General features: G+C 40.9%; 2 protein-coding genes across 2 annotated transcripts in view; one reads left to right on the forward strand and one right to left on the reverse strand.

Moving 5' to 3' along the window:
* Nucleotides 1-5,336, forward strand: part of LOC104619041 (excitatory amino acid transporter 5-like) — a 15,379-nt gene extending 10,043 nt beyond the window's left edge. Inside the window, exons 7-11 of the mRNA XM_010284806.1 lie at nucleotides 1-227; nucleotides 1,745-1,939; nucleotides 2,636-2,770; nucleotides 4,989-5,088; nucleotides 5,199-5,336. The exon at nucleotides 1-227 is cut by the window's left edge and continues 7 nt beyond it. Of these exons, the coding sequence (XP_010283108.1) occupies nucleotides 1-227; nucleotides 1,745-1,939; nucleotides 2,636-2,770; nucleotides 4,989-5,088; nucleotides 5,199-5,336 (795 nt within the window). The remainder of the gene's footprint in view (nucleotides 228-1,744; nucleotides 1,940-2,635; nucleotides 2,771-4,988; nucleotides 5,089-5,198) is intronic.
* Nucleotides 5,337-27,061: 21,725 nt separating this feature from the next.
* Nucleotides 27,062-59,306, reverse strand: ELAVL1 (ELAV like RNA binding protein 1). Its single transcript, XM_010284807.1, has 5 exons — nucleotides 59,127-59,306; nucleotides 43,924-44,027; nucleotides 42,900-43,053; nucleotides 39,298-39,523; nucleotides 27,062-28,627 (listed from the first exon to the last, which is right to left on the reverse strand). The coding sequence occupies exons 1-5, from the start codon at nucleotides 59,296-59,298 to the stop codon at nucleotides 28,303-28,305; spliced, it is 981 nt and encodes a 326-aa protein (XP_010283109.1). The 5' UTR covers nucleotides 59,299-59,306; the 3' UTR covers nucleotides 27,062-28,302.
* Between the last annotated feature and the right edge of the window lie 11,179 nt (nucleotides 59,307-70,485).

Raw genomic sequence — 70,485 nt, forward strand, 5'->3', positions numbered from 1 at the left:
CCCTTTGGCATTGTATTTCTCATTGCTGGAAAGATCCTGGAGATGGAAGATCCATCGGTTATAGGACAGAAGCTGGGACTATACGCCATTACAGTAGTGTCAGGGCTAGCCGTCCATGGACTCATTCTCTTACCGCTGCTTTTTGTGCTCATCACCAAGAAAAACCCCTTTGCTTTCATTCAGGGGATGCTGCAAGCCTTGCTGATCGCCTTAGCTACATCTTCCAGGTACGAAAACGTGGCTGCAGGATGCCGACACAGCCGAGAGGCATCTGGTTTAGTTGTGGGAGCTGTGGGAGAACAGGTATCATTCAGACAAAGAAAAATGATGCTCCAGCACTCTTTGAAATGAGACCACTTCCAGTGTGAGCAGTCAGCGGGATGCTTCGCGCTGCCCTGGTCCTCGGCGGGAAGAGCCTCAACGCATCTTCAGACCCAGCCAGCTCGCGTTGCTCTTCTGCCCACCCTCTCCCAGGGTTTTCCCAGAGCAAAGTAGCAATGTTCGCGCACGTGTGTGCTTCTTTTAATTGCTGCAGTCAGTTTTCTTTCAAGTAATTAAAAATAGGACTCTTGCAGGTGCTTTATAAAACAACGTGGGGTTATGATCCTCAGTTTTAATTGAAAACTTTACTGAAAAGCTTAAATCAACTCCTGTGTATCCCAAGCTGCTCCAAAGAAAAGTGTTGCCTACTTTTGATAAGATTTTAGAATATTAGATTATTTTTATCTATTTTATTTTCATTGAAAAACATTCTTTATAACAATGAAGAAACTTTACATTACTACCGTCCTTTCTGGAAGACTCGCCGTTAAAACATTTTCTTAGAAAACATTTCATTAGGCAAAGGGTTTTTCCAGCCTCCCTAATGTTAAATTCTTCACCTAATCCCAATAAAACCATCTAGGATTGTGCCTTCCTCCACCAGCGCCCACCGCTGCAGGTCTCCTCTGCTCCCGTTAACTACCCGAGGACCCCGCGCTTGGGTCTCCAGCTCCGTCTCCACCCGGCGTTGTCCTTCCTCTCCGCTCTGCGGCTAAGCAAGCTGGAGAGCCGTCACGCGGGCGGGGGTGGGAGCACTCTGCTCCGCGTCCCGGGGGCTGGGGGCCACCGCGCTACGTGCTGCAGCCAACTCCTTTCGGAAAAGCAGTCCCTGCCTCCAAGGGTCTATCGCAATCCCACTGACTACTTTTCCGTGCTCATTTCCTTTCTTCCACTTCGGCTTCTTCCTCCACATCCTTATCCCGACTCCTGCGTGACAGCTCGCGTCTCTGTGCGAGACAGAAACGAGAGAGGAAGGCCGGGGTGTGCAAGAGGCGAGGCAGCTGCGGCTCGGAGGAGGCGAACAAGGAACGAGGGGTCTGGCTGGACCCCGGCACGGCCAGGACGGGCAGATGCTGCCATGTACCAACGTTCGAGGTGCTGCAGGGTTAGCGCGAGGACCAGGGATGCACGAAAAAGCTGGAACCATCACACAGAGCTGTTCACAGAGAGCGGTGCCTTCGGCCACTGAAATGACATTCTGACATTTTATCTTGCAGCCAGCGGCTAACTGACTCCTTGGCTAACTGTGTTTTCCCCAGGTAGTGCAAGTTGAAGAAACTTTCACTGCTTTAGCAATTCGTGTAACACTGCTGCTGTATTTATGCGCAGGAGGACTTGTATTTCTATACTGTTACGCTGATTCCTACTTATAAAGCTCACTGCAAACAACAGAAAGAATTACTGATCCTTTCTTGTTCTGCAGCTCAGCAACCTTGCCCATCACCCTGAAGTGTCTCCTGGAGAACAACGGAATAGACAGACGCGTGGCACGATTTGTCCTCCCCGTCGGTGCCACCATCAACATGGACGGCACCGCGCTGTACGAGGCGGTCGCCGCTATCTTTATTGCCCAGGTCAACGAATATGACTTGGATTTGGGACAAATTATAACAATAAGGTAAATGTTTCTTTGCAGCAGCCCAATTATTTCCTCTTCATATTTATAGACGTTATAACAAACTCTCTCAGTTCTCCCATTTGGCAGAGACCTTGCTACTGCGGAGCTGAACTTTGCTGGAAAGCCGAGAGCAGGGAAAGGTGCGGCACGTACCAGCCCCCTGCGCCGTGGGCCAGGGAAAGCTCGGGCTCTGCACCCACAGAATTTGCTGCAGAATCAAAGACTTTGCCTGTAGGTAAAAGCCAGACTGCGAACTCAGGGCATGGCTAGAGCAGCTCAACACCTGCAGTGCAGGTGAATAGCACAGCAGCGTTTCTGCAGGTGTAATTTACTCCCCTTCAGGAACTGGATATCCTAATTTTATAAACAGGGAAACAAAGCACTTACTTACCTAGATAAAAATAAGTAAGTACAGTTGCAAATGTTTAGCAATTGGAGGCAGGGGTTACCCACACTGGAAGGCGGAGGGGTGCTGTGCAAGCACAAAGCCAAGAGTACCTGCTGCAAGCCCTCAGCCACGATGTGCACGGGCAGGGGGTCGGGACAGCATCAGGGAGCAGGAAGGTGGAGGAAGCCAGGTTTGATCCAATCCTTTCATACAGGAATAGTTTTACTTTGCCATGCAAACATACTTGGGTTTTGTTTTTTTAAAAACAAGCAAAACACAGTAATTGTGCCGCCTCCTTCTCTTTGCAGCATAACAGCAACAGCAGCAAGCATAGGGGCAGCCGGGATCCCCCAGTCCGGGCTCGTTACGATGGTCATCGTGCTAACTTCTGTGGGGCTGCCGACCGACGATATCACACTCATCATCGCAGTCGACTGGGCTCTGTAAGCATTTTCCAAACGCAATGTTATGGGCGGGTGCTAAGCACCAATTCATGGTGATGTATTTGAAGCCGCTCTCAGGGAGGCAAAAGGAGATCCTTAATCTCAGATCACAAGGCCAGGAGCCAAGTGTGAGATTCTTCATTTTCCGATCATTTGCTTGAAATAGCCCGTGTTAACTATAGGCAAACAGTCTCCCAAAGGAGTGCTTGACTTGAAGCATTTCTGTTCCGAGGTGCCCATCGCTGTCTAGTGCATCATTAAGGGCTCTACATGGAAGAAGTGGTGATGCAAATTTCAAACTGGATGAGCACGTATTGCACAAAAATTGCAAATTCCCTTCTGTGGAGACCTCACATCTGCATCCCCAAGATAACGTGATTGAAATGATTGAAGAAAATTTGTTTGATCAGAGAGGGGTTCATAACAGTATCTGTCAGGTGTAGATGACAGCATCCCTACTCCTGGGAATGGGATCAGCTACTCTCTCAAGTAAGGTCCCCAGTTTGAAATACCAGCTTGTCCTGATCTGTTATCAAAATTCCTATTTGATTCTACAACACATCTTTGTTGGAGGTCTCAAATAAGTAACAAAATCTATCTTTCTCAAATATGTATACATTTATGCTTTTAAGAGATCAAAAGGATGCTACTTTCCTCTGTAGCATGAGGTAGAAAATGAGCAAAGCAGGTGCATAGTCTTATCTTCATGAAGCATTACTGCGTAAGGCTGCTAGTTAACGTATTCCCTAGAAATACCTCAAGTCCTAGTCTTCTCCAAAGCGTCTACTCTGTGAACAAAGGAGGATGAACACGATGACAAGAGTCAACATGAAGTGGTGGATGGTACAGTATTTGTTTTGGTGCATTATCCCTGGAAGAGGAACAAGGTTGGTAAGGCAGGGTGAAAGATATCTGGCTTCACAGAATGAGGAATTAAAGTTAGCCAAAAAGATGCTAACAAGAAGAGAGTGAAAAAATGGGTGGGAACATGCAATTGTTTAAGAAAATGGCATGATCTCCAGGAAAAAAAAACACCAACAAAACAGTCAGAGAAATGGATAATAACTATAAACCACTGGCAATTATTTAAAATATGTGCTCATCCAGTTTGCTGTTAATATTTCTGAAACATGGGCATTTTCACAATTAAAAAGTAGAACGGAGAAATAGATGTCACATCGAAACAGTAACAAGGTGAAGTATGAGTTGGTTGCACACCAAATCATAGCAGTAAGGTAGGCAGTTCTCAAACAGATGTTGCAAAACCCTCTCTTGCATTTAATAAGCAACTTCTCCCTCAAACCCATATATCACCAGAACTAAAATATCACTGGAGTTTCTAAAAGGACGGACGACATTTTCAAAGGACTGCATCCAACACTGAGGAAGTCTATCTTCCAGCGAGACCCTCTTTATCTTGATGGATGAAGACCAGATTAATCTTGAGACAAAAACTGATGCTTGATTACATTTGTCACAGACAAACAGAAGTCAAACATAGGCAGTTTGACAAATGTGCCATTTTAAAGCACCAAGATAAATATGAAGCAAATTAGCTTGGTGAAAAAACAGAGAGAGTAGACACTGACTTCTACATAATTGACACGTGGGTTGCTGATTTGTACGTCATGGCCATCCCGGACAGAGAGGAAACAGCATTGAGTATCCTGGCTGCTTTCCTCTTCCTTTTGCATAAAAGGAGGTTTAACTTTTCAGGTGAAACTTTTAAAATTGGAACACAATGCGAGTTCAATCTTTAAGCCATTACCTGCTGCAAAGCGCTGGCGCTTTCTACTGATGCGAGACGTGCTTGGATAGACAGGAGAGGTGCTGGGGCTGGATAAACAAAATCTCCTTCCTGAGAGGCATCTCAGGGTGTTTTATGACCCACTGAAGCAGCTCACCCCCATATTGTGCAAAAATGATGACGATGCATCAGTTTGGGAAGCAGCACAGGTGGGTGTATGACTAAAGAGACAAGCACGACGAGACAAAAGCAGCCCCATCACCTTCATGGTACTGGGCTCACACAGACAGCGCGTGTACCATTTCCTCTCTGTATTTGTGAGACCACCACCACGCTTGTCTCAACCTACCATTAGCAAACACAGTGGTAGAGACATTAGGGATGGAGGCTGACATGTTTCAAAGCCACAGAAGACCCCAGGCACGTTGGCTCGGGCCACCAGCTGCATCCTCACGGCTCTCTCTCATCTAGGGATCGATTGCGAACTATGACCAACGTCCTTGGTGATGCTCTGGCTGCTGGCATCATAGCGCACGTCTGCGAGAAAGACTTTGCCCCAAAGCCCGCAACGGTACGTACAGCTTGTCTGGGAGAGCAGGGGAACGCGGGAGGCGTAATGACAGCACTGACACAACGCGTGCGCTCGCTTAAGAATTAAAATTGTACTTTTTCTTTTTGCAGCAAGATCCAGTAAGCAACACAGGCAAATGTCCTTCTGCGGAGACCTCACATCTGCATCCCAAAGATAACGTCATTGAAATGATTGAAGAAACTTTGTTCGATCAGACAGGAGTTCATTACAACATCTGTCAGGTGTAGATGACAGCATCCCTACTCCTGGGAATGGGACCTTGGTGCTAAACACTGACACCGTGAATGTCATACATGGATGCTCTGCAAGACGAAGGCCTTACTTGGCACAGAAAGTGGAGAAGTCCTCGCTATGCTTTGAAGACTGTGGGAGTGCCCAGCGAGCACCCAAAGAGCACGGCTCTGCCATGCGGGGGGGAGCCAACGACTCCTTCCACCCGAGGACACGGCTGTGAGCTTGCTGCCCTGACTGTCCCAAGCAGCTGGGAGATGAAGGTTTTATGCCTGACATTTTTGCAAGCCCTGGTCTTTTTGAAGGTTAGGGAGGCAAGCAGGCATTAGAAAACTGGGACCAGACTAGCTGAGAAAGAGTAAAGATGGGACAATGATCTGACACCTTATGGCAGCAGCCCGTATCTGCTGGCCAGGCTGCACTCTGTAAGGTTTTATTTTCTTTATTATAGAGATTACTTTTTTTAATCATTACTTTTTTTTTTTTTTTACTAGGGTCTCATCTAAAAACTAAGATTAAGTGAATTTTTGTCTAGAGCTCAAAATCCATGTTGGACGTAACTGGATTTTCCAGCCGTTACACAAAGACAGCTTGTTGAAGTGTTCCGCTCTTGGCATGGACAGCGAGATTCATTTTAACTGCAGGGATGGAAGGACCAGCTGTATCCGTGTTTTTACTGGCTGTTTTATTACAGTGAAAATAATTGACCAGGCCCAATTGCAAACACATTGATTTTCCCAGCTAAGAATCTGTCCCCAAGTTCAAATTCCAATTACAGCCTTAAAATCCAGGCTTCCCAGGGCAGCCTTCTCCACAAAAGCCTTTTATACCAACGATTCAGGTCGCTGAATTCATTTCTCTCTCAAAATGCCATCTCATCCCCTTTCTCCCTCTTGCTTTGTCTTCACTGCCACAGTGTTAAGACTTGTGGAAGCAGCTTAAATTCCCACTAACATCACTTAACTCTTCTCCAACTGCACATTAAGAAAAAATTTCCTGTGAATAATCCTTCATGCTGGAGTCAGGGGTTTTAAAATATTTTCTAATTTAGAGGAAACATTAATTCCACTTTTGCCAAATGAAAAGCAGAAGTTATTAAATATTGTAAACCAGCATTTGCACAAAACCTAGTCGTCTTCTCCCTATTAACTTCAAAAAGCCTTCAAAGCACCAGAATCACAGTCAAGGTTAGCTTGAGGTAATGGACGCCCCCCCCAAGGGGCGTCCAGCCCACCAGCACCAAAAGGCAGCCGAGATGAATCCTGCTTTTCATACACATTCCCCTCTCGTTAACGAGCTCTGGACATTACAACTCAGAATCTTAATCCTGCCATAGAAGACGGGACCGAATGTCCACGACAGAGGTTTCGTAGGTCAGCGGTGGGGACGCGGGCTGCGTCTCCGGGCACTCACTCACGTCACAGGCTCTGCCTTCTGCAGAGCAGCCGGATTTCCTCCCCTGCCTCCAGAGGCTGCAGTCCTCCTAGTAACGACTCAAAACAGCGCATCCTCAAGCTTACTGCAACGGGAAGAACAAATTATTACTGACAAAATTGAGTATTATATCTCAGGAATAATCTAGAGCTGGTGAAGCAAGCACAGCTCCGTGCAGCTTGCCTCAGGAGGTGCAAGTACTGTGGTTTATCAAGTGTTGGCAACATCTCCTAGTAGCTGGCGAGATCCATTTTAGCAGAGAAGCTTTGATTTTTGAATTCAGCAGCAGGGACGTTGGTTCTATTAAGGTTAACAAATAAAAGTCTGTTATGTCAGAGGCGATACAGTCTTGTACCTTACGACAAACACAGTAAGAAAGAGCTTTAACCACTCAGCAGTCTCAAAACGGGGCTGTAATCACTTTGCCCTTCTAACAGGATAAAGCAAGGAAAATAAAATAATTCAAATGCTTCTTAAAATCTGTCTGTGGTCTGGTAAAAAGTGAAGCCACCATTATTGATGTGAAAATGCCAAAGGCAGCAAGGAAAATCCATCTTCTTCAGCGCTGCAAACAGGCACAGATGAGGCTGCCTAATACCTTTAACAGGAAAAAGAAATTGTGAAAAAGTTAAAGCAGCAGATTTACTGAATGCCCAAGTCAAGCTGTCTCAGCCGATGTCCTTGGGACGGTACTGGCCCAACCCCACTTCATTTCCAGTGATCTGCTGCCGGGGGAACATTTACACCAGTTTGCATCTGCTGCTCAAGCAGGGAACAGCAGCCCCGACTTGCCAAAACTGAAAGCAGGCAGGCACCCATCTAACCCCAAAATGTCAGCACGGCTATGTACACAGAGTAATGCAAACTTATCAGTGGTTGAGGGACAGGAGATTTCCAGAAGAGATTTCTAGAAGACAAGTAGTGCAGAGACTGGCAAAGCCACCGGGCACCATCTGGAGGAGTTTTATTCTGTCCCGACTGTGCTCAGGAACACCAGCAGTGGAGGGAGGCAAAGTAACGTGTGCTGCACACCAGGCAACTCAAGGTATCTTGCTTAGCAAACTGAAAAGTACCTATTCAGCCGCAAAAAAGGTCAAATAGGATTAAAACCTACTGAATGATATGCTGCACCTTCGCAGTCCTTCAGCCTACCTTCCGAGATACCCGTAAGAAAAAAAGGTGCCTCTCTCCACTCTAGAAATGGAAACGTCAATCTGCTTCTGCTGCATTGCCGCGCGACTGGAGACCGTGCAGGCAATGCGAGGTGCGCACACTAAACAGACACTGAAATCTGCTGTACGGAAAGGACACAAGCTCCAAACCCAAGTTTCTTCCTTGGAAACCCTTGTTTTCCTTGCAGATGCACAAATCTCAGCTGCCATTGTGACGTTGCCCAGATTATGGCTTGTGTGTATGGTATCACAATTCATAACTGTATAATCATAATAATCATAACCATAAACTAAAATCCTGTGAAACGTATTTATGGGTTTTGTGATTATTAAACAAAAGGAAAAGCAGAAGCAGCCCTGGGCTTTATGGCACCTCCCAAACACTGGCACAAAATCCACCTGTTTGGCAATACGAGCTTTCATTAGAGAATTACATTTCACCAATGATTTTGCGGATGTTTCACCATAAACACTAAGCTTAAATGAATTTGCATGAAACTGATCCTTCAGCTCGATTGTAAGCTTTACACAAGAGATACCAGCTTGTTTCTACAGCCTATGATTAAGTTGCCTCAATCTTACATATGGGTTTCTTTCTGTGCTGTTAGATGTCTTCCAGAGCATGAATTATTTTTACATATCTGAAAAGTGACAAGTTTTGATCAGGACCTCTCACTCTTTCTTAGGAATTATATATAGCGTGACCACAGCAGCAGTGTAGCATGGCAATATTTGAAATGATATATATATATATATAGTCAGTAGAGAGCGCTGCTGCCTTTCTGTCTTTTAGATCAAAATGTACCTTGGTTTGTGTTTTACTGAAAAGGAGAAAAAAAAAACCAACAAAATAACTCAATGTTGTACCATGTGACAAAATAAAATCAAAACAGATGTGAAAAACAGCCAAAACCTTCCATTTTTAAATTTAAAATACTATGTTTCAAAATTACTCCATGCAAGTTTTCTACAACAACTTAAAAATTCCATTACATAAGTTTTGAAAGTCTTTATTTAAATCTATTAAAACACCAGGTTTCTCTGTAAAATGAGATTTTCAAAGCAGCTCTAAGCAACACACATTGCTCAACTACCTTTTTTTTTTAATTAGCAGCACATAACCTACACTAAATGCTACTTTGAGTAAATGCCTCCCTAGCGAATGTGCGCTGTGAGTTGTCCGTCTTTGCCTCTTCCCTTCTGATTCACTGTACATATTCATTTCCTTAAAGAATTTCTCATTTTGCCTGATGTGATAATAGAACTTTCTAGAAAATCCAAATAAATCATTTCAATCCTTGCTGACACGACACATTAGCAACCCCTGCCCATACAATTCCGTAGATCCTACTGAAGGTGTAGTGGCAGAAGAGCAAAGGAAGACACAGCACAGCAACACCTCTGTTCATAGTATCATTTGTATCCCGCTTCACAACAGAAGTTCACACCTACTTTATAAATTCTTTATGTAGTGTTCAAATGCACCTGCAACTCTGCTGGGCACCCAGGATTTGTGCTCAGATACCCCACCACCATGCAGAACAAAGCAGCCACCCAGCAGAGCGCGTTAGTGCTGAGCTAAGCACAGAGCACACAAGCTTTATGGACCCCTTAGCTTCGACCTCGACAAGCCTGGGCAATTCTGCACCACGTTGCTTCTGTGTTTGACATCCTCCATCTGCAAAATTCCCAAGTTTTCAGCGTGGGGAGGAAGGCGAAACATCCCTGGGTAAGATGCTCCAAAATCCACGTCAGGAGTCAGCCAGTCTTGTGCAAGTGCAGATGTCCTGGTGCCTAGGTGCGCAATGTAGACTTACCTTTGTTTTCTAGAAGTTACACACCTCATTTAAACTACACAAATGAAGTCCCCTGTACTCAACAGTGAGAGACAGGCACCTTTATGAGCAGTAGATCTCATATTTTAGGAGCAGATGAATAGTCTTCTTAAGTCTCTTACTGATGGGCTTGGACTGGGTGCTAAGATTTTGAATTGCTTGAGTCAGTAGCACGAATCCCATTCTAAAAAATTACATGTCTGAGCAGATACATTTATTTTCAAAATGCTGAGCCTTCAAACTCTGTAACACCAGATTTTGGCTTTGATTTACCAAACCACAGCTTGACACAGACAGGAAAGAACCATAGGGATGAAACATTACATCCAACACAAAACTTGCAGCTTCACTTACCTGGCCATCTCACTTCAGAGATCTTCTGCTCACTGTCCTTCTTTGAGCAGAACCACAACGAAAATGCGTATTTGTCCATTCATAGAATCATAGAATCTTTGGGTTGGAAGGGACCTTTTATGGTCACCTAGTCATTTGTGCTATTCATTTTTGTTTCCCCCCCCCCCCCCCCCCCCATGAACAGTGTCATTCTCCTCCTTCTTTCCCTTCCAACATTTCTGAAGTCTTCAATCACCTGCAAGCATTACCCTAAACCACATTCTGGTGCTAAAGTATTTAATAACAGCAGCATCATGACCCCCACCTTCAGAATACTGTCTTGTCTTTGGACGTCTTAGCTCCATTTTGCTGTCTTTTTGTCTGCCCTCTGAATGCCAAATCCCAAACACTTACCTGCTTTGACGGGCTGCAATTGTTGAAGACAGACAGAACAAACGCTCTTTGCACTTACAGCCTGGCAGACATCCGCTGCCCACTTCACAGCTCTAGCCAGGCTAAATTCCTCATGGTTCTCCTCTTAATGCCAGATCGCCACAAAACGCCAATTCTGACCATTAATTGTTCGTTTCTACTGCTCATATATTGGTGATTCTTCCTGAGAGGATACCTGCATCCAGTCATCTATTATTCAGAGTTACTAGATGCTCTTCAAGATCATGCTTACTTCCAACGTTGAGTACCAATTTGCATTTCCTATACACGAAGTCTTAAGTAAGAAAGAAAACATTCACACATATCCTTTGCAAGTCACAATTACTCGCTTGCTCATAACTAGAGTTACAAAAGCAGAAATCTGTCTTTGTACTCATTCACACCCTCGCTTTTCCAACCAGGTACAAAAAATATATACAAGGAACTGGTAAGAATGTTTTTCCACCTATAGACCTGAATAATTTCACCTTCTGAATCTGCAATCATAAAGCTTCCCTTTCCCCTTTCACCTCACGGTCTAGCAAAAGCAGCAGCTCAGTGAGCAGGAGCCAAGTTAAGTCTCATAGTTGTGACACGGCTGGACATCAGACAACAAAAATAACCTGCTGAGCCACACTGTTCAGGGTTGACCACCATGACCTCCTCAAGCAGCTGTACTGGGGCATTTTCAGGCTGCCAGTTCCCACCTCAACAGTGCCAGACCAGATGTACAGAGAAAGGTGTAAAAACCCCATAAACAGGCTGATACAAAACCACCAGAGAAAGATGCAAGAACCCTGTAAATGGGCAAATACAAAACAATCCAATCCCCTCCTCTTTTCCCCATCCCTTCCTCAAAGCATCTAAACACACAGTTCTTCATGTCCCAACAGAAGAGATGCTCTCCCAAGATCGTCTCTTTTTTCACCTCCTAATACATAAGGAGGAGCTCTGGGACTATTTCTCTTTAGCACATCCCCACACGGAATATCAAGTGCCCTGGTGAGATCAGCACGACTAAGCTGCAGTGCACTGCTCTCCGTTTCAGGAAATAAAACATTATTTAATTATGTAATTAATTAGTAAAATTAATTAGTAAAATGCTAGTAAAAATGTTATTGGAGAAACCAAAGATGCATTTGCTCCTCCTGTCTACAGAAAACCTAGGCTCAGAACAGGACACACACACAGGTTAGGTACATAGCATTGTATACACCGGCTTAGCAGTCTGGGGATCATCTGGAACAAGCTTCCCCTCTTCAACTGTTTGTTATTCTAACTATCAACCATTATGCAAACTAAAATACTAAGTTCAAAGCACTGAAGAGACTAATTAACCCACACATCAACTCTGGAAGACAGGAAAAGAAATCAGATTATAATATCTATTGGGTCAGAAGAGGAGAAAAATCAGAAGACTCAAGTAGCTTGTCCCATACTACATGAGGACATCCTAGTGGAAAAAGTAAAATTGAGATGGCAAGAGCCGAGTATCGTTATTTTACTGTTCAAACTCACTGGTATAAGAAGAACACTACTCTCTTGTACTCTAAAGTCTAGAATCAAGAACAATGCATATGCTTTGGTTAACCCATTGCTTACAGCTCTTAGAAGTCACTAACTTAAGCATATGACCTCCTTATTGAATGTAAGTTATTGAGAATGGAATTAAAGTGATGCAAAGTAAAAAAAAAAACCAAAAAACTAGTCTATGAACATGCAGAATTACTCAAAATGCACAACGCAAGTGCTCAGCATTTCAGTTATGCAAGCTGGTAAGTTCTACCATTTCTTAATTTACAAGTGCTATCTTCTTAATTTAGGTTATTTCTTCATTTGTATGGGTTCTTGTGTTAATAAAAATGTTAAACACCCACCCCATAAATCTTATGCTTTACAGTTCTGGCTTTCAAAACTACAGCATCAACTTCTGGAAGTTCATTAGGCAAGGGGCCTAATGAAAATGGAAGCAAAGTACATAGAGACAGCCTTATTTTACAAAAACATGTAAAAGTATGAATATCTCTTTAAGAAATAGTGCAATCCAAAGAACAAACCTTGGCTCTGTTTGAAGTTCTGAATTTTGTAAGAGTCTCTACACACTCTTGCTAGTGTAACGAGGTGCAGCTCAATGAGGAATCTGAATGGCACAGAATTTACACTTCTGCAGAAAACATTTTTATTTAAAAAAAAAAAGCACAGATACAAAGCCTTCTGGAATGCCCCAACAGCTGGATTTACAGCTACCACTCACCGTCATTACACAAAGAGATTAACTGTGATAGCCACTGGACTTAAAATAATCAAATAGCAATAATGTGCTTTAGCCAGGATCACGGTAAGAGGAGGGGGAAAAACACCACCAGCAACAAACTGGGAAGTCTTAAAAGCACTGCAGCCGCCTTCAAACCCACCAAGAATGTACACTGCTGCCTGTGCGAACGGCCACACAATTCCAGCTCCTCTGAACCAGGCTGGGGCCAGGGAGAACAGCAGCATCCTGGTGCCCAAACAAAGAAAATGGTCTAGTAACAACACACTGGTTTGTAATGAAGAATCCAGGCTTAGGTGCCCTTACTGACAAAGCTATGGCAATGAGTCATGGGCAGACAAAAAAACCATCTCGGGTAAGCAGGTCTTGGGCCATATGGGGCTGTATGAGTGAACGCCTGATGCTCCCTGGCAGCTGCACATGGGAAGATGCCCGTTTAGCTAAGCAAGCCCCTGCATTCCTCACCAAATACAGCCTCCAGATGGTTTTAGTCTGCAACTCAATTAGAAACACACTGTTTGAGCCCAGTATTACAAAGATAATTCTGAGAAGGATACTAATTCAATGATGACCACCACAACTCCTTGACTGGCTCTGGACAGCAAACAACTGTGTCCCTTATCACTGCAATGCCATCACTAATGTTACTTGGAGAGAAGTGTTAAGCTGCCTGAAGTCAAAAATTTTGGCAGTTCAACAGAAGGTTTCTGCATTGTCCACGATTCATTCATTTCACTGCACCCTCAACCTACACGGCACCCTCACTTCCACTCATGTCCCATGCCCAGCTAGGAAACCACCAAACTGCGCAACTGGTTCATTGTCGGAATAAGAAAAGAAGGATGGTTCAGTTCAAAACTAAGAGCATGTCAAAAGACTTGGGCCTTTTTGTCTATTCCGTCATAAGCAAGAAGAGTGCAACGGCACTGTCATGCACATCCAAAAAGCTTCTCTGCAAGCGCTCACTGCAGCCTGTTTGGAAGAGAGAAATCACTAACTGGCCGTTCTGAGCCTCCCCGCTTCCATGCCACCCATGAGACAAACCCCTGAACAACCAGATGGATCAAGATTTCCAAGTTCTCATTAACAGCCTTCCACTACATTTTCATAAAAGAACGTGTGCCAAGGTAGACAGTAGATTGTCCTAGAAATTATTTCCTCATTCCCAACCTCATGCATCTCCTAGCCAAAGAATACAGACCAATGGCAGATGTAGCAGGCGCAAATGGACCAACCCCCTCATGTTTATCATCTTCTCAAGAGCTTCAGTCCTGTGTCACAAGATGCCATGAAGCCCATGACTCATCACGTGAACCTTCCTGCTCCTACAGGTCCCGGAATAATTTATACCCAAAGTTTCCTCTTCACAGAAGTGTTCCACAACCATGTCATCACTGGTTGTAGTTCCGCACACCTGGTTCCTGAACGTGCATGTCTGTACGCTCCTGTTCATCATGCCAGACCCATGCTATGTGCAAGATCATTTATACTTCTCATACCTCTCCAAAACCTCTTCTCATACTCATGAAAAACTGGGAGAAGGGTTAAGGAGGAGGAAGTTAGGGAAGAGCTACAGCATCTCAGCAATTTCCAGCTGACGATTTCATAGCTCATTAAGTAGTACTTCAACATAAATAAATGCTGAAAATGCATCCCAAAAAGCTGAGAAATTCATAGTGTCCCCCCAGCTGAAAACCTCCTGCTTAACTTTCCCCGCTGCTGTCTGTCTTTAAAGACACTCCTACATTATATTTCCTGTATTTATAATTACCTGAGTTTACTTAGTGTTATGCAATACCATTTCAAATGCTTTACAAAAGTCTAGGTAAATAGGAGATACTACATAATTTTTTAGGTTATGCCTTGGTGGGATCAAGCCTCCTCAGTGCACAGCCCTTTGGGAGAAGCTGCGGCAGCCTTCACTTCCTAGGCTTAGCACTTTGCAGGGATAAGTGTCCTGTCTACTGAAATGCATCGCGTAGTACAGAGATCAGATTAATGGGGTTGCACCTGCCCACACCACATTCCCCTATACACATTTGCCTGTTACTTGCCATCTTCCACTCATAAGATACTACTAGGCCTGACAAGTTAATACATTTACTACCAGAACTCCAGTGCTAATGATGCACTTACACTTAAGAACGTATTAGTCTCTTCTGCTTTGCATCAACTAGAACAGTCATTTCCTTGTAGGTACGCTTACTCTTATCACCGATCCTTCTTCTGCCAAATATACCACATTCTTACTTTAGCTGAAAATGAAGTCTCTCTCTTTCCCACCTCACAGCATCATGAACAACTCCTTCACTTCCTGATCTTTTACGTGTATCTTTTGTTGCTAACCAGTCCTCCCTCACCTTATTTTCCTTTAATATTTTGGGTTGGATTTTTTCTAGCCCACTTTTTTTTTTTTTTCTTTTGCCAGGAATGTAGGCTGATGATTGTACCTGCAATTTTGACCAAGAAGCAACTCTAACAGTCCTGCACATCCATGTAGTTCACCTTCTAGTCTATCTGGTTTCCCTGAATAGTTCCTCCGGTTTCGTCAAGCCACCCAGCTGACACCAAGCACTCAAAGCATGTCTGAGTGCATCTTTTGATGGCAGTGCCCCTTTAAGCAGGCCCATGCTCAGCTGTTTGATCCCACCCTTTAACTGTCCCTTCTGCAGTGCTGGTATGTATATCCTCATGGGACTACAGGGAAAACAGATCCAAAAACTGATCCAGGTTTAAAGTAACCACTGGTGAGGCTAATCTTTCATTTAAGTCAGTCCTACCAACAGTTTTATCAGCACAAATAAGATCATGTTGGAGGGCTGGTATAAAATGCTGGAGATTGAAGCATTTATAGCAACACCATCACCTAAAACCATATCCAGAACTCACCTGTGGAGTCTCCTTTATGTCTACAATGACATTCAATTATTATTGGTTGGGTTTTTTTTTTAGGACCTGGACACCCAAAATCCTCTTGTAATATAACAATATTTTTGAAGCCATATCACATCATGTCATTTTAATAACCTACTTAGCTTTCACACAGATACGAGTGCCGACAGTGTGAAAGTGCAGTCGCTGTAAGGAATTTCTCATTCAGCTACCTCCAATAAAGAGCAGGAGATGGACAGGCCTCAGCTGACAGCAGAGCTCCAGCAGCAGCAGCACTGGCCAGCAGGCGAGACGATCCCACTAGAGCATATATACTACAAAAGACTAAAACATTTCTGAGCAAAAACATTTAATCCTTGCTCATATTAGGGCATCACACCTCTTCTCCTCCTTTGGTTTGTGCAACAGAAAGTTTGCTTAGGATTAGATGACGTTCACCTTTCTCACTGAGCAAAGGGGTGAAATGGCTCAGCTCTCCCATTGAAACAACTCCCTACCCCACAGCGACACAGAGCACGGCCACCAACGCTCCTACTCAGAGATACCTTCCTTTTGCTGAGCTTAACACGCAGCAGCTATGAGACTGTCACCAAGTTATTCTTTACAGAAGGAGTGTTTCACAAATTCCGTCAGGCTGCCTTAATCTCACCAATTCAACAAAAAATCTGCCCTCTTCCCTTTTTATTCTTTCCTGGATATGACCAGCTTGCATTAATCCCTCACCCAAACCCTGAACGCATACCAGCAAAGGAACCGGGAAATCGGATTCCACACAGTGGATATTAGAGCTGTTCTTCTGTAAGATCACTATTTGTGATACGAACATGGAGAGGCCAAATTCAGGGCAAACATTCCTTTATCAAGGCCACCGGCAGTCCAACAGCATGTGAGGCTCAAACCTGCGCATGCTGTACACCAAGACTAGGAGGAAAGCACAAAGCTTCAAAACAAGACTCCATCTTGCATGGCATCTCTGGCGTTGCCTTTGAGAATTACTGTGTTTAAGTAACGTAAGATGCAAATCAGGACAGCCAGCATGCTCCCTAGGAATATCACAGCGCTGGAGACACCGCTGCCCAAGAGTAAGACAACTGGTGCAAGTCCTTATAAGCCAGCCAAGTGATTGAACAAGGCAAACACATCAACGTGTGTCATACTGCAAACCTTAACTTTGCCTTGTAAAGAAAAGAAGCACTTAAACCACCCGTGGCAAGGCTTCAGTATGTTTTATCTAAGCTAGCACAAGCAGCCAGGACGTCTATCCTGGAATCCAGTGATAGGGCTGGGGGAGCAGGGCCCGGCGGTGCACCCCAGGCTGTGTGCCATGGCATACGCAGTCAGTCACTGCCATTTCACTAGAATCACAGTCCTTCTTGAAGCTGAATTGTCTTCCTTCCTCCATTCCTGCAGTAAGAAAGGATTAAAACATTAAGGCCCATGAAATATGGTAAAACAAAAAGGGGAAAGAACTCAGTAAAGGTGGCTTAAAACAAAATGAAAATAATTTCAGAAGTCACTGACTCCCAAAGGAGCGACAGCATTTTGTCTCACAGGGAGAAGTGAAGAGGAGGTGCTCCCTGAAAAGCAGTGATATTCTGCATTACAGGACCACTGTTGAGAAATATTAAGATACAATATATAGATGTGGCCGTTTTTATAGTTATTTCAAGCCAAACTTTAGAAAAATTTGGATGTTAAATTTTTACCCAGATGAAGATTATTTTTCTTAAACTTCCATAGCTTGCTCATCACATTACTGTACCTTATAACTGTGAAATTTTATATAAATTTGGATTTTTAAGGATATACATCTTTGTATTAATTATTTCTATACTGTGTAGGCATGTAGAATAGCATGTATGTGCATATACAGCAGATATACAATGCTAATACATACAATCAGATACATGTATGTATACTAAACAAACTATAAATACAGCCTACATACATTAATACACACACAGGTATTATATGTGTGTACATACACTGTGTCTCCTGAAAGATGTCAAAGCAGAAAGACCAATCTGGGACAGAAAGGTGAAAGAGGATATATGGTCACAAAAATGTTTCATCCCAATTTTTCCAAGTCCGGTTTGACTGAGACCAAAACCATTTGTGCCATGACTCTAGAGAAGCACACAAGCTTACTTACCATAGCCATTCGTAGGCTGCAATACAGCCTTGAAATCCTGAACACATGAGCGCACACTCCTTCCACGATACCTGAGCTGGAGCCTACTGAAGTCTATGAGAAGGAAGCAGCTCAGCACTGTTTATACTGACTCAACACTGCTCCTAAGCCAAACAATTTCTGCTTTGCTCTCCTTTACGATCTTTGTAGCATGCACGGGCTGGACTTGGGGGCAGAATCTGTTCCAACACATTCAAACAGAATTTCAGTTAAAGTAAGTTTAAGAGGTCCACCGATACCTACTCAAAGAATACAGGAAGCCCCAAACTCATTTTTATTAAACTCAGTGAAGTTCCTTGTGTGTTCTAGTTTAAGTTGAGAACATGCTCTTTAATAAATGCTCCAGCTACAGCTCTGCAGAAAGAAGTCAATCCATTTTGAAAAGTTCAACATTTAAAGCATTATATACTATACTTACAATTCAAACAAATAAAATCTGTATTTTAACTGTGACAAATTTTGTTTAAATTAATTTTGTTGCAAAGAAAAAATATTTGCCAGTGAGATGTTAGTAGAAGTTATGTCTGACAAACTAGATTCAGATTCCCATTTTGCTAAATTCATTGCTTCTGTACATAAATACTTTTTAAAAAGAAAAAAAAAGTAAGTATGTCACAGTACAAAGAGTGAAACATCACTATTTATTCACCTTCATTCAGCTGCATGGGTAATACACACATATGTAAAAAAAGTTACCCCAGAAGTTCCACTTTTCCTTCCAGTCTCCTGCTGTCAGCAAGTGACGAAAGCAGAAGACAGTTTAAGGAAAAGGAAGGTAGCTTCAAAAATCAAGCAGCAAAAGGAGAGGAGATATTACGGGAACAGGCAGGGCCCCTCTGACATCCAACTGCTGTGCATGCTGGGGAGCATGACGGGAATGAAGAAGGGATGGTGGCCAGGCTTAATGTGCTTTCCTTAAATAGCTTCTCTTACTGCCACTGCTGGAGACAAAATCCTGAGCTAATCTCACCATTAACATGACCCAGGAGGACATTCCTTATACTAATATTTTCCCATGGTTCTTTTTTTTTAAAGATAGGAGATGCAGAGAAAAATATAAAGGCAGGATGAAATTTTTTCCACCTCGCTTCCTGACGTACCAGAAAGATGGAAATCAGTGCACTTTAACACCTCCCACTCCTCCTTCCTCCCCCCCGTATTCTAGAAATGGAGGGGGTGTAATTTCGCAGTAGGATACCCCAACAGTCCCCACAGCAGAGCAAGTGGGGGAAGAGTCAAAAGCCAGGGAGTCTATTGGGAATTCTGTGAAAGCAGAATCTCCACCTGGGGGTTAATGGGTCTGCACTATATTTTTTGTTCTGCTTTTGAAAAAACAGACATTTCTGAAAGGGGTCCATACTTCACACAGCCATATTTTGTTACTAAGCTTTTTTGGTGGTTAATACATGCTTTCCCTCAAGACTTTTCACAGAAGAAAAACCTGCAAAATACAATGGTAGTCAGAATGAACCTGCATGAAGTGAATCACATGGCACTAACATCTGGGAGGAGTAAGAACACAGAAGTTGTCCCAGCTCCATCCAAAGGAAAACCCAGGAAAGGCCTAAAATTCTGCACTGGTGATTAAGTGTTCCTGATTACAATGGATGCTGCATGTTCAATAATACGTTGTTATACTTGTAGTAACAGAAAATGCTCATTTCTGCTCTTTATCAATTTAGCCCAAAGAATAATTCCAACTTGGTGAACAGTGCTGGACTGAACAATTCCCATAGCAAGAAAAAAACCAAGCTGGAAATCTAGTTTTCCACTGCATCACAATGCCTGAGCTGATGCAGCATTGCCATCTATTCCATGTTATCATACATAAGACTATTTTTTTCTTATTTTACATCCCTTCTCACAGGTAAATCATTAAGGTAAGAGAAAAATCAGAGCAAATGCCTCAAAGGTATGATGATCAGCCCAGCTCTGAAAGAGATGGATAATTTCTGCAACTAAAGAATGCAGCACGGCACCTACGGTCAGTAGGAGCTGACCTCAATTTATCAAAACTTTAAAAATTTGTCTTGGTGAAAAAGGGAGTAACACTTGAATACAGTCTGTTCAGAGCCAGCAGTAGTATATGGGTTCCTTTTGACTGAAAGGACATGGTTTCATGAGCGTTTCTTAAAAAGGTCATTTACACAACCTCCCCCACGGCCGTTAGATCAGGGTGCCTATCCTGCCTCAGAGCTGCAACTGGACAAGAGGAACAGGAGTACCCTGCCTGACCTGAAGACTGATGGATTTCTTGTTCTCAAGAGCTCTCTTCAAAAGTTTCAATGCACATTTCTGAGTAATAGTGTAGCTGGGCTTTGGTTTTGGTTTAATCAGGATGAACACCATAAGATGGAGAGAACAACTTTTTTTCCTGAAAAATAAAAAGGAAATCATGTACTATCGTTTAATTCCATCTTTCTAATAATGCTACAAGTAAAAAAAAATCTTTAGGGGGGTAAGCTTGATTAGCCTATTCATGAACACAGTTCAGATTCTTCTGGAAAAAAAGTCAAATTCCAAATTGCACAATAATAATCCAATTCCTGCAGGAAAAAGGAGACAAAATATGAACAATTAAGTAAAAGCCTAACTCTATTTTGCAGAACATCACCTTTCATCATGGATCATTTAAAAACATCATGAGTATGTTCCAAACAAGTACTCAACAAAACCAGTAATGAACATGTGGCAAAAGTACAAAACTCCTTTGTGCTATTAACAGATAAGTTCATTTAAGTATTAATACTAGCGTAAAATATGTAGGCGTTGTTTCATTTAATTTTGAAAATGCCATATAAAAAACAATGCTCATAATTCCATCCACAGGATTCTACAAAGCTGCTGCTTCATTCAACAAATTTAAACTGTTTCAATATGAAAATTGCTCAAAAATCATTGCAGAGAATTTCCAAGCACTTGAACTGAAGCACAATCAAAGTATGAACTTGGTACATTTTTGCAGTTATTTCTAAAATAAGTTAATTTACATAAGTAGTCTCAAAATAACACAATGGGATTCAACTTCATTTTAGACATTTGGAAAGCAGTGTCATACTTTATTTAAAATAAACCCATGTAAAAACAAAGTTTAAATGAAAATGGTACCTGAAAAATAAATTATCTGATATAAAACAAATCAATAACTTAAAAACACACTAAATATACAAAATGTTTAACCATATACTGTACAGTATGGAAAACAATTAATAAAACCTTCTGTCCCACAAACAGATTAATTTATAAACAAAAGATTACATAAGTTAAGGGAAATTAAATCAATAAAAAGACTAGAAGTACAGTATTATTCAAAATTACTGGTCAAATAAAGGTTTATCCCAACTTATGTGTCAAATGTCTCAAGTAATTTTCTTCTCAATGACCAAGTGAAAAAGTTCAGCTGTACTACTGAAAAGGTGCTCAAAAATGTTTAAAAATAAGGAACAATAGTATGAGAATAAAGATTCTAAAATGTGAACACAGTAGCAATTTTTCAAGGTTTCAGGTGGCAGTTCTACTATTACTGATTTTTCCATCGTTACCAACAAAAAGAATTTAAGTGCTGAAAATTCCACTCAACAGAAAAATATTTCTAGTTCAACCTTTGTAAATATTTTACCAAGTGTGATATATAACCAATAACCACAGCAAGCCCGAAGAAAACAATACAGGATTTAAAGTCAAATCCACTCACTGAGTGTTGTGTTTTGCTTTAGAGATCATAAAGGCTTCAACTGGTTTTTAAATCATGCAGAGGAGAAAGCAACACTTACAAGTTTTGTTTAGTTTTACTACATAGGACCACTACAAAAAAGCAATCACAAAATGATGCTGTACCTGATTACTCTAAGAGTAGACACTTCTAGAAATTAACTGCAATTTTCAATTCTGCCGGCTGTGTCATGGAGAAGTCTCACAATACGCAGGTACCACCGCTTACAAGCAAGAGGGAGCTAATTGCGACCTTCTTTATGAAGTCTGCATTTTTTTAAAATTAAGTCGAAAACCAACAAGGTATAAGAAACGTAGAAAACAAATGCTAGCCTTTTGATCTTCATATTCATCAGTTCTATCGTGCTGAGTGTCCAACATTGAGAAGTGCAGAGATACGTTAGAGGAACTTGCCTACAGCACAGAAAGACTCTTCTCCTTCCAAATATAGAGATTAAAGTACCTGGGGTGACAAATTCACTTCGGGGGGGGGGGGGGGGGGGGGTGGCGAGGTGCTGCTCCACTAAGGGAGCTATGTTTTCTTGTGCTAAATGTGAATTTGGTCCCTTCACTCTAAAGCTATTCTTAGGAGCCTAAAAGTAGAAATGTTACAACAAGGTGCTTCGCTGACAGTGTTACAAAGGACAAATTTCCTCATTATCAAAGTCAAAAATATGGTAACATTATGACAGAGGTAGCATTAGGATAAATTGCTCTGTATTTAACTTTCATGACTGAACCATGAGATCACCGTCAGCAGTTCACAAAAAGCTGTATATTAAAAAAACCTCCCACAAACCCTAACATTTTGCAAGTAGATGTATCAGAGGACCTACTTTCAATAAACAGTTTATGTTATTATAAGACCTGTTTATTTCATTAAAAAAGTAAGCATGGGCACATTCTCCAAGTTTGTTTTTTTAAAGCACATATGTAACTATAAACTACCCAAAAAGTAACTTTAGTTATTACAGTTTATAATACACTGAAAAAAAAAAATCTCACCTGAAATATCTGAAGAATCTCTACTTTATTGACCTTACCCAGAATATTAAAGCAACACAGAACTATAACAAATGTTTAAGTACCTTAGGGACTACTCATTGCCAAAACTTAACATTCAAAATAATGGATCACCTTTACAGTTATTTCATCATTTTGGTTGTAACTGCTGAACATTCTTTCTATAAATAAACTGACTGACTAGTACTCACTGCAGCAGGAAATTTATCCTATTTTAGTGATTTGTGTATCTCTGGATTTTCAGTGGGTTTCATGCTATCATGATACAGATGTACTGAAAAAACATAGCCAACCAAAGGGAAGAAAAAAGATGTGTGGACACTATGGGGACACTGTTATGGACAGTGGTGTTTCCTGCCTTCTCCTTCCACCCTAAAAGATGGATCCTCAAGTCCTTCTCAGGCCCAGATCTAGAGCAGAAGCAAAGGGATTGGCACAAACTGAGCACAGGAGGCAACATTAACTGCATTGGCTTGGCTCCCCTCCCTCCACACAGGAGAGTGGAGCAGAGCATCTCAAGTAAACCAAATTCTACAATGATGTAGCTTGAAGAATAAAATAAATTCAGCACTTTAGTATAGAAACACCATCTAAAATGGGATCACTAGAGACCTAAACACACTAAGCTGCTTTGATCTGCTTGTGTTTATAGCTTTTCTGATGTTGTGATCTCCTCATCTGAAGGAACTGTACTTGCCTTTGCCAGCTTATATAAAGTACACAGCAACATTAGAGTTTCTTTTTCTGTATTTACTGTGAAATTTCCCTATCTACAAATGGTTAACAGAAGGTTTAAATTGTGGTTAGACTCGTGGCTAGCTTTCTGCGCAGGAGTGAATTCCACTCATAGTGGAAATCTGGGAAGCAAATGTAAGTTACTGAGCAGGATTAAAAACTTATTAATAAATAAAGAGACTGGAAAAGACCAAGTCTTAATAAAGCCTTCAAGGAATTTTAATTTTGACAAAACTCAAATTTTTTACATACTAAGAAAACCTATTTTGGTGAGGTTTTTTTGTTTGGTTTTGGGGTTTTTTTTTGTTTGGTTTGTTTTGTTTTTTTTCTCTACAACACAACTCAAGCCCAGAACACCTTCAGAGACGTTTGGAGGTGGTCTTCAACCACAGTCAGGACAGTTTTGCTCTTAACTAGGCGTTGTCTCATTTTTAGAGTGAAACTCCACAGTCTTGCAAAGAACGAAGGCTGCTCATGTGCAATTTTGGAAGCAGCCCCATAACAAGAGTGTTTAGCAGCCACACCTTGGCCTGGTATGAGCTTTCTTGGAGTGCCAGATACAACAAGTACTTGAAAAAAAAGTGGAGAAAAGGATAGGTACCAAGTAAGGGCAGCAGAGCTTCCCTTTCAAAAGAAATACCAAGATTTTAAAAAGTGATTCTAAAGCTAAAAGTGACAAAGCAATAATTAAAGTAACGCTAGACATTCAACAGCTGGTAAAATTTCCTGAAAAAGATAATTGGCTTAACATTCAAAGTCCTGAAGGATGATCAAGTCCCTATGAATGATCCTGCCCTCGCATAGTGAGCCTTTTTATTGCCACAGAAGCCAAGACTCAAAGGCGACTGATTTGCAGACTGCCTTCCAAACAAGATGGCTCATGGCCAGCAAAGCGAAACCCCAGCGTGACTCACCGCCGGAAAAAGCTACAGAAGCAAAGGCCTGTTTCTGCTGAAGTGCTAAGCATTCACATAGAAACAAGTTCTCTCTTTGTGAAAGCAAGCGAGTTTTGGATGCAAAGCAAATAGGTCCATTTGAAATTAGAGCCCAGCTGAAGCCTGACAACACTATCGCCGGTCTTGCCATAATATTCCCAACTGGCAAATCTTTAGCTCTGAAGCTAACCTTGACCGTAAGGAGATCAATGAAAAAGCCTTCTCTCCCTTTTCTTTTTAAACACAGGCAGATAAACATCTCATTTTGTCACGGTATTCGTCTGTCTGATCAAATAAGCATAAAAAGGAAATGGTGTCACCCAAATTGCAGGTTCACGAAAACCAGATTGATACCTTCAGAAATGCTGGCACAAAAAAACTTGCCCTGACCTCCAAGACATCGTAATTCTCTTCAAGATCTACACATGAGACCCTGCAATAGGAGCATGGCCATTACTCTATTTTCATTAGAAATTATACCTCATCCTTCAGAAGCACGTCCTGCCAGGCTTCTAACCTATTCTAAAGGACACCAAAACATTCCTATCACAGCTGTTCCCTGTGGCACATCTGCAGTATGGACCATCAAATCCAGGCCTTTAAAATCTGATCATCACATCCTAATCCAGCAACCAAGACTTTCTAGTATTCTCTATCTTATTGAGCCTACTGCATCTTATGAGAAATATGAGACCTCTGCTTTGAGACAGGCCTTTGGTTTTACAAAGATCTTGTAAGCACTGACTGAGACAGAAGTATCACCTGAAAGAAACATCTGTATTTTATCAAATTAAAGGACGAAAAATCAGAACATATCTGCAGTTTTTCTAAACTCCCTGAGGATTAAGAGGTCAAAACCTCTCTTGAAATAGGTATGTTCAAAGGAGAGCTTCAAAGGAGATTATGCTGGATGACATGGTAAGGAAGCCAGTTGCTCATACCTTTGGGTAGAAACACTGCTGGCATATTACCTGTTGTTAGAATTTTAAGACCAGAAGTTTCCTTTTGGTCTTTACTAGTAGGATGCATAGCCTATAGTTTTCCAAAAGCATCAAGAATACATACACAATTTTTTCTTGACTTTAGCTATTTATTCCATGTATTTATTGACTGTTAGAATGCAGCAGACCATATACTTCTTCTGGTATCAGCTCTTGATATTTTAGCAGCATTTCCCCCCCACCACCACCTTTTCCTGACTCAAGCAGCAGTGCTTTGCTCACACAAATTGCCTGGTAACTGTTTTCAGTGCAATTCAAAGGAATCTGAGATCAGGTGTTTCCTAAAAGAGATGTTTTCATACCACTACTGAAACAATATCCTGCATTTCCTTCTTGTTTAGCAAAGAACGAGAGATGGAAACATAGGGAAGCAGTCAGATGACAGTGGTGCCAAAAACACTCCATGAAGAGGTTTTTTAAAAAAAAAAAAAGTGACAGCTAGCAAGCTCACGGCAGTGTGCTGCTGATATGGTTGCAATGGCCAGCATGCTTGCAAGGATTACTGATGCACAGTCATATTTAGGGAGTCATTCATTGGAAGTCTGAACCCCCCACCTAAATGCTGTGATAAAACAGCAACTCTCATTTAGTTTGAAAATTAATCTTTATATGAAATAAGGCAAGAGAGAATGACAGGAAATTGGAGAGGACTGCAGACCCACTCCTGTGAACACGATAGTGTGAGGTTAAGAGGTGATGGGACACAGTAAGAGGACTTCCTTATACTAAGCAGTTTTAACTTGGGAGAAATCCCCCGAATGCTTCTGAATCTCTCCTTGTACACAGAAAAGAAATATTTGAAGTGATAAGTGATGATAAATTCATAGAAACATCTGGAATAGACCTGGAATAGACAGCCAGAAAGCACACTTTGGGGGTGGGAGTTGGCTGGTGCTTTGTCACAGCCACCGTTTTACAGACCATCGTGCTTCTCAAAAGCGAACAGCAGAGTGAACAGCACTGTCGGGAAAGGCAAGGCTGAATGCATTAATAGCAAAAATCCCACTTAGGTTCACTGCACACAAGCTCAAAAACACTGTGAGGCTGCTCATTGTGCCAAGGCCTATCTACATGTCTTTAAGTATGCCATAGGCAGTTCCAGAAATATCAGCAACAGCATTTCCTAGACAGTGCTGAAGGTAGTTAAGGCAGATGGGCAGCTAGTTCAGCCGATCTTCAGCAGCAGCACGCAGAGATGCTGATGCAGACTTCTTCAGGCTGTGCAAGACTGCAGACTCTATTGTAGAAAGAGAAACGATTGCAAACACAAGGCAAGGTCAGTGAGGGATAGAGTGATACAGGCAGCTGGCATAGAATGGCCTCTGGAATTCAAAAATAAGCTTTGGGACTGGTAGAGGTTCACACACAAAAAAGGAGACACTCCAATAAAACTGCCACTCTCCCCCTTCTGGCAACTGAACATAAACCCTAGACCTGAAAGTTGCCCAGGCCAAGTCTCTAGTCATGCACAGTATCCTTACACAGCCTTTACCTGATAGAGTAATCCTTTCCAGCTTTCCTATCAAAGAACACCTGCAGGGTTACATCAGTCTGTGGCACATAGTTTCTATGTCACAGATTTATTGTAGTGCTCTTCTTTCACAACCCTTTTTCTTCTACTCATCTGTCAAAGGAGTTAATTTAAAACTCTTTAAGAGGAACTACCGTTCTTTAAAACGACACTTTGAAAGCTGGACACTTCGTGCAATACTTAGCAAAAAAAGAACAGAAAATAAAAAACAAAACAAAATTTGAGCAAAACAAAATCAAATTTAATGTTCTTAAATGCAAAAGTAAAAACAAACAAAAAACACAAAAAAGCAAAAGAAAATTAACAGAAACAGAACAACTCAAAGTTTCAAGGCAGTCTGCAGAAAACTTGGGGGATTAATCTTTAAATCTACAAATCAAAGGTTTTTTTTGTTAATATCTAACTTGCAAGTAGTAAGTACTTTTCTGCTGAGTGTTCAATAAGTAAAGCTAGTTGTCAAAACAAAATCCTATTAAAATAGAAAAATCTAGCACTCATTAGAAGGGATGCGAGAAATACAATGCTCAAATGTTTAACTTTTTTCTTTACAAAATAGAACTACCAAAGGAATTCAAACTATAATGATCTTTGTAAATGAGTAAGTATCTTGCTGCATTATAATGTACCAGTAAGTAGTGCACCATGCATTAAATATTTGGACAGAAGAGATTCAGTTCGATAAAGTAGCAACATATAATCGCACTCTTTTTGGAGTTGCATTTTGACTCTGAAATCTTGCTGGAGTTTCTTTGAAACTCTTTGGTCCATTCCTATTAGAAAGTGGGCTTTAAAAGTAATGTTTCTAAAACCTTTGAATTTGACAGCTTGGCCACTGCTCAGTGTGCAACTTACCTCATCAATGGTGTTAAAAGTTATGCTGGCATGCTACTACTTACAAGACCTTGACTTTAAAAAGCCTAATCCTCAACTATATATGTAATAATGAATATTAATTGATTAAACAATTTACTGTCAACTAAAAACATTAGTATTTCTCAACTTTTCTTCCATACTACCAAAACTGGGGTAGAGAAGGTGAAGGGAATGGGTGGGAAAAACAACAACATAAAAAACCCAAGAAAATTAATTCAGCCTGATGTTTTTCAGAAAATTCCAGTTTTTGCAGACAACATTCAATGGAAAAAATGTTAGTCTCATAAGTGAAAGCATGCTTCAATTTTACCACCATCCAGAGGGTCTAGTTAATGCAATCTACTTAAGATTTCAGGGGATTTTTAACATGTTTTAAATGAAATAACTTAAAGGAACTTAAAATTGGTCTAACATTGTGGGATTTCAAACATTTGAACATGTCAGTTGCATCCCAGAATATAAAACCTTTTTCACTTCTCATTTAGACTAAGACAAACACTTGTGAAAATTGGCGCAAAATGAGTTTACACTAACAAAAATGTTTCAACTTCTGTCACTCAATTATCTATTTCATACAAAAAGCACGAGCAAGTTATTTGTGGGACTTGTTGGTTTTGAAGGAAACCTGTAAGATTTTGTCCCCCAGGCGGTAGCCATTAAGACTTGCTATGGCCATTGCAGCTTCTTCATAGTTTGTCATGGTCACAAAACCAAAACCTTTGCACTTGTTGGTGTTGAAATCTCGAATAACTTTCACATTGGTAACCGCACCAAAGGGGCCAAACATCTGCCAGAGGATTCCCTCATCAGCATCTTGACCAAGGTTGTAGATGAAGATACACCAGCCAGAAGATGCGTTTCCTGGAACATTTACACCAGAAAGCCCACTCATGTGATCTACACCCATAGGAGAGAACCTAGCAAATAAAAAGCACAATATTTCATGTAAAAGTTCAATTCAATTAAGCAAATTAACTTGAATGGGAAGCAACTGAAAATGAGTATTTTCTACATGGACATCAAAACCGCCAGAAACGTTTCCCCATTCAAATTGACAATCAAATTGACAGCTGCCAGGAAAAAAAAAAGTTAAGCATTCCAACTACTTTATCAACAGGGAACTAACCTTAGAAATAGGTAGGCAACAGAACAGTTGCAAGGCAAGATTAGGTGATCACCTTCACAGGGGACCTGGACTGATCTTTGAAACTCAGCTAGGCTGTTAAGAGTGCTCCATGGCATCAGTGCAGAATTGCTCGAGTACAGGTAACAGGCAACACCTCCCCAGAGGCCCCGGCCCCTTGCTTGCTTCAGGCCACCCTCAGGCATCTCCCACTTATTTTGCTCAAGGAGTTTGCATCCCACATCCTACTTGTCTTGCCTCTAAAACAGCATGTTGGGAACTCTTAAGTCAAAGCATTTCTTTGGGTTTTGCTGGGGGGAGGGAAGGGGTGTTTTGTTGTTAGGAGTAGAGATTGTGCATATTAATTTTTTTTTTGTGGAACAAAACAAAACCTACTCCCTTTTCCACCACAAGGCAGCAGGTGCAGGCAAACACTCCCAAAACCAGCAGGCTACTAAATAAGCCACAGTCATGCATACCTGCAGCTAATAGGCAGCTAAGGAAATATTAGCACTTCCTCAATCAATTCTCAGTTGCTGGGATGCCCCACATTTCCAGGTACAGAATTTAAATCTCAGGTTTTTATTCCTTAATACCAGTTATGCAGCTATTCTCACTGCAGCAGCTTTCAAACATCAAAACAGCAAACCACATTTAAGTACACAGTTTTACAATTTCAGTATGCATGTATGGTTTTCTTATTAATTTTACATCTGACTTTACTGTACTGGATTTTTTAAAAAATCACCTACCCACTCTTCCTAAACTCTGCCTCCTGCATAGTACCCAGTAGTATTTATGCATAACAAAAAGCAAAAAACCTGTCCTTTTTATACCTTGCTTTGTATTACTTTATTTTCTCCTATAACCCACATCTCTAATTCCCCTTTATTCTATTTCTGGTCTCCACCCTAGAAATTCAAAGTTTCAGAATATTTTAATGCAATATTACAGTTGCACAGCTAAGCACTCAAAGGTCAGGAAATGTGAAAGTTAAGGTAAAAAACTCAATTTGATCCCTTGTGCTTGTGTATTATTTAAAAATGTGAGATCACATGACTGTAGAAATATAATTATACTATACCAGGGGTTCCCAAACTGTGGTGTACCACTGGTGATATGCAAACCACTTAAAAGCGGTACACGTGCTGCTCTCTGCCAAGAACATGGCGGTGGCAGTTCCTGATTCTCTGCTGACCTGGAGAAAACAGGGAACGGATGTCTGGGCAGTGAACGCTGCATTAAGTGCCAAACAGTTCCTTGCTGACTTTTTCTTGCCCTGCATAAAGATAGGAGCTGCTGCTGTCTTTACACAGAAGGGAGGGCTCAAGGCAATGTGTATCAGAAGGAAGGGGAGTGGAGCTGCAGCAGCACACACATCCACGCAGGGAAGTCAGCTCATGTTCAGTATGGCACTTTGGCTGATGCACTCGTACAAGACTACTCAGTCACCATCTCTCCCACCCCAGGCTCTCCATTGCTCAGAGCTCATTTCCTTGGACACCTGAGCTATTAGACCCTCCTGTACCCAGAGCCGGGGGAGCCTTGGTGGTACAGACCCCTTCCCCTCCATCACACCCCTAGCTGCTGCTGACTGCCTGGAGCCAGCCAGAGTTGACCTGGCTCAGCCCGGCTGCAACCCAGCCGGTTGCTGACACTGCTGTTTGTAGAGCACAGTGTGGACACACCTGAGCTCATGCTGCACATACTCACTGCTGCTGCCACTGTTGGCCAGCCCCAAGCAAATCCAAGTTTGGGAATCCTTGTACTAGTAAAACTGAAAAAGCAGTTAAGAGTATCAGAATGTGAATCAGACGCACTAATCCGTGTAATCTGGTAACTATGTGACATATTTACTGTTTATTTTGCTTTTATGTAGAAATGTTCCTGCGTTTGCATGCTTTACACGCTTACTTTTTCTGACACACACGTTCAGCTCTGTAGCTTCTTTCCATTTGAGTAATGACCTGGTAGGATGTATTTATCTTAATATCTGGAAAGTTTTCATCTCAACAGATCACCAGTCTTGGGTTCCTGTTCACAGGTATGTGGAGCAAAAAAAAAAAAAAAAAAAAAATCACTAAGCTCAGAATTCTATAATCTTGGTTCCAGCAGTCAGTGTACCTCTGAACCCACTTGCTATAAAGCCTTGGGCTCGGCCCAGAAGCCCAGATCAACAGTACATCAAGAACTGGAAACACTTGTAGAAGAGCAGCTGGAGGTTGAATGCAAGAAGACAACAAATCTAAATGCATATTACACGCAAAATGATTTAGAATAGCAAGAACCTCTGTTCTTTGGATAGACTAATTTTCAAACAGATTCTCCTCTCTTCCTGCTTTGACTCAGAAAAACACACACAAAAAAACCAAACCAGGGTAAAAACACCCCTAAAGGACCTGAAAAGTAATTTAAAAAAAACCACTATATTACCTCACACATAATATCCCTCTTACCCAGATCTAACATGTTTTTCTGAAGTGAAGCTATACTTTGCAAGTTCACATGAAAAAGAAACCTTTCACGGAAGTTTCTGGCTAGTTAAAAAGCAACCATCAAAAAAAATTTACAAAATTGACTGTAAACATGGTACAGGATTAGACCTATGTGAAAGGCTAAATTTACATTTAGACACGGAAGCATCACACAGGACATGCGGCATGAGGGAGAGCACTCACACAATGAGTAGAGCAGGCTCCTCCTGCAATTCAGATGACCTGGCAAATCTCTGTGCTTATGCTAGACCGAAGGCCTGCGTAAGAGGGACACAAGATCTCTTTGATTAGCTTGGGATAACAGCCTGTATGTAGCCAGGCATGGAGTAGCTGACACATAATACCTCTTTGTCCTATAAGATTACTCCTAGGAAGTTATACTTATTAAGGATGTTCAAAAAGACTGTCTGATTTGGGCAAACACTAAAGCACACAGAGATCCAAGATGTTTCGGAGAAAATTTTAAAATTCCATTAATACTGTAATTTGAATGTTCTCAGTCTTATCATACTTACTGCTAGCGTCCTCACTTTTGTCGCATTTATTTTTATACTGTCTCTTCTACTTTGCTTTTTCAATCCTCCCTAAGCATCTGCAGATGTTATCTATGAATGGTTCTTTTAAGTAATGCTAATCTCAAAAGTCTGACATCTTGTGACATTTAAGTATCAACACAGTATAAGTGTTTTTTAAATTGTAATCTTTTTCATTTCATAAGCTTCTTGTTTATATGAATGGTCTTTGCTCTACTGTTATGAGACACTGTTTCATTTAATAGACTCTAGGATTATTTTACACACTAGAGTACATAATCTCAAAAGTGACACTCCCAAACAAAAACAGTGTTTTTAGTTCTATGAAAGTCCTATAAATTCTTTTTGCTGAACTCTTTTCACTGCAATATGAGAACGGCTATATACAGCATCACAGGTGGGAGCAACCCCACAGCCTACATAATGTTAATAAGCAGTAATGTTATTTTTATTATTAGCCTGTGTTGCCTCCACACATGAGCTTGGCATCCTTTTATTTTTGAGTAGTTTCACAAAGAGCAGGAATTCAACTACACTGATACTGGTCATGTCCACCATTTTCCCCACAAGTAACTTTTTCTCCTATACCCTGATACAGATAGGAAACAATCTACTGTGTACAAAACAAGTCTTGTTGAGTATTCAGTGATACAAGCTTTAAGTCTGAAATAACAGGGTATTAAATCAAACAGCCACACATCAGAGAGCAGCAGCAATCAAAATAAGGGGTTTCAGTACCACATTCTTCTAAAACTTTAATGAAATACTACTCTGGTTGAAATATTTTCTTCTCTGGCGTTCTCAACACAGACAACTTGCATCTACATTACAAATTGGCTTAGCAGTTGAAAATTTAAACAATTTCACTGCAGTGAAACAAAACAGATCTGTGGGAGCTGTCCAAGCAATCACGTCAGTGACAGGGTTAAACACTAGATCTAGAGTCTTCTCATATTTCCACTTCATCAAAGAATTATCAAGAAATAACAACTCCCTTTCAGGCATTTTGGACCTAGCTCATAGACTCTGATATCGATAGAAGTATGCCCATTAAAATAAGACAGAAATGGCTCCAGCCCTGAAAGCAAAGCCATCTGAACTGGGAATATTATTGAGATTTGAAAAAACATTCTTCTAGCATACAGTCCTGGTGAACTGCAAAAGCAGAGGACTTCTGGAGACTTTTGCCAGCCTTCTCAAGCTTTAGGAGCTAAACTCCTTAATTTCAGAGTTCAACACCTAAAGATCTGCTATTCTGTTTAAGTAACCAAATCTTACACTCGAAGAAACCCTTCCCCAGATGTTTCATCTATACTCCAAACACAATCCCATTCTGCAGTACCATTACTTTTGGATAGAAATGGAGAACACTTTGGACCATGTCTCAGAATTAGCAGGCCAACCCAGCATTCCAGTAGAACAAGGCATTAAGGCCAGTTCCTGCTGTGAGCCACAAATACCACAGTAACTACAAAGGATTAACAGAACGTTAAACAAAGGGTCTGAGAGTTATCTGTAGAAATTAATAATTACAAATTAGAGATACTGAAGGCTTAATCCTGGATTTACAGGGATATGATAGAATGAAATGAAGTGTAATCAAAATGTCAAGTTTAAGTATTCAACTTCTACATAGCAGAGACCATAACTGTAATTTATACAGACTATGAGCTCTTTGGAAGCAGCTTATCCTTTCATCATGTTTTGCTCACTACACAAAACAAGACTCAGTCCAAGCTAAGGTTCCTAAGCTTTGCCATAGTATGAATCATTATAATGCATTAAGTTCAGCATCCTTTAAGGAAGACTCACAGAAAAACTTGCAGTTAACACCAAAGGTGGGAAGAAAAACAAGAAGGGCTGTGGGATACTGCATGTGTTGTGCATATGTGTACATATTAGCATGCATGCACATATGACTCCGGGAACAAAGATTTATAGTAAGTGTTAAAGTTCTTGCAAGTCTGTGACAAGACATGAAGAGAGATGGCCAGTTCTAGTCTTCAAGTCAACTGGTGAATCTTGTCTCCACGGTGTATTCGGAACAGCATGGCTTAACCCAGAATTATCTCAGCTCTATTACTACCTCTGCCAATCTATAGCACCTAAAAATCTTCATCTCTTTCTCCATCAGCAAGCCTATAACTAGAAGCAGAAGTTCGTCAAAATGTGTTGACAAATAAGGACTGGGTACAGACAACTTGAGTGGACATAGCTACCACAGAAGCAAGAATGGAACAGAAAGAGACAAAACACGTTCTTTTATCTTATCCCTACTTGTGAAGACTCATGCCTGTAGAAACATAGAAAATGCACACAAATAACATTAATGTTGCCCTTAATGGTACAATAAAAGAACAATGAACAAACTGAAGTAGAACCAAACAGTAACAAGCTTGGTGGTTCATCTAGCTTGGAGGTATCGCCAAGGTTGAGTCAGCCTATGCCCTGCATCAAAACTGCTTCCATAAAGAGGTGGGTCACTGTCATAGGAGACTCTCTCCTGAAAGGAACAGAAGACCCAGTGTGCAGACCAGATCCACTTAGGGAAGTCTGCTGCCTCCCTGGGGCCTGTGTTAAAGATGTGAAGAGAAAGCTTCCTACCCTGGAACAGCCCTTAGAGTATTATCCGTTATTGATTTTTTCACATAGGCAGCGATGAAGTTGCTACAAGAAGTCTGAGGACAATCAAGAGAGACTTCAGGGCCTTGGTATGACTGCAATCCTGACCCTGGGATTGGGAGCATAAGTAGTGTTCTCCTCTATCCTTCCAATGCCAGGGAATGATGAGGGAAGAAGCACAAAGAGCCAGCAGATCAATAGCTGGCTCCAAGCCTGGAGTCACCAGCAGAATTTTGTGGGTTTTGATCATGGGTCGGTTTACACAACATTGGCCTGCTGGTGGGGTACATCTGTCTCAAAGGGGGAAAAGGATCTTTGCACAGGAGTTAGCAGGGCTCATTAAAAGAGGTTTAAACTAATTTGAAGGGGGAAAGGATAAAACCAGGTTTGCTAGAGATAAGCCTGGGGGCAGCATGCCACTGTTTGAGGGACAGCGTGCTAGTGAGGTCCTTCTGTTTGCCATCTCAGTGGAGGAAGGGGATGGAGATGAGGCAGCAAAGACGCAAGGCTTATTGATGTGTTAGAAACCATGGAAGCACCTGTGAAAGGTCATATAGGGATTAGGGCTCCTCCCCCAAAATAGGTGGCAGGATCAATAGCCCAACTGAAGTGCATCTACACCAATGCATGCAGCATGGGCAACAAACAGGAGGAGCTGGAAGCCATTGTGCAGCAGGAAAACTATGATATAGTTGCAATCACAGAAACATGGTGGGGTGACTTGCACAACTGAGTGCTGTAATGGATGGCTGTAAACTCTTCAGAAGGGATAGGCAAGGAATGAGAGGCAGTGGGGTAGCCTTATATATTAGGGAGTGTTTGGACTGTTTAGAGCTTGATGATGGTAGCGATAGGGTTGTTTATGGGGAAGGGGAAAGGCCAACAAGGCAGGTGTCATGGTAGGAGTCTATTACAGACCACCCAACCAGGATGAAGAGGCAGATGAAATACTCTATAAGCAGCCCTTAATCGCTACCCCTTGTTCTCACGAGAGACTTCAACTTACCAGAAATCTGCTGGAAATACAATACAGCAGAGAGGAAACAGTCTAAGAGGTTGCTGGAGTGTGTGGAAGATAACTTCCTGACACAGTTGGTGAGTGAGCCAACTAGGGAAGGCACGCTGGTGGACCTGTTTATTAACAGAGAAGGGCTTATGGCTGATGTGATGTCTGGAGACCACTTTGTGGGCACAATGATCATGATCTCCAGTTTTCAATTCTTGGAGAAGTAAGGAGGAAGGTTAGCAGAACTGCCACCTTGGACTTCTGGGAGGCAGACTTTGGCCTGTTTAGAAGACTGGTAGGAGCAGTCCTGAAGGGCAAAGGAGTCCAGGAAGGCTGGACATTCTTCAAGAAGGAAATCTTCAAGGTGCAGAAGCAGGCCGTCCCCATGTGCCGGAAGATAAGCCAGAGGGGAAGATGACCAGCCTGGCTGAACACAGAGCTTCAGCTGGAACTCAGGGGGAAGGGGAAAAAAAAAAAAAAAAAAAGAAGTTTATGACCTTTGGAAGAAGGGGCAGGCAACTCTCAGGACGACTACAAGGATGTCATGAGGTTATGCAGGGCGAAAATTAGAAAAGCCAAAGCCCAACTAGAACTTAATCTGGCTACTGCTGTAAAAGACAATAAAAAACAAAAGTTTCTAAAAATACATTAACAACAAAAGGAGGGCTAAAGAGAATCTCCATAATTTTATTAGATAAGGGTTGAAACATAGTGAGAAGGATGAGGAAAAGGCTGAGGTACTTAATGCCTTCTTTGTCTCAATCTTTAATAGTAAGGCCAGTTGTTCTCTGGGTACCCAGTCCCCTGAGCTGGAAGACAGGGACAGGGTGCAGAACAAAGCCCCCATAATCCAAGAGGAAGTGGTCAGTGACCTGACAGAGACACACACACACAAGCCTATGGGGCTGAATGGGATCCACCCAAGGGTACTGAAGATGCTGGCGGAAGTGCTCACCAAGCCACTTCCAATCATTTACCAGCAGTCCTGGCTAACTGAGGAGGTCCTACTTGACTGGAAGTTACCAAATGTGATGCCCATCTACAAGAAGGGCCAGAAGAAGGATCCAGGAAACTACAGGCCTGTCACTCTGACCTTGGTGCCGGGGAAAGTTATGGAGCAGACCATCCTGAGAGCCACCACATGGCATGTACAGGACAACCAGGCAATCAGGCCCAGTCAGGATGGCCGAGCTCAGAGAGTTGTAGTGAATGGAGTTAAATCCAGTTGGCGGATGGTCACAAGTGGTGTTCCCCAGGGCTCAGTATTAGGGCCAGTTCTGTTTAGTATCTTTATCAATGATCTGGATGAGGGAATCAAGTGCTCCCTCAGTAAGTCTGCAGATGACACCAAGTTGGTGGGAGTGTTGATCTGCTGGAGGGTAGGAAAGCTCTGCAAAGGGATCCGGACAGGCTGGATCAATGGGCCAAGGCCAATTGTGTGAGGTTCAACAAGGCCAAGTGCCAGGTCCTGCACTTTAGTCACAACAATCCCATGCAACGCTACAGGCTTGGGGAGCAGTGGCTGGAAAGCTGCCCGGCCAAAAAGGACCCAGGGGTGCTGGCTGACAGCCGACTGAAGACAAGCCAGCAGTGTGCCCAGGTGGCCAAGGCGGCCAACAGCATCCTGGCCTGTACCAGAAATAGTGTGGCCAGCAGGAGCAAGGAAGTGATTGTGCCCCAGTACTCTGCATTGGTGAGGCCTCATCTCAAATCCTGTGTTCAGTTTTGGGCCCCTCGCTACAAGAAGGGCATTGAGGTGCTGGAGCATGTCCAGAAGGGCAACAAAGCTGGTGAGGGGTCTGGAGAACAAGTGTAATGAGGAGCACCTGAGGGAACTGGGTTTATTTATTCTGGAGAAGAGAAGCCTGAGGGGAGATCTCATCGCTCTCTACAACTACCTGAAAGGAGGTTGTAGCAAGATGGGGGTCAGTCTCTTCTCCCAAGTAACTAGCAATACAACGTCAGGAAATGGCCTCAAGTTGCACCTGCGGAGGTTTAGACTGGATATTAGGAAAAAAAAATTTTACTGAAAGAGTGGTCAAGCACTGGAGCAGGCTGCCCAGGGAAGTGTTGGAATCACCATCACTGGGAGGCATTTAAAAGACATGTAGATGTGGTGCTTGGGGACATGGTTTAGTGGTGCACTTGGCAGTGCTAGGTTAACAGTTGGACTTGATGATCTTAAAGGTCTTTTCCAACCTAAATGATTCTGTGACTCTATGATTCTAACTGGTGGTTAAAATTTAGTTTCACCTGCTACTATTAACATAAATACATTAATAATTTCTACTATTACTGAGTGATCATTACCAAATAACTTTAATTCTGTCCTGTATCTTAATTACGGATGTGAATATTATTTGTACTGCTTATTCTGACGCATCTTAATTCTGTTATAAATTTTAAGGGGAAGAATGACAATGAAAATGTCCAATTACATCAAAAATTAAAACATGAGACATAAGCCTCAAGACTTTATAGGACCAGAACACACTGAAGCCCTGGGTGACACAAAAGACAGACATGTATGGTTTTTAATAGCTCACTTAACTGCCAACAATGTAGAATTTCATTCCTTGGTGTGGCTTAGAAGGCTTGGGTGTGGAGATCTGAATGAGTGTTTCAGAGAAATGAAATCTTGTTTGAAGAGCTGCCTGCATCAAACTTGCCTGGACTACAGTTGAATAGAACCAGAGAATGACTGAGGTTGGCAGGGACCTCTTGAAATCCTCTAGTAAACCTCCCCACTCAGAAGAGGGGCACCTAGAGCAGGCTGATCAGGCCCATTCCAGTCAGGTTTTGAGCATCTGCAAGGATATCGGTCCACAGTCTCTTTGGGCAACCTGTTCAATCACCCTTCGTGTAACACAGATGACTATGAAGTACTAATACTCACTGGAGACACATTACGCTAAAGCATTATGGAAAAGTCACAACAATACTGCAACAGTAGCACTGCAAAAAGCTACTTGACTTTTTAGTCCAATTTTGCTGAGCTAATTGGATACCCCAGAGGAAAAAAAGAAAAAGAAAAAAGTAAATTCTCAGCAGGGAAACACTACTCTCGGAAACTCTCATGTACACATCTCATAACAAAGCCTATTACTTATCTGCAAGACAGTAAATACAATGCATCTTCCAGAACGCTGTCCAACTATCAACACCCTCCTTTAAGCAACTAAGGCAATTCAAATTCAAGCCTATTCATATTCAAAGCAACTAAGGCAATTCTCAAAGGCAAAATACATATTATCTTCCACAGCTCTGGAAACAGACAATATGTTGCAATAACTTACAAGAAGTCAAGGAAAGACAGAACACTGCACAGCTCAAGATGTAGGAAGAAATCCCACAGAATCTCTTAATCAGAAATAAGGTTTTCCTATTTTACTATGACACCTCTCTGCTGGAACCAATGATTCAGAGCTTCAATTAAATTGCCAAATTATATCTGCATTCAGATATATGGACTACAGAATGGGGATCTGTTGAGACATGCATCTACCAATACCCACATGGAATCTGCTACTTTCTATCATCTCACTATACACTCAATTGCAGGAATAGACACTGTAGTGTATGTACCTTTACATAATTAACTTAAATATAGATTTTACAAGTAAAATTGTACATTAATCATTTTAATTCAACAATTTATTTACATAACACTGCAGGACATATAGTGCACTATGTATTCATTCACACATGCTGCAATGAAGGTATTACTGCACAGCTGCAAGATCACAGTTTCCCAGACGGACACGGGAATAGTAGTACAGCCTTAAATGCATTATTCTTCCTAACCTACCTGAATCTTTGCGCCTGGTGATGCACTGGCCCTCCAAACCGTCTAGCTGGTGAATGACACAGCTGCGATAACAGTGCCACATTTTTGTTCTGGTTAGGATTGGCTGCAAACTTCACTGTAATGGGTTCGGAGGAACCTGGGGGTTTGTGACCATTGAAATTTGTAATTGCCTCTTCTGCTTCTGACCTTTTGTCAAACCGGATAAATGCGACCCCTCTGGACAAACCTTTTAACCAAACCAATAAAAAAAAAATAAAAAAAATTGAAGTTCAGGATAAACTCAAAATAACTTTGAAAGCAAAGAAAGAAAAAGTTAAATATTTCTATGGTCACAGCTTTCAAGTTCTCTACATTTAGTAATGTTTCTTCAGCAGCTAGAGAATAAAGTACAAAATTAAGAAACAAAAGACAAATTAACACATTCATTTCAGCTATAACAACCACAGTGACTAAAACACTTAAAAAAATCCTATGTGGTAGAATTTCATGAAATCCAACACCAACTGACATATCCATTAACAAAACGAACTCCCAACATTTTAAATGAATTCCACAAAAAAAATATTCTAGTCCATTAAAAACTTAGCTTTGTTTACTATATCACTAAAAAGCATCTGCAAACACAAAATTGACACCAATTTTTCCAAATGTTTTCAGTTTTCCTCACTCTGGTTCGTAGATTGGTGCATGAAGGTCTAGCTCTAATAAAAATACTTTAACATTCTGAAATGAAGAGATCACAATTTCATCTACAGCACAGCCTTTATTTCTAGCTATCACAGACCTTATTTTTAATTCATGAAAAACTGACTAAAAGTTACCTCTTGGTAACTGTACTGAAACTGCTGTTAAACATTTGCATCTTTTTTTTTTTTCCTAGTTGCAGACCCCAGCCACTGGATGCTGTTATCCTTCTGATTGAGGTAGAAGTTACACCTCATGAGATCTCTTCCCACCCCCGCCGCCCACTTCTCATTTGTGACTCGACGATAGTCTGGAAATATTGTTTATCACAGTGAAGCTCAAAGGGTGCTTTTTGTTTAAATTTCATTCCAGAGCAGGTATTATGGCTAGACTAATTCTAGGACCTTGCCAACTCTGTTTCAGAAAGGGCTATATCAAATATTTTCATGTTGTCTCTACTCTACACCCACACAGGGCAATATTTGTTTAAGCTTATAATAAATTATGAAGTTGTTTATAACAATTGAACATTTTTTCCTGTATTTCACAGAAGGAAATGCAGCACAGCAAAACCCTTGGCAAAAGGGAATCCAACCCTTACAACTACCCATAGAATAGTCTCTAGGAAAGGCATATTTTCATTTGGGGCACTGGGACAGCTTCCATAAATAACAACTCATCTTGTTTATTGCATGTTGTTAAGTATGTAGAGTCACACAGAGAAGGCCTATTTCCTAAGTCACTCCACCTTCTGAAGAAAAGAACTGCAGAACAATGGCGGGAGATGGCTAGCACCAACTGCACAGCTGGTGTTTCTAGAGTGATTTGGAAAGAAGTCAACCTGTGAAGAAGGTATTCCATTTTTTTATTTCTTGCTGGTTACTTCCAAAACAGGAGGCTGGACCAGATCAGCTCATCAAATTAGAGCTGATGGCACTATATGCTCCAATACCACTGAGATTAGCCTTTACATGCTGGGAAAGGCACAGAACAGCAGCATCACTCAGAAGTCCACAAGGACTATCCCACAAGCCCAACATACTGTTACTTCTTCTCCACTTCCCTGCTCTTCATCTTAGCGCTTCTCACTTGATCTATCATAGTGTTATAATATAAATATTGTTGAAAGCACATTTTTAAACAGATTAATTCCCAAACGCTAGAGAACAACCTCTGCTGAGAGGGTACGCCTAAAAGCAGATGAAAATTTGTCCTAACTGGGACTAGATCAAGATATGACATGCAGTGTGGCTACATTCTTGAAGTGAAAAGAAACCTAGGCTATACATGCATTAAAAACTTTATCACGTGAACAGAATACATTCTTCAAGCAATATATTATTAAAGTTATTTGAAAGCAAGCAGTATATTCTGAGCTGACATTGAATTAGACAGCATCATGCCTCAGCAAACTCAATGAAAATGGTATTATTCCTGGAGAGATTTTAATTGCATGACTTCTGTCACCTCATTTTATAGGTCTGTCAAAGACACATGCTAGCTATCTAGACTCCACTGGCAGCCAGAGAAGGATGACTATTTCGGACACTTGTATTAATAAGTTTTCTGTGCCCTACAAGTCTTTCTTGCTTCGACCTACAGTTGTCACCTAGATAACTATCTCTACAGATAGAGCCACACAGATACCGAAGTTGGACAAAATGAACCCTTCTCTCTAGGAAAGGAAGAATAGGATTTTCCTCGCTCAACATTGGAGTGTCTGCAATGTCAGTATCCAGCTCCCATCTAGTCACCTCAGATTTCTTTTATGCACAATCGCATTCACAGTGCAGTCTGACCAAATTGAAACACTTAAAAGCAGATGCCTACACAAGGCCCTGGCTCTGATGGAGGTACTTAACATTGTAGACTTTAGCATTTAGGTAGAGTAATCCCACCAAAAGCTGCTGATGGCCTACTCTAAATTACAGTAGATTCCTAACTAAGCATGAAAGTTGCTGCTTAATTACTATGTATAAATGTGCAAACTACCATATATGAACGTTAAATGTGCTAGAATTAGATTATCTTCTATTCTAATATAGCACATGTATTATCAATGAAAAAGTGTATTTGTACAAGTTCTCTCCAAATTCACACATGACGTATGGGCTACTGGAAAAAAAAAACAAAACCACATACAGGACACCTCAGGTTACAGGATAAGCCATACTCTTCAGTTGAAATAACTAAGTAAGAAATTAAAACTCTGTGAAAACACATTGTAACACTGTGTCAATTAACATTACAAAGGAAATCCTTAACTTTGGTCTCTCCTGAGCTGAGTGCTTAACTAAGCAACTTCTCCCTTTTCCTTCTCTTTTTTTTTTTTAATAAATGGAACACATTCAGAAATTTCAAAAGGATAGTGCTAAGTGTATTAAGTTCATTCTTTTGGTTAGCAGTAACCACAGAGGACTCAAATGTTTTAAAATATGAGGAAACTGTGTGAGTTCCAAGTTGCTATAAAAGACAAAACACATTATAGTTCTGCTTTTTAATATATAACCTGGAATTTTCCTGTGGATAATAGCTGCATTTGTGTAAAGTAAAGGTAACATTAGCACTCCAGATTACAAACATTGCCCAGAAGCACACTGCACTACAGTAATACAAAGTGCCATAGCAAGAGAGTAATTTGGCACATCAGCAGCTCAGCCTGATCAAACTGACAATAAGAGGATAAAATATGATACGAGGTTTAGACTGTAAGCTAGCAAACAAGGCAGTGTTAAATCATTCTCTGTTTTAAAGACGACATTGGAAAAGGATATCCCATTGAAATTATTTCAGTGGTTGACACCAGATGTCATGGTTAGTTTGTGGAAGTCTAGTTTAGTTTAGGAACTACCAGTATCTGAAAAACACCACAGGTGCTATACACTACAGTTTTATGACGCTAGCGCAACAGAACTCACCCGTAGTTTGATCCACAAGCACACGCGAGTTGATGATGCGTCCAAAACGTGAAAACATATCTTCTACATCTTTTTGTGTCATTGACCTTGGTAGTCCACTGATATATAAATTAGCATCCTTAATAACTTCAGAACTTGGACGAGCATAGGAAACCTTTAAAAAAAGAAAAAAGAAGGTATATTCAGAGTTTAAATAGGAAAGAGTAATTTATTTTATCATGAGTCATTTTCATTTATTCCCCACTAAACAATGCAGGCATATTTTACTGGAATTCAAAGAGCAGAACAGGAAGAAGGTAGGGGAAAATTGTCAGAACGATAAGGAAAAAGTCACGTCTCTATACAACTCCATTTTGGGCTCATCCAACAGATAAAGAATACAGTAGCACTGCTATACAAAGACAGCAGTAGACTAATAGTGATGCTTCCAACAAACATATTCGCTACGTTGAAGAATCCCTGTCTGAAGTTCTGACTTGGGTACTGGACCTGTCAATAGCCACCGATCGCACCAAGAACTTGTGATGTCAGTGGGGGTTTTTTTGGTGGTTTGTTTGTGGGTTTTTTGGTTGGTGTTTTTTTTTTTTTTTTACAGCCTCATAAAAAGATTTTACCAGCTGGAGTGCAGTTTTCTATCTTAATTTCTGCTACTAGAGAAAATGACAAATATCACCTAAGCATGTGTGATTTCCTACACATACAGTACTAGCTGTTATTTTGGAAAAGGAGTGCATGTGTGTTAACATGATTTAACAGGTATCAAGTATCTGAGATATACATGAGTTCAAAAACATGGCAACAATTTGGAATTATCCCACCTACTGCTGTAAAAAATGGTGGGAATAAAAAAAAGGAATCTTTGAATACAAAGCTGTTAGAAAACTCAAGAAGCTTAACAGCTCACTTTACTCTTCTCCCAGATCCTACCTTTCTTGCAGTTGGAGGACACACAAGCCTTACCACCAGAATGAAGTTTATCAGAAGGCCATTTTCATAGAAAATAGAAAGAATCTAGACATCCTACCTTGATAGTTTTTGACTGAAGTCTGAGGCCATTCAGTGTGTTTATTGCTCTTTCAGCATCTTTTGCAGTAACATAGTTCACAAAGCCGTAGCCTAAGCTGTGTCCTACATGGAAGAACATTTTTTAAAATTAATCCTAACAAAAGAAAGTTAATCACCATCAAAATTAAAGGAAATGCAAATGAGAAAAAGTGAACTCAACATAAACATAATCCACACAGCAACTATTTAAATAAGCCAAAGAAGTTTCTGAAGGCTGGCATACATCATATGAAGTAACTCAAAGCTCTTTCATTTGCCACTTTGGACATCCTTCTGTCTTCAAGGACAGTCCGTATCAGAGGGCCGCAGATGATCCATCAACAGTAAGAAATTCAAGACTAAAATGCCAACTCTGAACACTCTTGTACTTAAAATTCTTGCCTTTGTTCCACACTCATTAACAGACTTCATAAGTACAAACTCTTGTAGAAAAAGAGCAGAAAGTGAGAAAGTGTCAATGGATGAACTGCTGGGTAAGAAATCAGCAGGCTACTCATTTCTGTGTAGCTATTCCAACGTTCACTCCTAGAGACAAGAGGGGAAAAAAGTTTTCAATCTTTCATACATTCATATAGCTAATGAGCAGTAACTCTCCCCAACACAGGATAAAAACTGAAGAGTGAAAAAATTGTCTTTAATGCAGACAATTCATGTACTATTACTTTAATGTTTTTTATGCAAGTTTACTCTTAACTCTGACAAAAAGAATTTGAGAGCAATAATACAAGTCTCCAACACGTTTAAGACAAAGGATATTTATTTGGTTATTTATTTGTTCTGTTTCTATTTCTAACCTCCACAAATGCTACCATCAATTATAACACTACATACTAAGATCATTTCGGGCTGCAATTTCCCAACAGTTAGAGGCTCTTATCACCGTAGACCTAAAAAAAACTAAAATACATTCAAGACTCTCTCAGTGCAATAAAGCAACCCCCATTCAATAAAAGATACACCTTTTTCAGGTTTATCTGAAACACCTTCTCCTTGTTTCAGCCAGATCAATGGGATTTTCTAAAGAAAATTTTAAGTATGCATAGGAGAATGTGCTATTTTAACAATATACTATTTTAAAGTAGTGTTGTTATTAAGCTCTGTCGTTAGGCTTGAGAACACTAGAAGACGCAGCTAATCCTTATAGAGGAGGATTCTCTTCTGAAATGTAGCCCTTTAATTACACAGCGTGGCTCCACAATAGTCTTAGCTAGCAAGGAAGTTTTCTTACACTTTCCAGAGATTTCAGAACATCAAATATGGCCCCACCCTGCAAGTCAAATGGTGATTATCCTAGCACAAAATGTCAGAGAAGCTGAAGAGGGCTCTAACAGACACTGCAGATTAACCCCGTCTACTGAAAAAAGAATCACCAGTCTACTGAAGGAATTGAGACCTATGAGTCTAAAAGCCATGAGGGATGGAAGGAAGCTCCAAATAACCCTCACAGTGTTAGTAATAACAGCATACATGATAGATTGACTGCAGCACAACTGCAACAGCACAACCCCCTTGCCTGTCCTCTGCATTTGTCTGCTTTGCTGTGAATCGTAACAGACCAGTAACTCATCTAAACCCAAATAATGTAATTGCCCATTTCCTAATACACTCCTTGGATAAACAGTCCCAGTTAATTTTTACTGTCTGCTAAAGCTCTTAAAGAAGCCAGATCCCCTTTGTGTTCAACCCACATACAGGAACAATATCCTGTCCTCTTACAAACCTAGTCTTAAAACATCTCCACTAGCACAGATCAAACTCTCCTTCTGCACAGCGGTAATGGCAAATCACTCTTTGATAACCAAGTAGGATTTCATTCCGCATAGGAAACAAATCAATGCAATAAAAGTAGTATCTTAGATGCCAGCTTCTGCAGCTTTATCCTTTAAAGGTCTACAGATAACATTGATCAGAATTTTGCAGACATATCTTACATGTGCCTACAGCATGGTTTTTGTCGATTTCTTTATAACATTCATTTTCTGGTTTATTAGTCAGAAATGGTCAGTCATTTAGATCAAATCTCGTTAGTCAATCACTTACCTATTGAGATTCTTTTCCCCCGATAAAGAAAATGAATAATTTAAGAATTAGAAAAATGTTTAGCACTTGGACCCTGGCTTATTTCTCCAGAACCTGACCAAGAAAACAAAGATGAGTTTAAGAGGGAACAAATGTGACGCAGACAGTACGCAATGACTTTTTCTCTCCTAAGAGGGTGGGAAGAGTCCGACAGCCCTCACAGGTACAGCATGCCAGCACCTGCTCTCATAGCCCAGAGTACCAGCTGCTTTATATATATTTTCAGTCTGTCCCAACAGCCACATAAACATGAATATTCCAGCAAACTACAGAATAAAACCAGGACCTAATAAAAGTTTATAAAAATAGGCCCTTAGAGACCAGGGAAACAGACTTCAACAAGACTAATCCCTCCAAGTCTGAACCACTGAGCCCTGGCAGTCAGGGCTGTCACTCCCCAGGTGGACACTGCACTGGGGAGGGGGTGACTGTATTCTTCAAGCAGGGGAAGAAAAGCAGGATTGCACATACAAATTTATTAAGCTATCTTTAGTACACTGAGTCATGCAGATTAGGGGCTCAGCCTATGACCGGTGTGAGTGAGTATCCTTCCCGATTTTGCTGCAACAAGTTTGCAGAGAATGCAGTAGGCAGGCAACCGTTACTTATCCAGCAGCTTTCCTGCGAAGCATCAGACAGGTTATATGTTTATGCAGTGTTTGAGATCAGTGACAAGATTAATCTACTTACATACAGGATAAAACCAAAACTAAGTAACAGCACTCGTGGACACACAGGACCAAAAGGGAACACATGATCTGGGTCCCATCCCTGTAATCACAAACTGTACATATTCCCTTTCCCTAAAACATAAGCAAGGTTCACATTAAAAGCAGTTAGATTTTTGTCCCAATCACTCCAATTGAAAGCATGTTCTACAAACCTCCTCCAATGCTCTCCTTTTCTAAATGCAGGTCTCCACACTTTGCATCCACTTGTTCTTAGGCAAATACTGTCCTTGAGCATACACAAGCTTATCCTTCCAAGCGTCTGTTCCCTGAAGTACACACAAGCAGTGACCAGATCCCCTTGGCCGCCTTTACTGTTTTCATCTGAGCAAAATTCTGCACCTTCTCTATTTCTAATTTTACACAGGTTGCTCTATGACTATTCCTTAGTCATAAGAGTTTGAAAGCCCTGGGAAAAGACAGCAGGGACATATTTGGGCTGACAGAAACAAACTCAGATTAAAAGAAGATGGGTCTGAAAAGTCATAGGATTACAACAGTTACCAGATTTTCTCATATTCACTGTAAGCATTTGACAATAAATTTGCACTGAAACCCAGAAATTATAGTCCTGTTAACTTCTACCTGCCACTAGATAAGAAAGTATCTACTACCTATCTTTCTCTACAAAAACCTAGAATACAGACCTTCCCTCTTAGACTGTACTTACCACCTTTAAATTACATCAGCGTAACATGACTTTACAGTCCTTAAGTGCTAAAAGAAAGCCAACCCAGGCAAAACTGACAACATATATTAACGTATCTTGCTCTAAATACTTAAAACCATCAGTCTCAGCCATCTCCTGCCATTCAGTTACTAGTTTTCATCTCTAAACAGGCTAGGGTATCTAGCACTCAACAGCCCTATCACTGCAAGAGGCATGTTCCACAGTGCCCCGACAGACCACTCTTCAGGAATGCTCTCTGCTTCACAATTTTGTTCCATATTCCCTCCTCCTAAACAGTACAAACTACCTTTCTTTTAGGACATGCCAGAAAACATTTAAGAAATCAGAATTTACACAACATTATGTCAAGTGTTGATCCCAGGCAAAGAGACAAGTTATTTGCTTTATCATGATGTTAAGAGCCTGCTAGAAACCTGTTGTGCAAAAGAAGGCAGTACTATAACAGTTTTACTAGATAGTAATTAAAAAGCTTTTTAAAAGTTTGCATATACATAAACGCAAATCTACAAGAGACAAAGATAAGAAAAAGAAATAAGTAGGTCCTTAAATTAACAAAATGACCGTAAAACCTAGTTTTAAGCAAACTACCATACTCCTTCAGCAGAAAGAATCTAGTTTTGTTTCTGCGATAAAAAGCCCTTTCATGAAAGAGGGTACTCATTTTCTTTCTGTGCATCACTTGGTTTTCTGTCCATGTCCTTGCTTCCTTTCCCAGCTCCCTGAGATGCACTGCTTCAGTTACGAGCTCGTTTCTTATTCCCCTCCCGCCACTGAATGACAACTCTAGTTTTACTGGGGAGCCTAAATACAAGACCAGAGCTCGTACTTCTTTTCCACTTCACCCTTTAATTAAAAAAACCCACAAGTAAACAACACAGAAGGATGGAACAGATCTCCCCAAATGTCACTGAGGGGAGGACGTGGCATCTTGGAGAGCTGGGTTTGGTTTTCTGTTTGTTTGGCTTTACAAAGTGTGCTGCGAGTGACAACCAGATAGCTTAAATATGCATGAACGCATCAAGAAATATCGCGTCCAAATATCAGACATCCATGTGCTGAAAAAGCAGAATTCAAAGCGGTGACACTATAGTTTCAGAGGATGAGAACAGATTAAAAGTACTCAGATGTGCCTTGTGTGGGCTTTCTTTAGTGCAGTTACACTACTGTATAGCTGGGGACACATAATCACATCAACCCTGAGAAAAATGCAAGCATTCTTGCATCAAACTTCCAAAAAAAAAAAAAAAAGATTATGCCAATGCAGAAGTGCAGCAAGGTAGGATGGGCAGCGCAAGTGATCAAGAGGCTATATTCTAACCCTCTGAGACAAGGCAACACTATGCATACAGCATCTTTTGTTTCCTAACATCCAGGAAAACAAGCAGATGTGTCGGCAGAGCAGCCTGGCTAAGCAGGGAACTCATGGCAGAGCTCCAATGCAAACAGGCAGCATGAAGGAGATGGAAGAAGCAACAGCCTACAAAAGGAGGAATTTAGAAACACTGTCCACTCAGTCTCAGGAAAGCCAGAGCTCAACTGCAGTTGAGACTTGAAACAAATGCAAAAAAAAAAAAGTATCAAGGGTAACAAGAAAAGTTTCTACTGCTGGCTCAGCAGTACAAGGCTGAAGAAGAAAAATGTGGGACAGCTGCTGAATGGGGTGTGATTTGGTGAGAGTGGTACATGATGCCTTCTTTGCCTCACTCTTCACCAAAGTCTAGCAGGCCTCTGCACTCAGGGAAGGAGTTCAAGGAGAAGGACTGTTGGATGAAGAACAAGTCAGGGACGGACTGATTGACACAACTTGACCCATACAAGTCCCTGGGATGAGATGGGCTCTTTCTAAGGGTGTTGAGATACCAGGCTCACGTCCTGTCCAAAACTGCTCTCTATCTCATCTTTGAATGGTCACGGAAATAGGAAGAGGTCCCGAACAACTGCAGGAAGGCAAATGCCACATCAGTCTTCAAAAAGAGACCAAAAAACCCCACACACACACTCTACATGTATGCTGGCAACAAGTGGAGTTTTGCAGGGATCTATCCTGGGACCTGCTGTTTAACTTTTTATCCATGACCTGGAAGAGGTGATGGGAGTGCACTCTCACCAAGATTGGAGATGACACTAGGTTGGGAGGAACCTGTCAATACACTGGAGGGTAGGGCTGCCACCCAGAGGGACCTAAACACACTGAAGGAATGGGCCAACAGACACCTTATGAAATGCAACAAGGACAAATGCAAAGTCCTGATCACGGGAAGGAAGAAAACCTGGCAACAACATAGACTGGGTAGTTATTGATTGGAGAGCAGCTCTATGGAAAAGGAGCTGATAATTATAAAGCAAGGCAAGCATGAGTCAACAGGGCACTATGACAGAGACAGTTAATAGCATCCTGCATTGTACTAACAGAAGTACAGTCAGAAGACAGAAGATCCCCCTTTACTCCACACTCACTAGACCACACACCAAGACTACTGCATCAAATTGTTAATATAGGAAAGACACTGATAAACCGGAGTAAGCTCAGCAAAAGGCCACCAACATCCTCAGAGGACTGGAGCATACAGAGGTTTACAAGACCAGATGGGATAAAGTCCTGTGTAACCTGGTCTGACCGCTCTGAGCAGGCCGGACTAGTGTCCCTTAAAATGGCACCATCCCAAATGACAGAATGAGGAACTCAACACTACGTTAATCCGAGGTTCTTCCAGTTCTACAGAACAAGGTCTTTTTGTACTAAGACAGCCTAGATGCACACTTCATCTAAGTAGGGTTGTGACAGAACTAAATATTAATGAAAGGTTTAAAGAAGGTAAAGAACAACACTTTTTTTCTCCCTCACAATATTTTCTCCCATTCATGGAATCATTTCCAAGTTTTGAGTTTATTTCTAATGTAGTCCTTAAACCAAAGCCTGGAATTACCAAAACTGCTACATGGCTAGCAACACAGACTGCCAATTTTCAGTGGACTAGTTACTCCGTCACACATTTTTGGAAGGACCCACTCTCATAGTCTATTTTTAATTGAGTGAAAACCTCACTTCTGTAGGTTTCCACTAGTTTCCTTCTGTCTTTTTTTTGTCCAGTGGTCTCAGCCGATGATGCTGGTTTCTAGCTCCCACTCATGTCCTTCAGCCCAATGTTAAAGCTGCTCCACATCGTAAGAGTTAACCACTTTTTCACTTTAATATTCTAAATGCCAACTTCAGAACCTGACGTTCTACATGCAGTGCCTGGCTTGACTTTGGAAACAAGAAGTTGTTATTTGTTTCCCTCTTGGCAGTTTTTGTTTTCATAATACAAGGTGTCCTTACAAAAATGCAGCTTCTTGTTTATCAAAACATATTTTTGTATGTTAACAAACATCTCAAGTGTTTAATCATCCATCTTCAAAACTAACAGTAGAAGGACATGATTTTCCATTACAAGTCTGTGCACTGTTGTAAGGCTGGATTAGTCAGATCAACACTACACCAGGAATCACTGCACCATGCTCCACTTAACACTTTAAGCATACCATTTAGAGTACAAAACCAAAAGCTTAGGTTTATATTTAAGCATTTCCATTATATTTGTCCTTTAAACACCTCTATGGTCAGTGTCAATGCAACAGCTCAATACCTTTCTTCCACAGTAACTGCATTCAGTTTATTACAGTTTCTATGACTAAGACACAGATTGCTATCTGATCCAACTCCTGCTTCTGCTTAAGACTTAAAACCAGCATGTCTTACTGAAAAGACTTTTGATTGCAACAGAAAGGAACTAGAAAGGAATCAAGAAAATAGTATCTAGGTTTACTGATAACAATTTTCAAATACAGAATGTGTTCCCACTGCTTCATTTGGCTTTACAAACCAGGACACAAGCCACTTTCTGTTCCATGGCCAAATGATGAATACTCTCATTTATGTAATTTTAAGGGCAAAATCGCATTTAACAGGTTTGGAAAGCCTGATCTTCAAAAAAAACCTCAGGAAAACATTATGAATTACAAATAAAGTGGCCTCTCCTCCACTTGCAAAATAAATAGCATTTGCCTTGAAACAAAGATGACTTCAAGCAATTCAAACAGACACTTCTGAAAAAAGTCAAAAGCTACAAAGCTAACTTGATATAAGTCTGTTCTTTATCCCAGCTCAAAGAGACAGCTTCCAGGGAACTCACTATCTCCACAATATTTTAAAAAATTCCACCATATGCAGTAAGAGTGACAGCTTTAAATCCTGAAAACAAAAGGTTTACTATTTTTAGTAAATAATTTCATTTAATGAAGCCCTTCTACATACTTATCATTTCTATACATTCTCTTTATATTTTTTCCTTTCATTTCCAGAACATTTTTCTACTGAGATTTAATTTACGTTGCTCCAGGGCTCTTTTTCCAGATGAACTGCCAGCATCCTAGATGCTGTGATGTGAAAAGGATTTGTGAAGTGAACACAGAAAATAACAGGCCCAAAATTGTGCATGAATACCACAGGCTGATTTCCTGAGGAAGTCTTTGGGAAGAAATGCCTTCCCCACTTACTGTAAGATCTCATTTCTTTAAATTTTAGGATAGATTTCATTAATCTGTGGTTGGAACATAAACCTGACTACTCAAGACACCCAGGGCTGAAAAAAACCACTCCCGCCATCTCATGTCAGGAGTGTCACATGAAGACACTTTCCAAATAATGATACTTTTTTAGCTGCAAACATTACAATGCAAAAATCTCAGCAAGTATTCAGAGTCAACACTATCATAAGTTAAGTTGAACTAAATTGTTATTCTGCATAAACATACCGATTCTCTGTTGGAAGAGAATGAAAGTACTTTAAGAAGATATGGCACAGTAACACTCACTAAAAAAAAGTTGAGAAATATTGGAGTACAACTGAAGATTTTGCTACATGGCTCATTTTTATGGCTTGATGAGGGTAAAGAAAGGCAAACAAAGCGAAGATGTCAGCTTTTGTAAAGCTGAGTACTTCATGCAATGGCTAGTACAACTGTGTTGGCCTTTTTGACTTTATGTGCCTATGTATCTAAGGAGGGATACTAAGCATTGAATATATTTAACCTTTCCATATCTCCAGCTAGAGTAAAAGGATACCCACAATCCTAAAAGTAGGGAGTCTTCCTCCATTATGCCAGCCCTACCTTAAAGTTTTCAGAGAACACTGTTGAGGTCCCTCTGAATGGCAGCACAACCACCTGGTGTACCAGCCACTCCTCCCAGTTTGGAATCAGCTGCCAATGTGCTGAGGGTGCAATCTGTCCCATCATCCAGGTCATTAACAACAATTTTAAACAGAATTGGCCCCAATATCAAATCTTCAGGTACTTCACTAGTGACTGGCCCTCAGCTGGACTTCATGCTGTTGATAACCAACCTGGAAAGATTGGTTTTCAATCCAACCACAGGTCCTTCACTTGGTGACACAGGTCCTCCAGCAGTGATAAGACCATGTCCCTCTAGCCTACCTGAGAGGGCCCAGGCACACCCTGTAGCCTAAGACCTGCAGAGCTGTACCCTCTTTTTGGACAAGGTAGCTCTTTTTCAGTCAAGGCCTCCGATGTTACAGCTGCTACAATGACTGCTGGAGACTGTGCAGCATGTCACCACCATTCCTGAGTCCATATCAGCCGATCACAACACAGTCCATGGTCCCCATCTGCACTGCTATGCCTGTTTACAGCACTTTCAGAACTATGCTCTAAGCTAAACTGTTATATAGGTCTGTCCTAAGCAATAGTTAAAAAGGTGCTTGACTCTCCCTAACCAGGGGTCAACTGTAACAAAAGCTACAACCTCCTTTTGATCAAGTACATCTAACAGAGCTCAGAGCTCCTTAGTAGAAGTCAAGGTCTCCTACAGCTATCCTTCCCTGGCAGCAACAAGCACTTCAGTTCCTCAAAGGGTTCCCAGCAGTCTGTTGACAATCCCAGAAGTTCCCAGAACATTTAGAAGCAGAGCCCAGGAACTGCTGCACCAGCTGCTGCTTCTGCTAGCTGTGCTCTGAACCCACTTAAAGAAGCCAAGCAACCTTTTATATTAAGTGTATTCCCATACTCTTGCTAGAACTCAGTTATTACCTCCGAAGTAGTTTATATGGCCAACTTTATGACAAAGGAAATTAAGTTAAGCTGGCAAAGCTAGAAGGGTGTTAACATTTTCAGTATTTGGCCAACTTGTCTGCAAACCATTTGCACTTTTCATTAAGTAACCATTGTTCCTAGGCATTCTTGAATGCACATTTAAAGAAATTGCATACCACCAAATGTGATTAAAAAGCTAGAAAAAAAATCCAGGGGTAATGATGCATTCCAATTACACAGTTAACAGCAAAAGTGCGTAAGCAATTTCATGGTCGTTTTCCACGCAAAAAGAAACTATTTCAGCCAAAGAGAATATTTAAGTACTTCCCACAAAACAAGAACACTTAAGAATTCTGTTTCTAGCCTGGAGTTCACTGCAATAGTGAAATGAATAGAGTTATCCGATCATGTGAGGTAGAGAGCTATTTACCGCCTTTCAGCATCTGAAAGAGGTGCAATAAAATCTTCCTTCCCTTTTTGCTTTAAAAGTTTACAAGGACACAACCATTCATTTCTTTTTCAGCTGCATAATTTCTGTGAAAGAGTCTTCCAGAGAAGACATCACAAAAAGGAAAAGACAGGGAAAAGGTGAAGATGCACACCAATTCCTGAGGAATTCCAGTTACCCTAGAAGTTATTTATTTTTGGTCCTGTAAGCAACATGCACATGCACACTCACAGTGCGAGTGAGCCATAATGACAGTATTTTTTGAGATGGACCCCAGATTTCTGCACACCTTAACAAGTCACCCCAAAATGCCCATTCTGCTCCACATTTTTCAGCAACAGCAGAGCAATACCTTTGTCCCTGACAGCTGATGATCAAGGAGTTCAACATTAGCAAGCTCCATCAGAGCTCAAACATACACAAATGCAGACAGCTGAGAGGAAGTCCACTGTCTCCTATCAATGTCTGCATAGAGATGGCCATATTTTGGTAGCTGACAGGTACAGACAGAGCCTTTGGCACAGTATGAAGGATCATACCCTAGATTTCCTAGAGTAGAAAGTTAAGAGTATCATAGGGATACCTTATTCCCTGCATAAGCAGTACAGAAGGTGTAAGGGAGAACACGAACCCTCAGGAAGTTGGATGCCTCCCTAACAAAATCAACTGCTATTAGCCAGAACACTTACAGAGGGGTTGTACTGGGTCTGGCCGAGATGGAGTTAATTATCCCCACAGCAGCCCTCATAGTGCTGTGCTTTGTCTTGGCAGCTAGAATGGTGGTGATAACACACCAGGGTTATCCAACATTTCCTGCCCCCTGCCCCAGTAGGCTGGGGGTGGGTGAGATCTTGGGAGGGGACACAGCCAGGACAGCTGACCCAAACTGACCAAAGGGATATGCCATACCATATGACATCAGGTCAGCAATAAAAGCTAAGAGAAAGGAGGAGGAGCAGGGGGGCATTAGTTTTTTCAACGTTTGTCTTCCAGAGCAACTGCTATGCATACTGAAGCCCTGCTTCCCAGGAAGTGGCTGAATATCACCTGCTGATGGGAAGCAGAGAGCAAATCTTTTGTTCTCTTTTGCTTCCATGCACAGCCTTTGCTTTCTTCTTATTAAATTGCCTTTATCTTGACCCACATGTTTGGTTATTTTTTTTCCCCCCCATCCTAGTTTCTCCCCCCTGTCCCACTGAGGAGGGGAGCAATAGAGCAGCTTAGTGGGACCTGGCATCCTGCCAAGGTCAACCCACCACAGAGGTGCACACAGCAAACTTGTCACCAGGCACTCAGGGCAGGACTATGGATGTCATGAGCAACAAACAGACCCCACAGTAGTCTGAGACCCTCAACACATGGGAAAAGTTTAACCCAACCTTCTCAGAGATTTGGGACAGTCAGGTTTGAAAGTACCAACACTTCAGCAGGGTAAGGGCAAGACCGAGAAACTAAATACAAGTTGCATTCATGGCAGACTAACTTCTAGCATTAGCATTTGGTCCAGGAGGACTAGAATCTGCATACACCTGCACGAACAGCAAACTAAAGATAAGCAGGTTCTCTCAGAAAATTTACAGCTATTGATTAGAAGCAGCTGCATTGTGCCGTCAGATATCCTGACACGATGAGTCATCCGCACCAGTGCTGCAAGAAATTCAGCAAGACTAGAGTGGCACAAAGGCCTGGATTTCTGCATTGACAGATACTCAAGGAGGAGAAATACTTAAAAAATGTTCACCTGTAGGAAGAGTCCAGCACAGCAGATTGGCTGTAAACCCAAACCCCAGAATCTGGATGTCCCAGCAAAGTCAAGCACCCCCCAGTGCAAAACATGGTACAGGACATATTTTTTCTGTTGAGTCATCCATGGTAGGAGGCAGTGGCTCCAAGAGGACATTTCACACTATACACATCCTTGGGCAGGAAATCAGTACAGAGCACAAATTTGGCACCACTGTGTCTGAAGTCCGTAGGGCTACAGCCTAATCAGTGCAGGCCGATCGGACAAGCCCCAGTACTGTTCCTTGCTTTCAGCCTCATGAGCCAGAGCTGCAGGAAGAGAGGACTTCATCAACTGAATAGGGTCAATGGCTACTCCCAAGCCTCAGCAATCACCACAAAGGCCAGGATACGCAACAGTGAAAAGTTACATCTCGGACTTGACACTGTGCCACGCTATATTGGGAAGCGACCTTCTAATGTTTCCCCAGGGCTCACAGCCCTGAGGTATGGTTAGTGCTAGTCTTAAGATTTAATTTTCTTAAAACAGTTTTCTTATGAAAATCCTGGACGTCCAAGACATAGTCACCATAAATACAAGTATAGTGAGCAACGATCCAATATTCGCCCACTGACCCCGAGTACTGATTCACTCATCACAAATTACACAAAGACATGTCTGGAGGTGCTTAGGAATGTAATACACAAATTGGAGAGTGAAGAGACCAGCACCCTATCTTTCCAGTAAGATAAGGAAGAGCTGAAGGAGCACTGCATCCTGTCTAATGTTCATCTACTGTGCACAAGCTTCTCTTTACAGTTATTGCAAAAAGACAGAAAAAAAGTTATCACACCTCAAACAACAAAACAAATACATAGTCATACTGTTACCAACTGCTATAATCCATGTGTACACAAAGCAGAAAATTCATAGTAAGCAATGTAAATCCACACTATGGTTTGCTGCTACTTTCAACTTCCTACAGCATTCATCAATAACAAAATAAAGGATAAGTAGTCCAGTGGTTTCAAAGAGTTTCTCTAAATTTTATAAACACAGTCTAATGCATGGAACATAAGATTGTTCAGTACCACGCTGTATTGGAAACAAAACCCAACAACATATATACCTTGATCATAATTAAATACTTTACTCAAACAAAACAAAACTTTGTCTTTCAAATTGATTCTTGAATCAAAGTAATCAGTCTCCAGAAAGCTAAGGCTATTTCAATAGATCATTAAAAACTGCATTCCAGGCAGAAGCCATTTTCTGCCCTACATGTTTCATTAACAGAGAATGGAGACAAATATATACACATCAGTCATTGTTTTATGAAAAATAAACATTATTAAACCAACATTGATTTTAACTCTGAAATACAGTCAATAAAGGCAACTCCAAAGACAAAATGCTTCGATTTAATAGAATGCCATAGGGGCACCAAAGCTGTGATTTCATTGAAAAGTACTAAACTGATCTAAAAAGTCTAATTCCAACGAAAAGGAGAGGTTACCTCCCTCCTGCCCAGGGCACTCAACCCCACTATGTCTTACATGCCAATATTATGACTTAACTGACCTCACAGAAACCAAGGTCAGGGAGCTAAACAGGTTTTTTTGCAGCTCTAGTTTTCTGCTAGTGTGCCATGGGGTCAGAAAAATGCAAGCGGTGGCACACGGAAAGCAGAACTCTGCCACAAGACTGTTCTTTTGGGGGCTGCCAAACATCAGATCTGCTTAGGGTGGAGTTTCGCAATACAGAAAGCTTAATGCAAACATGAAGGGGCAGAAAGAAAAGCAAAAGGAAGAAAAAAAGGTGCTACTTTTAGAAGGCTCCTGAAGAAGCCAATTCTTAGTTACTGATACTCCAGAACTATCAGTGAGCATTGAGAAGACTAGGAATTACTCAGTGTTGCAAGTGAATGAAAAACTAGGTAGCAACAGAATTAAGTGGTCTGACCAACACAGCCATGCAAAATCAAACACTTGCAATCACTTATAAAGAAAAAAGAGCATTTTGGCACTCAAGGACTCTATGCAACACTAACAAGAAACGGAATTTTACTCTTGATTCTTCAGAGGATTGTTAAGAAAAACCTGAAGCACACAAGCATATGTTTTGGACTTTAAACTATCCAGCACTGTCAAGTTCCAAGTTAAAGTTAACCAGACTTTACCAGAGTATTTGATGCTACAGGGAACAGCGTGAAGTAGACTCTCAAGCTTCAGCTAGTGATGTGTCTTTCTTCCCATTTAAAATATCCTTTGATTAATGGCTTGCTACCATTAAACAAGTATTATTTCCTTGCAAAATTAGCCTCCAGAGCAAGCCTCTACTTCTAAGGATCTCAAATGGTATAACATCATCTAGGCTGAACACTCAGCTATCAAAATATTCAAAGAAATCAGTATTCTATGTAACTATTTCATGATGATTTTACATATACACTATGTAAGATAATACACAAAGAATTCTCATGTGTTTCATCAGCTTTCATGCAGTTTTTACAGACAGTGGAGTAGTTTCAGACCCGCTACGTTATGGATTAGATAATGATCTAAGTCAGTATTTCTAGATTCTGAAATACAAGATTGAGCATGTACCACAAAAAATTCCAAAAGGCAATTGTCTGCAGGCTGAGAACAAATAAGCATGCTTAGCTAGTTAACAGCACAATTACTTTTATTTACAGAAACAACCATGCCCTCCCACTAAATCCAAGATTCCTTGAATTCTGAACAAGAACAATGAATTTGTAAATGAAGATTTTTAACTGTGCAAGGATTAAAACATTTTCACAGAGTAGATAAAAAGCTCCTGCAACTAGATAATGGCTTATGGAACCAGTTGCTCTACTATCATTTGGTTGTTTTCAAGGGAACATTAAGTTTCACAAATCTGAACAATTCATTCCTTTCATTTTTTTAAAGCTACTAACAATCCTATTTAAAGAACTTACAAGTTAAATGCCTGAAGAGTGATAAGGCCTACGACCATTTTAGATGCACGCCACACCTTTATTTTACCGATCAAAATCAGATCAAAAGGTTTGTTTGCACATTCAGAGCTCTGGTAGAGTCAAAAATACTCAGACTGTAGGAAGAATAAATAAGCTGGGAGCCAAATTCAATGTTTTAGACATGCCTGTTATGTTCAAATTTAGGAACTGTACTCTTGGAATTCTTAACCATATACAAAATAGTCATTAATTTAGTCTTAAGTATTCGATCTTCCCAATACTCAATATCTAGTCTTAGCATTACAATAGTTATATGAATACTTGTCAATAGTTTGATTACACACACAAATATTTAATATTTCTACATTAAATTGCAATCAGTTAAGTATTTGCTTGAGCAGTCTACCACAAAGTAAAAATTTCTTATATACTAGATTATACCTGCAACTTTGTCCCGAATAAGTTTTGCAGATTCAACTTCGCCAATACTGCTAAATAGACTCCGTAACTCATCTTGCGTCATGTTCTGAGGGAGGTAGTTCACAATTAAATTTGTTCTACCAATATCATCCCTGCAATCTTCAGCCATGTGATCTTCATAACCATTAGACATTTTATAATATATCTGCAAAGAGAAAAATCCCAAATAAGTTCTAGATCTTTACATTTCAGTAAGCTAAACTTTCTCCACCTGAAATAAGTTTGAATGTTTATTGTTAAAAACTGAGAACAAGCAACTGTTTCAACTACACATTTTTTCCACTCACAAAACAAACATTATTTGTTGAAAATTTCAGAACAATTCATTCTTTCAAACTAACATGCATGGCATTTTACAAAACTATGTACCATTAAAGAGCTTTCAAGAGTTTGGGTTTTTTATGTTCATAAAAAGCATCAAGACAAATTTTGTACACATTCCTGTAAACATCAAAGTATTCACAAACTTAAAAATCAGGTCCCCCACATCCAAGCACTTGACTAGCCAGAATCAAAACTGCCACCTCAACCTTAATTCCACCCTTATACTCAGAACTCTTAGAAGACCTAAAGAGGAGCAGCAGCCAGACCTACCAGACCCAGTTCAGTATTTCAACTGGGAACTATTTATTTTCTAAACGTTTTCTCCTTTCTACATTGCTTATTCTGCATCTTAAGGCCCTGCTATTGTTAAATGGTTGAAATTGGGTAACTCCTTAATTGCATACATTAAACAGATGAATCTGTACTAGAACACTAACTTTGGTGCATATTGAGTATTTCATAGAGTTCTGGTTTTGCATCTTTTTAAAGAAAGCCTTGAGAAAACATCCAGAAATTCTATCACATGAAGAAACTCTCTATCTTAGTCAGCATCAACAGGGACTGAATCCTGACGTTTCAGGTGCAGAGGACATCTACAATTCAAACTCGCAACAGACCCAAGCTGCTCTTCCTTCATGGCCTGCCAGAATAATACATTTTAAAGTGCTTTTACATCTACTTTGAAATTGTCAAAATCAGGATACCTAAACCCTGTTCCTGCAACAGGAGAAAAATGAGGTCTAGCAGATTCGGGAAGCCTAGACTGGCATGGTCTTTCTGGAAAACATCACCACCAGGAAGCTAATTTCTTGTAAAGCTCCTGACTCTGGTTCTCAAGTTCGCTGCTGCAGATTTGTTCCATCTTCTCAGTCCAAGAAAGCTAAACATCTCTAGCTCCAAAACAACATAGTTTTGTTCAACAGCTCTTAAAAACAGCTGCAAAGCACACAAAATTAACTAGAATTAACAGAATTTAGCTGCTAAAACCCTGAAGTTCATTCATGGCCTCCTGATGCTCAGTTCACCACTCCTCCTCTTAAGGCATCACTATTTGTACATTTTACCACAGAATCCAAACACTTTGGCCTATTAGCAGCATACAGGCATGTCAGTTTACACCATAAAGTTGCAATAGTTTTGGTATTAATGTGTTTCCACCAGTAAAGGGGCATAAACCCACTTATTTTTGGATGAAATTAAGGCTGACTTGCAACTCTAACTCCCTTCTGAAAGTGCAGTGTAAACCTTCCAAGTTCAACATGAAATCTGCTTCTTATTGAATCTCTCACTGCCACCACAGAAGAATTACCACACAGTGCTCAAAGATGCACTGTGTTTACTTTAACAGAACTTTTGGCAGATACACTCATTTGGCCAAAAGAATAACGTAGGATGCTGTAGATAAGCAACTACTATTAAAATTCCTCTAGTTGCAGTTTGCTTGAGAACTGAGCATATTATCTGAAGCAGGTATCACTAGCACAGTGCTAACTTGCCTGAGGGGATAATCAATCCAAGCTGAATTAGAACAGTTCAAGGTATTATTGCTTCTCAGCCATCAGTAAAACATCAGGTCAGGTGTTCAGAGGATGCAAAAGCTTCTAGATCATCTCAATGCAGAGTGAGCCAGCAAGCCTTACAGTACCACATAAATAATACTGGCTACGTTCAACAGTTTATTTTTGCATTAAGATGGGTCAGAAGCATTCATACGACCACATATGCTCCTCAAATAAAGTGATTTTGAGACACAACCACTGACACAAGACAATCTATATAGCATCAGCTACAGGCACCGCTGCCCTCTACAGTAAGGGCCTTAAGCAGCAATGCTACACGGCTTTATTTTACAGACCAGGATCTACTAAAGGATGAACTTTTCCAGGGACTGTACCGCTACTGACAACTAGATGTTGAATAATGGAAAGAGTCAGGAACTGCAACTAGAAATCCTAAGTCTAGAAAGGGAATGTTACCTGCAGGAAGGGACTTTCAGTCCCTTCACCAGTACGTATTGTTAAGTCATGTTTGGTTTATTTCCTACTTTCTCCTTGCAAAGGTCAGATTTTTTTAAATGGCAATAACAGACTACACCATTTGAGAATAAACCATGACTAGACTTAGGTTAATTTGAGATTTAGCACAGTATAGATTTAAACTGAATTTTTTTTTTAAATGTGTTAAAGCACTAACAGCTGGCAGCTTATAGGAGAGGTCTTGCTCCCCCCTCACCGACTGATTAGCCTTCTACCCCCCATTTCTGTGTTTCAAGTGTCAACACAAGCAAGCCCCAGCACCCTTCTGCCCACAGGATAACCAATTTGTACCACGAAAGCAATGGAAAACTACACCAGGAGGGAAGCCCTTTTTGTTGTGTCAGTAGTTTTAATTTGCTTTCCTTGCAGCAAGATAAGCACCAGAGCTAATGCCAGAGGATAGGAGAGCAAGGGGAAAAACTGCAAAGCTAGAAGCAGGGGAAGAGAGTCCCCGTCAGATGATTTTAAGCTGCCAGGTTGTCTCAGTTGTACTGTGACATTATGTCATTAAACACACATTCCCTTCCAGCTCTGTCAGAACTGCCTGAGCACTACCTCAGAAAAAGTTTCCTGTTCTGCTAAATGACACTCAAACAGCTGAATCTTCTTTCTTCAACATATCTGAGCTATAAAAGTCAGATGACCTACGTTTTCAAAATTGTTTTAAAGGAAGACAACTTTGCCTTTGCCCTGTATAAAATTCAAGCCCTACAAGCACAACACACCAATATGCTGATGACTATGGAAGCTGTACAGTACAATTAGAGTATTTAGTAAGCAAAGGAAGTAACGTTGGGATTTTTCCAGCTTTATGAGACAAAAGTTCAAATTTCCTGCACTTTAACCAAATTTGCCCAAGATATGATACAAATCCTTCCTGCTGCCAAGATTCTCCTCCTGTCAACTTTAAGAAGTTGCTGTATGTATTAATGCTTTCGAAAAACAAATACTTTAAAAAAAAAAATCTATTTTCTTTATCATCCAAGGTGTATCCGCTACCTAAAAAGGTGGCTCCACAGCTAGATACCAAGCACAGAATACTCTCCAGCACATCATGATGGCAAGTTACCAGACCTACATCTGGCATTAAGCAAAATTGACAGGAGTTTGGCAAGTGGCTATCAACTTTAAATCATTTTACCACAGCCTCTAATCTCACTGTCTGCAATACTTACCATCTGTATCTCCCCATTATAAACAAGGAGTGCCTAGGGCATTGTTGATTCAGAAGCAATTAGAACTGTGAAGGAAGCCTTCCATCTGCTTTTCTTCAGACATTAGAAAAAAATTACAGGAGGCCCTTGCATAAAGGCCTGGCAAACATTTTCATGGGATACCAGGAACAAAGCATGCAGAAGCGATAGGGACATAGTAGAGAAGAGGAAAAGGAGCAGAGCGCTCATCAAGAACATGCTCCTTTCTTCCTAATCTTTCACCAAGCACTTACACAATCTACTGCAAGACTAACACTTTCTGGCCATGCTGGAAGATAGTGGGAAACCACTTCCCCCGCTGGTGGTGAACAGCTCTTATGTCAGTGAGAATAAAAACAGCCCCTGAAGAATTGTTAACCTTTGCATACAGAGAAGATTTCCAAAAAGAAAAAGGTGGTATAAAATGGTCAGTATGGATGAAATGAGAAATGCTACGTAAGAAAACAAGTCTTCTATTCTGCTCTCACCTGAAATATGTTGAAGAAATCTGCTGATCTTTCTTTATCAAAGAGGGAACAATCAAATTATATCAGTAAATATTCCAGATGTGAGAACCAGGCCTAAAAACTAAATTGGATCTGTAACTTCATTAACTGAGGTTTGTCAATCCATGTTGACATAAATTAGAAGTCTGAATGCATTTCAGACTTGAATGTACAATTCTCAGTGGAGAGGTCAAGGATGGAAAAAAGGCCTAACAGCTCCATTTGGGAAGGCTGCCTGTAATGAGACTGGCTAGGTACTTTGCAGCCTTTCAAAAAACGGTCTTCAACTCTATGTTCCAAAAAAAGGAAATTTTAAGACTAAGTTCCATTGCACTGCAGTCCCTAAAATGAGAATTTTTTTTAAAATAACCAAACCCTGCAACAGCTTGATTTAACAGGCAGCCTTCTTTTTCACCCTTGTCTAAGATGCCCTCAACTTACGGTGCCAAGGATGCATAGAGCAACCAACAGGAACCGTATGTACTGGGCCGAATACCATTAATTCTGGAGGTGCTCAAATTCACATAACCCAACACTTCACTACCTGCTTCAAAGATTGCTCAGTCACCAACAGCCAGGTCTGCATTCTCAGGACTGGACTGAAAAGTTCTCCAAGGTATTTTTTTTTTCCAGAAACATTGCACTGACCATGACAATCACCTTCTCAAAAGGTACACAAGATCCCAGAAGGTTTAAAAGACAAGTGACAGAAATGGTTCTGGCAACAGACCAATAAAAGCTTTTTCCAAATGACACGCGGTATCTCCATCCAGAATTCTAGGATACAGTGCTAGTAAGTCTTCCACTGCGAGCAGTTTGCTAAGAAGGAAGACCTCTACAAATCTGAGGAGATAATCTGTAACAGAACATTGGCAAGAAAGATAACTGTCTGATCAAGATCAGTCTTAGCATACCTTCACCTTGTTCACGGGTCTGCAAAGGCACTAGACCACTACTGGGATCACAAACTTGAATGCAGACACCTAAACAGATGATAGATGATAATGCGAGCATTTTAGCTACTGTAGAACTTAAGATAGGAAATTCTTTGAGGAGCAATGAGCTCTGTGCTCCTTCATACCAGCAATTAGCACCTTCATTAAAAGCCAGGCAGCAGGTCTTACCACTCCAGCAACTGACCTATTCTCATTCATGCAATATAGTTCTCCAGACAGTGAAAGCCACGTAGCACCGCAGATGCACAGGGGAGCACTAACACTAGCTGTGCTGAACACAAGGTCAGAGCTACCTCAAACGTATTTCTTGTCTTTGATATCAGAAGCACACAACGATCTCTCACACTTGGCCAAAGAGAGCCAGATGAATGCATTCCTGTGGCATATGGTTTGTGGCACCTTCACTGGAACACTGGGAATGGGCCACACTGAGCACAGAATGGCTCAAACCACAGCAGAACTGAGGCTGCTGACACAGGTTACTGACCCACACCTCAGCCTTGCTTTGCAATGAAGTGCAAGTTAGCATCACCTAGGACACGCTATGCAGGAAGTGCTTCAGGAGACTGTCTCAGAGTCCCTAAACTGACGAAGTCCTCTTGTTGGGGTTATACTGGTGAATGAACAGGGATCCTGCACTGACACAAGTGACACTGGCAGCGTTCTGCTGGTGAGCTGTCTTGATCAACTGGGACTTCAGTCTCAAGGGTTTATTCTTAAATACACTGGCTGACCTCAAGAATCTTGATGGGGCGCTTCAAGTAGAACTTCAGGGCTATACAAAGAAGAGACCTCCTCCTGTTTCTTCAGCACATGGATGATATTTGTTGACATGCCCCCCCCGGCAAGTCATGGTTGACTCAGAGGCAAACAACACATTTTGCTATCTGTCTTGGACACTGCTCTACCACTCAATTTTGAAGCTGCTGAGCAGTCTTCCTTGGAGATCACACCTGAAATAGAACAAAAAGGACACTACTACAAGGGAAGTGCCAAACCAATCCACACAACTACAAAAGGCAGATGCAGAGGTGCTGAGATGTCTAGGTTCAAACACATGCCAAAAGCAATGCCAAACACATAAAAGGGCCTGTAGAAAGCCTCCACTAGTTTTAACTGTTTCAGGAAAACAGTTTAAGAATGATCCAACACAGTATCGCCATGCAAATCTTGCTTTGCAGCCAGCTGTTGGGACAGGATTGAGAAGCGAGAGTTTAATCAAGGCATAGAAGGGACAGAGACTGTGGGAAAAAAACTAAAAACCTAAATGTTTTCTTCTCAGAAATCACTGTAAGGAACAGAATATTTTTCTCCTTAGACATCACACCAGCAGAAAAACCTCCACTAGGCCTACAAGCTGAGTACATACAAGTTTCCCAATACTCCACAGACAGAGTATACCTCTATTTCTTAATCCAGACCCCTCCACTTTACATAGGCCACAGATTCTTTCCCCATAATCTCCAAGAAAACCCCTTTTATTCTTTACACGAACTCCTTTCATGTCCCCAACATTCTCAACATTGCACCCCACAAGCACAGACCTCTCCATGAACATCCATACAGACAGGTCAATGACAATACAGTGCAAGACCCATTGTTATTTGACTCATACTGCATTCATAAAATATTACTTCAAATAGCAGAGGATTTTAATCTTGACCAACCATCAAAAGCCAACTGGGAGAATCACAAAATCCACAGATTCTCTCTTCAATTCAAGAATAATAGTTATACAGCATATGAGGGAGGAAAACATTAACTTTAACATAAAAGGTTATCCTAGCATGTACATGCACAGTATAGGTCACGCACTTCAAAACCTCAACTCCAATCTGAACTACATGCTTAAGTCTTTTCAACAGATTATTTCAATGTATACTTGCAAAGGCAGGTGATAATGCTTAAGTTTTCCTTATGAATAAAAATAATTTAGATATGAAGTACTGTGCCTATGTTTGAGAAATGTCTGATGCTGTTTCCAAAAAGCAAGTCCATGACCACAAAGGAAGAATCTTGATCTCACCTTTTCTTGCTTGTTATGCTTGCTTAGTCTAATTGGCAGCTACTGTATTTCGGAGCATGAATCTTGCATTTCATTGCAATAGCCATCTTCCTGAACTTTGAAGCGTCATGTTTGTGTACGTATGAAAACTTAAAGGCAGAAAGTGAGATGTCACAGATTCCTCCCCCCTAAACTGTACCGTTACCCTTTTTCTCTTTTTATTGTCCCATAGCAATCAATAAGTACATACAAGTTTGGTATTCTCTCTTGCATAGCTGTCTCACCTGAATGCCTCTCCCCTGCAGCCACAATATTTTAAATCAGCAAACAGGTAAAATTTAAATTCGATATTCAATTTGATTCATTTGGCATTTGATCTCCCCGCACCTCCCTGTCTAAGAATGAAACCAACTCAGTCTACTGAAACATGCTAATAAAGGTCACTTAAAAAAAAAAATTGTCTTTAGACAGGATGATTCTTTTACACTGAAACTCTTAAGTGTTAAACCACATAAGTTGTTTAACTTATACATTACACTAATGTGTAAGTTCTGTTTGTAAAACTAGCAACCAAACAGATACCTTCTGCTTGCCAGTCCTTCAGATTTTTCAGTTAATAGATCTCATCTTTTTACTGATTCCTTTCTCCCTTTGTGAACCTGGAATGAAGACACTGCCCTTTTTCTCCTTACCTTGACTAAATTTAAAATTCCAACATTTTTGTCGGTTCTGACAACAAAAATATCTCTGCACCAGAAGTGGCTATTACTAAAATCTACTGCTGCATTCAACAAACTTTATTTCCATATACTAAATCAATGATTTCTAGTACAACATATTTTAAGCTTGGGAATTTTGTTTGTTTTATAACATTGGGTATAAATTTAGTTTTCAGTGTACCAGTAGTCTAACAAATCTCAACTATCATAACTTTAATATTTTAGCAAAGCAGTTTTACGTATTCTTTAACAATCAGATTTTTCTAAAAAGCTTTTAAATACTTCTCTCAGTTGTTATTCATGTCACTATAATGACATCATCAAGGTAAATGTTTTTGCCAATGCTTATATTGCCAAAGACAGAAGTATTTGAAGAAAAAAAAAAGCTGCATTTTTCAGAGGAACGACCTCATTTTACCATGAGTCTGATGAACTATACTCAATTAACAGGAACAAAATTAATCATAGTTAGGATGCTGTCAGAAATCAGATACAGACTGGCCGTAATTACCATCCACTGTTGCTTTAACACGAAGCGGGGGAGGAATCAAGGCCTCCCAACATCATCTCTGCTTGATATGTATGAACAAAGGCAACTAGAAACTATGCAGCTAAGATACTAAACATATGAAGCAAGATCTGGTATTTCCCCACCTTCCAAGGTTAACAGTTAGCCTTGACAGAGAGAGTAGGCTACAAAGCTCTGCTCAGAGCACCATGTCCATACTTTCCACAGTTGTTTTGTCCCTGGGTCAAAGATGCTGACAGTTAACATAATGGAGTTCTTAAGCAGAGATGAGATAGCTGGACAACCTTTTGCAGCTGAGACTATCTCACCTTCTGCACTGGTATTTTAAAAAAAACAGGTTTACAATAAACAGATATATTAAAAAAAGAAGTTATTACCTTCCTTGCTCTAGACAGTGTCAGACTGTCCAGTAATTGCCTCTTTCCATTTTTTCATCCACAAAAAAAAAACATCTGGAGACAAAGAACCGTGCTGTGAGCTAACAACTCCTTTCCTATCCACAGGATACTTGCCATAGGTGAGAAGTGGATACAAGAACTACAGATTCCAGACATATTCTGACAACAGCTGCCCCACACATTGATCCATCCTTGGATTAGCAGCTGGTACTTTCACTTGGATGGGACAGGAAGGCATGTGAAGTAACAGGAGGAGGAGATAGCATCCAACTCGTTTACCAGCACAAAACCAGTAGCTGGAAATCCATCTCTGAAGGCTTGATGAAACACCACAACTTGCTACTGCGCTTCTACAAGGAGGCAATGAAAGCAGTGGGGCAAGAGAAAAATTATACTTTATACTTACTATGCCACTGCTACTAGTATTTTTTTTAAAAACAGCAGCAAAACCACGCACACAAAGAGCGTCTCTGCCTTCTCAGTATAGCTTATTTCCACACTAACCCCTCAAAAAACAAAACAAAAGCTTAAAATCTATTTTTGCATACATCACCTACATTTAACAAGGTACTATAATGAAATGGATCACTTAGGCCAGCAGTTTGAAGCTTGCAGGTGCCTAAATCACAAAACTACCCATCAAAAAGGAGAAGTGCCCTAATAATTGCCAGTAGAAGGCAAAATTTAACATCTCTTCTTTGCTGAACTCTTCCTAAAAACTTAAATTGGCAGGAATCTCCTGCAGCTGCCTTCCATCCTTTTGCTGAAGTACTTCAAAGTGCAAAAAGAGCAGCTTCTCTAAAACATCTTTTCCAAGTCTGCAAGTACAGCAAGCTTGAGTTTTCTGTAACTAAAAGTCTACAACCTTCACAGACATGTAGTCAGTGCAACATCTAATAACATTTTACTGTAATAATTCACAGAGGCCTTATAACAAGCAAGAAACAAGACAGCAACCAACACTTCAAGAAAAGCAGCAGGCTGGAGCAACAGCTTAAAGAAATAGATTCTGAAAATAAAATGACAGGTCTTTGACAGATCAAGACAAAGAGGGTTTTTCTCAGAACGAAGAAAGGGACAACATGCAAGAACCAGCAAACAGAAAATAGAATGCTTTAATTAGGAGCACAGAGCATATTTCATGGTAAGCTAATGTCAGCACTAGACACTGGCCACATTCAAAAGACACGATTAAGTTAAGAAACATGCTATACACAATATTCACATTTCCATTTAGACTGTGCTTACAGCTACTACTGCCGTTCCCACAAACCTGGCACTGCATAAGACAACTCACATAGGAAAGCAGTATAACCACATTTATCTGGTGCTGCAAATCCACCCACATTACAGCTAAATAACTAAGGTTATAAACTCACTATACAATATATTTAACAACAATACCAGCTTAAGATGTTCCTGTTCATATTCCAATCAAACCAAGTGGAGAGCCTACTGCAAGCACAGGTTGTAGTCCTATAACTCTGAACTGATGAACACTTTGAATCATGAAACCATAGACTCATTTGCTTCGTTATACAAATACTGTTACACTGCTCCAGAACAAAAACTAGGACAGTCTAGAGTAGTGCATCATGCTGCATAGACTTAAAAGCTCAGCTATCTAGACTTTATTATCTATTATACAACACAGACATAACCCAAGAGTCCACACAAATCTAAGAAATCGAGTCAACTACATGGGCTTGATAAAGCCTATGGACCATACGCATTGTCCCCAGTTTTAAAAAGAGATACACTGGTCAGAGAACTCTGTTCATACAGGTCTAGAAAGAAAAGTAGTTAAAATGAATACTGGGTAACTGCAGGCTGGTAAAGAGGTAAAAGATGAGCAATATGAGCAGTCAAGCCCCATAATCAGGGCATAAAAGGAAAAAGGAACAGAAATACAGATGACAAAAAGTGATCAAGTGTTAGCAGCAACAAGCATTAATAAAGGGAATGAATCTCTACCCTTCCCATTTTTTTCTGCCTTTATTTTCCACAGATGCCTCATTAAGTAGATCACAGGATCCCAGTGCAAGTCCTTCATGCAAGGAAACACACTTCCCTTCTCAGCAAGTCTCAGACGTAAGCCTCTGCCCAACAGATAATGCTACTCCACTACCCAGCATTACAGAATATGGTAGCCAGCACACACTTCCACACAACCATTCCACTAGACCTCAGTGGCCCTTTCTCTGGGCTACCTCTACACACATTCCTTTCACCCACGTCCTCCCACTGAATGGTCCCCTAATACATTCTTGCCTCTTCCAATCACTAAAAAAGGGTAAGCGCTCTACCTTGAGCCTCCCACGAGTACTAACAATAGTAGGCCGCTAGTTTAGTAATGGTTTCTTCCGGCCAAAAGCACTTAGCACAGCATTACTTAACCCTGTTCCTAGCCAGCCCAAATTACCATTAATAATAATTAACATGTATCATCCACATTAGGAAGCCCCCCCCTCAGATACTGCCAGTCAATAAAGATGCGCCAGTCTTAAAGAAGGTGGGAGATTTAAAAGCTGTGTCCGTGCATAGGCAAAATAAACACGAAAGACATCGACATTAACCAGCAGAAGAACAGCTCCGAGACGAGGCACGGACCCAGGCAGCGCATCTCCCACCCCGGGCCGGCCGCCTCCGCGGCA

Source organism: Phaethon lepturus, unplaced genomic scaffold (assembly GCF_000687285.1).
Source record: "Phaethon lepturus isolate BGI_N335 unplaced genomic scaffold, ASM68728v1 scaffold844, whole genome shotgun sequence".
NCBI lineage: Eukaryota > Metazoa > Chordata > Aves > Phaethontiformes > Phaethontidae > Phaethon > Phaethon lepturus.

Bases quoted from the DNA above. Each gene is read 5' to 3' on its own strand.
- ELAVL1 (XM_010284807.1), bottom strand. From the start codon at position 59,298: ATGTCTAATGGTTATGAAGATCACATGGCTGAAGATTGCAGGGATGAT. The intron at 43,054-43,923 runs GTAGGATGTCTA...CTTTTTTTAAAG, and splicing joins TTCAGTCAAAAACTATCAAG to GTTTCCTATGCTCGTCCAAG. The intron at 39,524-42,899 runs GTGAGTTCTGTT...TTTGGTTAAAAG, and splicing joins GCTTGTGGATCAAACTACGG to GTTTGTCCAGAGGGGTCGCA.